The following is a 72,089-nucleotide window of genomic DNA, read 5'->3' as shown; positions in this document are numbered from 1 at the left end:
TATTGGTTATGTCGCACCAGGTAATTTTTGTCACATAATTATTGCATAATTACATACACCTCCTTTTGGTACATACTCTCTAATTTAGTTTCTTCAAGGAATTATATAGTTTGGGACTAAGGTGCACCTTAATACTTGGTAAATGAAACTTTCTTAGATTCTATTTTGAACCACATCTTGGTTATTTCCCAGATGACTCTATTTTGCTTAACCAGGTTGGGCATATTGTAATTGCAGAATTTCACATTTGTGCAGTAGTGTCGAGGAAGTACTTCAGAAATGTTGAAGGACATTACTAATTTAGGCAATATGTTATTTATTTTTTGTAGAATATGGTATGGGTGTGGAGGTTTCAAAAGAAGGTGATGTGTACAGCTATGGAATCCTCTTACTGGAGATGTTTACCGGAAGAAAGCCCACAGACAGCATGTTTACTGAAAATTTTAGCCTTTATAACTATGCAAAGATGTCGCTTCCTGATAGAGTGATAGAGATTGCCAGTTCTCTATTCTTGCTGGAAGTGGAGGATGCTCAAAGGGCCAGCCAACATAACATTGGTAGAATAAAAGAGAGCTGGTTGTCGGTCCTTAGGATTGGAGTGATATGTTCATCTGAACTGTTGAGAGAACGGATGGATATTAGAGATGTTCTCATGGAACTCCACCAAATTAGAAACACACTTTTGAGAAGAAGCTGATGTCATGTGATAGAAACTTCCGGTGGTTGTGACTGTTTAAAGTATTTGTTTTGTTGTATTTTATTTTTTTACTTTTGTGTGTGTTGGTTGTTGTCCTTGTTGTCGTCTGAGGTTCTGTCTTAGGACTGGCATACTTAGCATATTTGAAAGTATAATAAAGTTACTGAGTGTAGCGACCCTAAACTGAAACCATTTACACAAAAATTTCGGCATGACCTCCCCTAAAAATGGTCCTTCAACAACCTGTCCCAACACACAAAACAAATAATATACTCCAGCATCCCATTCATCCGTTCATTATATCTCAAGATAGTTCCTCTCATGGTGGAACATCCACACACTAATTAATCCAAATTATCATGATTACAGTCCCAAAATACATTATTTGAAATTCATCGTCATGATCCAAAGTACATTTCCTTAGTTAACAAAATAGGTACACTTTGCTAGAACTCAAAGTTTTACAAAAATAGAGAGTATACAAAAGTGTAGTCTAGTACAAAAGTAACAAAATGTTTCTCTAGCAACATTCATGGTTGAGGTGGGTTGTCATCCACCGGTTCTTTTTTAAGGCCTGAAAAAAAAATATATATGATAGGGTGAGCGTAAAGCTCAGTAGGTGACACTTAAGACATAATTCTTGTGTCCTAGTGAATTCAAACAAAGCATAGGCCAATAGGAAATGGGGGTCATGCAACGTAGGGAATCAATACAACATACTAGTCAACTCCAAACACAATCAATGCAATGCAATGAAGTGCAATACATGCTAATGCCACTCCCTATTTTCTTTCTCAAAACCATCACTTTCCAAATGTTAACGTAACCCCCTTTGGTAACTCCGCTGCGACGAGAGAAGGATTGGCTACCGTCCCTAGGCCTTTGGTGACTCCGCAGCGCCGTCGAGGGACCCGAATAGCTCAACCACGCTAGGGTACTCTCCCTAGTTCCCTCTAGGCTACATTAACCTCCGGCCCGTTGGTAACTCCTCAGCGACCGGGTTTGTCAAAACCATTTCACAAAAACTATCATCTCCCAAATCCCCCATTTTCATTTCAAGACCAATTCTTCCCTTTTCATGCATCCCAATGACATGTGCATGAATGTATAAATGATTAACATATTATGATAAAGGGAAAATTTGGCACAATCTAAATAAACATGCTCTCATACATTATTTCTAGCATTTTAACACAAAGTAGACATAAAAATTCAACATTTTAACATTTAGAAACTTTCCAATACATCATCACTACACATTTAGGCATTTATCATGTTCAACATCCTCAATTAAATTATCAACACATTTAACACAACAAGGTCATCATCTAAACATGTTATTCACATGATACAAGTTATAATCAAAGTAATGAAATTCTCTAGACATAATTTATACATTATGGAAGCAAGTATTTTCTCAAATTAAGCATATTATCACACAATAGGGTCATAATTCACAATAGAACAAGAAAGGAGTGGATTAAGATACCCCTACCTCAAAATTGCACCAAAACCCTAGAAAATGGGTCTCAAATTCGAACTACAAGGAGAGCTCAAAGCTGGAAATTGTTGGTACTAGTACGTAGAGCTTGTCGCACTCGTCGTTTTGCCTTAAATGGCACCTTATTCCGACAAACAATGAGTGAGATACCTTTATTCAAAGGTTGGTCTCTAAAAGAAATGGAAAATGAAGAAAATTAGAGAGCAGAGAGAGTTCAGCGGGGAGAGAGAAAGAAAATGAAAGAAAAAAAAGAGTTTAGGCTATTATTTTGAGTTAGTGGTGGGCTCCACTTGAAATTCTTTTCTTTTCACTTTATCTTTATTCCATTGTCTACACCACACACATAAAATTACACCATAATTTAAATGTTACACTCCCATGAAAATTAAGATGCACAGATTACACTTGGACCCAACAACAATCCCGTCGATAAGTGAAAAGACGAAAATACCCTTATGGTAACAAAATTTCAAAAAATTCAAACATCCTAAAATTTGAAAACTTCACAATCTACCCTCGTTAAAGAGATTTCGTCCTCGAAATCTACCCTCCTTAAAGAAGAAAGCACAACAGCCACACACTCTCCCAGGACACCTTACAAAACTCCGAGACTATGAATCCACCGACATTATTGCCTTTGATACCGGATGTCAATAGACAATCACGCTCTGCCGCCAGAAAACCCAATGATCACCACCCTATTAGAGCACTCATCACTCACAACATTAATCACCAAACCTACTGAATTCTATACTTGACTTAAAACCAATATTGGTCCTTTCTATACTGTTACACAAGGCTCGAAAGAAAAATGGTCACAAGACCCCCGATAATGACAACATTCTATCTCCGTTCACTCTTTTTAAAGGACAAACCAGGCCCCAATGAGGATCAGACTTAACCTCAGATCAACACATCTCTGCTAAACCAACACTTGTTATCAATCATACGACTATACAACTACATCATCATACAATGACCACCAACCACACTAATCAATAATTATCATACTGATCAACCTTAAGATAACTAAATGATGAATCTCGCAATAATCATATAATCATGAGTCACCAAAACAATAAAATGCATCACCCTGCATTTGAACACAGATCCTCAAAACAAGATTCTCAAAAATCAATGATTGTACCACTAACCTGCTATCAAACACCCAATACCATTTAACACCTCTCAGCACTTAAGATAAATCGTGAAAGTCCACATTGTTGCCATACTCTCATTATCACCAACAAGTCAGAGTAATCATTGACCTTTGACCCAACATCGTGTCAAAGAAGGATTGATTTAGGAGAAATGGTTGGCCAGGCCATTCTCATCATCGATCCGACCTCAACACAGATATCATTCCTATCCTCAGGTCTAAACCTCAAACACAACCCTATACAATCCACAAAACAACCACGAAACCCACTCTCTAATCAATCTGTCACTCTACATAACCTCGACAACAATATAATCACATACTAACTCTAAAAACTCTAATCATGCCTCAATTATAACAAGCCAAAGTAACACATCGCCAATATCCCAATCATCAATCAACCTAAAAGTCTTTCAGTCACCTCATATCGTTCACAACACGTAATCAACTTCATAACCTTATTCGATTCGATTCTGACCTCGTCAAAACACCCAATACAATCATTTCGTGCTGAAATCCTCAAGACAAAGTCAACCATTCACATTATTCCTAAATGAAATCCCTTAATCATTCACTAGCTGTATAACGCCCAAGCAATACTAATATTTATCTTCAAGACACTACTAGAATCAATCCCTTCTGAAAACATTCAAGTACACGAGTCATGCCACATCATTTAATTATCCTCAATTGTAATTCATGACACGTTCTCTAGTCATCGCCAATAGTACCAATCATCAGAAACATAATCCTCATTCGGCAATTTGTGCCTCACATCCTACCAATTAAACCATTCTCAAAACAAAGATTGCAAAACTAAAGGCTATACCTCCCTCCGGGGAAGTAAATCGACCCTTTCAATCAAAACCTCAATCAATGACCTTCAATGAAGCAACACCCGCTCACAAATCCGTCCACCCACAAACGTACACGACCTCTAGACAGAGACAAAACTCATAACAACTAACGTCCTAGTCAAGACTAAAACAAAGGAAAAGGGCTAGTGAGCCCCGAGCTCACAAGAGACTACCACTCGCACCTAAATGCACCTGATATCCTGTCACACTCTATTCATCAATCATCCAACCATGGACATCCAATCTCACTTAAGATGAAACGAACTCCTTATATACAAGGAGAAGGACCAACTAAGAAGCATATACAGAACTACGACCGCAACTCTAGGCGACCTTGCCACAAACAAACCGTCATACACAGTCAACATAGAAACCTTGCATACGCTACCCCACAACACCTATACATGCCAAAACCAACCAGATAAGAGCACCAACGCTCACGTCACACAAACACAAGGAACAAGACTCGTGACGTCAGTCACATCAACCCATGACTCGTTAAAGAAAAAAAGTGCTTATCTAGCAACACCACTCTCACTAGCTCAAAAGACTAAACTGTCCCCAATCACCTCAACTGACACATAACCCTAATCACCTATCTAACAACACACTACAACTAACTCACAATCCTTAATCCGTCCCCGGATCTTACCTGAAACCATCATGCTCATCAGCACTAAACATCATACCATGACATCCTAACATCTCCACTGTCACTTATTCCAACACCCGTTCAAACCTATCAATCCACCAGACCACTAAGCCACCACTAAACGACTTTTCCTCAAACATCCTCAAGACAATACCATTATAACTACAGAACAACCATTGCTCTTGATACTCCTCATAACGATCGCTATATATGTCACTAAAAAGAATCTCCATACGGCAGTGCCATGCCACTAGATCCTCAAAAAAGAATGAGCATAAAAATCCAAAATGCTCGACACCCAACTGTCTCCTTAAAACCGTCAACAATGCAATTAATCACCATTTTCTCCTTGAGTGTTATAGTCACCCCCAAAACTGATTTACTCTTCAATACAAGAATCTCAAGTATTAATACCTCCATGATCATTCTTCCCAAAATAACTTCATAAATCTGATCCTTTATAAATAACAAACCTCCACTACCATTTGCTCCTTCAAAAGTGACATTAACCCGTTATGAAAACACACTTCACTTATGCTACCCGACACCATAGTCAGTACTCCGCAATCAAGAAAATTAAAAATCTTACGCGGCAATGCTACATGAACAACTCCTAAAAGGGACAACAAACACTACGCCAAATGGTCAAGCACACAAGCTATACTCTACGTCAACTACAAAACAGTGGTCTCTCATTGGGATTAAACTAGACACTCAAGTCATACCTACAACTGACCTATCCACTCAAACAAAAGGGTACACAACTCGTACACCCCCAACACTACCATTTTCTAACCAACCACCGTGAATACCAACCAACACAATGGAATGTCCACATCGATTTCACCTAATTTGTGTGCCCGTAGCTCGCTCAGTGTGGTAGCCTTCTGGTGCCACCTGCACACGCTCACACACACCTGCCCACAAAGCTACAAAACAAATAAATTAAATAGAACAAGCCACCGAACCTAAGAGGTCACTCCTCATCCTAGCTCAACATAATCTTTGACCAACACTCTATGGTCACCAAACCACTTCACACTAAACTTTTGTCTTCCCCACTGGAAATCAAAATATAAGGTACAACCTACTCATCCCGTCGCCAACTTGAGATCAACCTCAACTTTACTCCCAAAACGAAAATCTAAGAGATAAACTCTCAACCTTAAATATCAATGAACTCCAGATTAAAATCTCAATACCAACCTTGCTTAACTTGTACGACACTAGAATCTCACAAGTCATACTCTGCAAACCACCTCACGTCCTACGATCAAACTCTTCCATCGTTACTAGTCCCCAGGGAAAAGATTTCCAAGGGAACAACGCATCTAAATCAAGCTGGACTCAAAAGATCGCTCTCTTCACATCACTCCTGCCCACAACACTGATACCTTTCCTAGCCATCGGTGACAACTCGTGAAACTACTTCAACATGAAAGTGCGCCTGCTAAACAATCACACACTAAGAATATAACACCTATTCATGGATCAATTAAGTTAATGCTACCCAAATATAACACATAAGCATGTAACAATTAAGCATGTTCTCAGAACTGTAAACATGTAAGCATGTAATTTACGTAAACAAAGAAACATTTAAGCAAGTAAACAAGTAGGCATGCCTCTTAAAACAGTGAACACATAAATACAAGTACACATTTATTACACGTCAACTTTCTACTCTGTCTAGGTAAGCCACTACCCGTCGTCCTATGGTTTTCGAACCATCGCTCTGATACCATTTCTGTAACGACCCTAGACTGAAACCATTTACACAAAAATTTCGGCATGACTTCCCCTAAAAATGGTCCTTCAACAACCTGTCCCAACATACAAAACAAATAATATACTCCAACATCCCATTCATCCGTTCATTATATCTCAAGATAGTTCCTCTCATGGTGGAACATCCACACACTAATTAATCCAAATTATCATGATTACAGTCCCAAAATACATTATTTGAAATTCATCGTCATGATCCAAAGTACATTTCCTTAGTTAACAAAATAGGTACACTTTGCTAGAACTCAAAGTTTTACAAAAATAGAGAGTATACAAAAGTGTAGTCTAGTACAAAAGTAACAAAATGTTCCTCTAGCAACATTCATGGTTGAGGTGGGTTGTCGTCCACCGGTTCTTTTCCAAGGCCTGAAAAAAATATATATATGATAGGGTGAGCGTAAAGCTCAGTAGGTGACACTTAAGACACAATTCTTGTGTCCTAGTGAATTCAAACAAAGCATAGGCCAATAGGAAATGGGGGTCATGCAACGTAGGGAATCAATACAACATAATAGTCAACTCCAAACACAATCAATGCAATGCAATGAAGTGCAATACATGCTAATGCCACTCCCTATTTTCTTTCTCAAAACCATCACTTTCCAAATGTTAATGTAACCCCCTTTGGTAACTCCGCCGCGACGAGAGAAGGATTGGCTACCGTCCCTAGGCTTTTGGTGACTCCGCAGCGCTGTCGAAAGGCCCGAATAGCTTAACCACGCTAGGGTACTCTCCCTAGTTCCCTCTAGGCTACATTAACCTCCGGCCCGTTGGTAACTCCGCAGCGACTGGGTTTGTCAAAACCATTTCACAAAAACTATCATCTCCCAAATCCCCCATTTTCATTTCAAGACCAATTCTTCCCTTTTCATGCATCCCAATGACATGTGCATGAATGTATAAATGATTAACATATTATGATAAAGGGAAAATTTGGCACAATCTAAATAAACATGCTCTCATACATCATTTCTCGCATTTTAACACAAAGTAGACATAAAAATTCAACATTTTAACATTTAGAGACTTTCCAATACATCATCACTACACATTTAGGCATTTATCATGTTCAACATCCTCAATTAAATTATCAACACATTTAACACAACAAGGTCATCATCTAAATATGTTATTCACATGATACAAGTTATAATCAAAGTAATGAAATTCTCTAGACATAATTTATACATTATGGAAGCAAGTATTTTCTCAAATTAAGCATATTATCACACAATAGGGTCATAATTCACAATAGAACAAGAAAGGAGTGGATTAAGATGCCCCTACCTCAAAATTGCACCAAAACCTAGAAAATGGGTCTCAAATTCGAACCACAAGGAGAGCTCAAAACTGGAAATTGTTGGTACTAGTACGTAGAGCTTGTCGCACTCGTCGTTTTGCCTTAAACGGCACCTTATTCCGACAAACAATGAGTGAGATACCTTGATTCAAAGGTTGGTCTCTAAAAGAAATGGAAAATGAAGAAAATTAGAGAGCAGTGAGAGTTCAGCAAGGAGAGAGAAAGAAAATGAGGGAAAAAAAAGAGTCTAGGCTATTATTTTGAGTTAGTGGTGGGCTTCACTTGAAATTCTTTTCTTTTCACTTTATCTTTATTCCATTGTCTACACCACACACATAAAATTACACCATAATTTAAATGTTACACTCCCATGAAAATTAAGATGCACAGACTACACTTGGACCCAACCACAATCCCGTCGATAAGTGAAAAGACGAAAATACCCTTGTGGTAACAAAATTTCAAAAAATTCAAACATCCTGAAATTTGGAAACTTCACACTGAGAGCGAAATAAATATAACAAGTGACTAGTTGATTCTCATCTGCATATGAATTGTGCAATTGATGGTTGGCTACTTGATAAAATTATTCAGACATTTGTTGGATGTTTGATGACATGATTAGGATCCATGGTAGAAATAAATCTAAAGTGTCTAAATAAGTTTTTTTCCTTTGCTCAGTCAGTTACTTTCAAATTTCCCAAAAATAGAGCACCTGTTGAATATTGATTTTGTGATGCCTAATTAGCATAATGGTATGTGGCCTTCAACATGATAATGGTAGGTTAAAGTTAAAATCTGTGCCTTTCAACATGATAATGGTAGGTTAAAAAATCAAACTCAGTAATGCCACAGTAGATTGCTATGGATAAGATTTAATATAGAGTTTGTTTGTCCTACAGTTAAAGATTTAATATAGAGATGAAATAGGAATGAATATCATGGAAGCGAATAAAAATATTTTCTTGACTTGATTCCATGAACTCTGTTATGTAGGCGGAGTCTATGGTTTATCCTTCTACATGTAAATAAACCTAAGAGCATCCATCTCCATTTTTATTGTATGAATTTCAGCAGCAGTGGTTGCAACTGCTCTGTCCTAATTTTCTATGTACATAGGATTTGATCATACACATCGCATTTTTATTGTTGCACCCGGTAATTTATTATATCGTATATTTTTTTTTATGTTTATTTCCTTTGATATGTACTCTCATTATAACTTCATATGAAAATTTGCTTAATTTTGAACCAGTAGCTAGGAAACCAGATGATAAGTCAATGAAAATATTTAATTAATTCACTTCACTTTGCATAACCAAGTTGCCGAAATTTATTTGTAATATTTCACTTCTAGGCAGTGTCAGGGAATAGAAAGTTAGGTATTCATAGATATTGAAGTACTCACTAATTTAAGAACTATGTCATTTGTTTCGAATTACAGAATATGGTATGGGTGGGGAGGTTTCTAAAGAAGGTGATGTGTACAGTTATCTCCATAAATAACATCTCAGGAAAATATATTTTTGAATAAATCACTAAATCACCTCGTGTAATCTTTCCTCAAAGGAAAAGTGAGGCCTTCGAGTTTTATAGCAAACATTTGTTATGGATGTATGTGTAGGTATTTAGCCAATATATATATATATATATATATATATACTTTGTACGAGGAACACCAAGACTCCATACCATGTTTCAAAAACATGTAGGCCATTTTTTTTTTAGTAATGAAGTCGTTGATTTTTGGCTTAAAAGCAATGCTAATTTGAGAGCGAGGAATGTCAGATGACTGGTGAGATCAAAACTCAAAGCTGAGACGATCCAATTAGACTAACATGCAAGTCCAATTATATTAATAATATACTAAATTTATAAGACTTGTGAGAACAGCCCTATTATCCATTTGAATGTTATATTCAAATAAATTATATATATATATATATATATATATATATATATTATTTTACCAAACAAACAACAACTGCATTCAAGATGAAAAATATTCAGGGAGAAGAGTATTTAACAATCACTGGAGCCATACTCTCCACTCCAAATCACCACAAACGGTGTCACAGGGGTAAATTCTGAATATGAATCTAGTGGCCCTGTGATGGTACTAAGCTAGAAATATGAACAACTTTTCTCTAAATTTCTAACTTAGCTCAGCCAACTCACACTTGCTGCCTAGAACACACAGCAAGTAAAACACTCTCACACACAAGTATAGTTGCAAGAATGTAAAGACAATAACATCCACGAATTTACAGAAGCACAAGGCTTCCAACCTTTTACTATTATTCACAAAACAATATAAGGAAAGGCCTCAACCTGCAGAAGCATACAAGAATCTCTCACAACACAACTCTGTGTCTCACTCTCAATTTGCCATTTTTACAAAACCCACATTAGCAATATATAGGCAAACTCTCAAAACCGCCCACAATTGCCCACTAAAGTGGTGGATGACACCTCCATCAACCCATAACTACCCACTAAAGTGGTGGATGACACCCCCATCCACCTAGGGTCATGTTGGCACCTACTAAGTGTGCCAACACTACATATGTAGTTGACAAGCCCAATTACTAGCTTGTTGGCACGCTTTGCTCATGTCATTTGTCCACAGGAAGTTACACATTATTTGCCACCTTCTATATATCAGCATAGCGGAAGAAAACTTACTCTAGTCACCTGTGTGTTGTCCCCTCAGAATTGTGCCACATGCATGGGAAGTTACTCAGCACATTCCCACTCCCCATAACATATGCATATGAGTGAGAAGTTGGGAAGTTACTTAGCACACCCCCATTACCCATAATATATGCACACTAGTGGGAAGTGTTAGTAACCTCCCCCAACCAACTGAGCCCACTTAGCCATTTTCTGTAACCATAAGCCATGACTTGTGTGGTCCATGCTTTAAGCAACATCTGAGCCAACCTTGTGAACTTAACCCATATCAAGCTCACTAATCTGCACCCATATATAAATGTCTCAAAGTGCATGACATCCAAATCGAGTGCCGTCTGCGCCAACCATCTTCTATGGACTCAAGGTACCTCTCATAAAGATCCCGAGCCAAAATTCCAAGCTTCACTTTTTCGCCATATTTACGAAAATGCCACTGGGCACCCCAGTGCACGCTGACAGCATCTCATAGTTGTTAGGGGGCTTGTCAAGGTCCCAAACCCATAACAAACGGCCACAAGAGCCTTTTTACCAATCAAATGAGCCACAACATTACCTCGTTGCTCCACCACCACATTATATGTCACGACTCTCAACCGTAATCCAAGTTGTGAATATAAAACAGAACAAAGAAATGCTCGTATTCAGAAATATCTGACCAAGCCCTGGAACAATGTCAAATTTTTATTTTTATAAAAACTTTAATGTCCATAGTTGATAATAGAAAAATCCCTTGATTCAAAATCATTTTAAATAAAGTTCCCTGTTCACACATTATCTAAAAATATGAAAGTGGGTTTTATACGTAAAATCCCATAATCTTTTAATTACAATATTTAAACACGATCTGTTTGAAAAAATATTTACAAATATACATACTGGTCTCAAAATATACATTTCCCATTTAGACAAAGATAAATAACCAAATAGAACCCAACATCCATCCATGGCTATGGAGGAAATCCCTCTACGACCTCTTATCCATGACCTGAAAAAAAATTGTATATATAATAGGAATGAGCAACCACAGTTCAGCAGGAAATGCCTAACCACCACTCCTTAATACCCCCATGAATTCAAACAAAGAATAGGAATCAGAAAGGGAGTCATGCTAGTTAGGGGGAAAATAATCATCACATAATCATGCTATCATACAAAAACAATCAACACAGAAAAATATAAAGTGCCATATCAGCAGAGTCAAAATCATTCCCCTTAATACAACATTCTATACAAAGTATCACCTTTCTAATTAGCATAACCATCAGTCTAAAGGTAAACCCCTGTACTGTGAAAAGACTATCCTTCTATTAATACCTAAGCCTTTAGCATTAATGATTTACTGCACCTAGACAAAAGGATAACTACCCATGTCTAATTATAAACACAAACTGAGAATATCCATCTCTATTACTCCATAATTACCACATTCTTTCCAATCAATATCTCAGCTGGTCCTATGCTATGCCGAGAGAAAAATAACCGCAATATCACATTTATAAATCAAGTCATGAATGAATGTGTCATGCAATGGGTGCAACGTCATGTGATGTCGCTCCTCATTTTTTCAAAACCATTTCCATCATCATTTCCAAACCGTTAATGAACCCGTCCCATGGCAACTCCATGGCGGCACGAGAGGAGGATTGGCCCTATCCCTGACCCATGACAACTCTATGGCATCATTTAGGGCCCAGGCAACATAACCACACTAGGGCGATCTCCCTAATCCCCTCTAGGCCTCACTAACACCACGGTCCCTAGGCAAATCCTAGGCGGCCGAGTTTTTCACAAAATCCTTTTCAAAATTCATTCCCAAAAATCCATATCATTTCTTTCAAATCAATTTTTCACATTCTTTCCCAATGATATGCATGAATGTCACATGCTTCACAATATTATAATACCACATCATTACTCACATCAAAATCATATTCTATGGACACACTTTGGCAGCAAATTTATCATGGTAGCATGTTTCAAGGACAATGTATCATTTAGTCTTTGAACACTAATACAACACTAAACTTATAACAAAACAGCCTATATTTGAAGTGAACTAAATATATAATTTCCAGCTTGTGAAACAGTAACAATACAACCATTGTGATTATAGAATTTTAGTTTTAGACACATAAACACCAACAACATTTTAAGAGCTCAAATTCCATATTTAAAACATATAACACATCATTTGTGTCTAAGCTACAAAATTTTAGATTTTAATTACACAACATGCTTGTAAAGAAAGCCTAATTCAAGTCATATAATGGTTCAATTGAGTGTGAGGGTTAAAACAACCCCTACTAGTTGTTAACAATTCATACGCAGCTTGTTACTTCCATCTTTGAAAATTCATAATAATTTCAATTCTATGTCAAATTGAGTGATTCCAAAGCCTAATAAAAGCTTAAACAATGTACTTTGAAAATGTCAATTTAGTTTAACAAAATCCCTTCCCAATTGGAACAATTTTGATCCAAAATTTCGAAATAAATTCTGCCCAGAAAACTGATTTCCAGCCTGTTGCTTCCAACTTTGAAAAATCATAAAAAATTCAATTCTCATCCAAATTGAGTGAATCCAAAGCTCATTGAAATTTTAAAGACTATATTTTCAAGATAAAATCTTACTTTACCAAAATCCCTTACCATTTAAATCAGGTTTGATGAGAAAAACTCAAACAAAATCTGCCCCCAACCCAGAATTTCCAGCAAGAACACTATAACTTCAAAAATTCGTAATAAATTCATTTCTCAACCAATTTAAATGAAACCAAATCTCAATGAAAGCTAATTAACTATATAATCATAATATCAAATCATATCTAAAATAAATTACGAATTTACATGAACTTGAGCAAAACAGTAGCATGTAATTAAGTTTCAACAGCACAGAATTTCAGTTTTCTTTGTATACACTTTGCAACTCAAAATTTGAAAGAAATTAACTCACTAAAGGTAAAGGAATTAAGGGTTAGACAATCCTACCTCTTAGCAACTTGAGAACCTAGCTACCAACAATTTAAAGCAATCCAAAGTAAGCTACAAATTCTACAAAAAGATGAAGAACACCTCTTAAAATTCAACCAACCCTTCCCTTTTCAAATCAGATTTTAAAATCCCAACAGTGAAGAAATGATTGCAACTTTGCTACCAAAATGAAGCCCAAGACACCAACTACAGTTTTTATTCACAAACCCTTCTCAAAATCCCAACACAAAAGCTTCAAAATGTCATGTAAAGAAGACTACTATAAAGGAGAACAAAAGGGACGAATTTTCTAATCTTCGGGGGTATTTTGTCTTTTTCTCATTTTGCGTGCCGGATGGTCTCGGGTGGGACCCGCTACCGGGGTTGCTGCGTATGGGGATTTCAGTTGAGCCCATTTGTATCTCATGCATTTTATTTAGGGTGTTTTATATAGTATTTGTATGGTTGTGTGCATATATGTATAAGTTATGATAGAAAATTAAATGAAAAATGTTTTTCATTAATGGTGGGACCCACCACTAACACTTATGTATGGTTTAGAGACCATTTTGGTGTCTCACTTTCTCTCTCCCCGTAACCCCTCTCTTCCTCTCACTTTTCTTCTCCTTTTATCTTTTTTTTGATTTTGAACTTTAAAGTTTGATTACTTTCTCAACTCTTGGAAATTTTGGGTGCCGTTTGCGGCAAATCGAAGAGCTCGGCGAGATCTTCAAGTTGATGTAAGCAATTGCAACTTTGGTGCATCCTAAGATTTTAAAAATTAGGGCTTTGATTTGGAGTTTTGGGGGTTTTCATCTCCATTGAAGTAAGGGTGTTCTAATGCATGATTTCTTTTACTTTTGTGAGTTTTACAACTTGAATTGATGTCTAGCATGTTCAATTAGTATAAATTCTTGTAAAATTTGCTTAAATGATAGGTATGGACTACATGTGACTAGTTGTTAGTTGTTTTATAGTATTTAAACATGCTTACATGAAGTTGAATCCATGTCTTATATGCTTGTTATGCAAAGTTGATGTTAAATGAGAACTTTAATTATGTAGATTAGAAAATTGCTTTATATAGCATGTGTGAGAGTTTTATGGTGGAATTGATGAATTGAAGTATGAAACATTCCATGCATTCATTGGGATAGAAAAAGGGAAAAAATGTCTTTAAAACAAGTGAAACTATTTTGGGGAAAGTTTTCTAAAAGTATTTGCGAAAACCGGGACGCATAGGAGGCGCCTAGTGGTCCGTGGTGTTAGTGTAGTCTAGAGGGGAGTATGGTTGAGCTAACCAGGCCGGATGCGACGCCTTGGAGGTGCCTTGTGGTCGTGGATGGTTAGTCAATCCTCCTTTTATGACGCCTTGGAGGTGCCTTGGGTCAGATTACACTAACCTGTTTAAAAGTAGAAACGGAAATGTTTCGGATATGGGGAGCGACAATTGCATGACATTGCACTTCATTAGAATATATGGTGTGTATGTGTTTGGGTGACCATTGTTATATACTTGTCACTGTAGTTGTTGTCATGTACCTCTATGCTATGATCCCGTTTTCTTTTATCTATTCCTTACGTGGATTCATGGGGTCATAAGAAGTGTATATTAGACACTTCCTACTGAGCGTTTAGCTCACCCCATTATTTTAATATTTTCAGGTTCGGGAAAAGAAGTGGCGGACGACCATCCACCACAGCTTTAGCTTGGATTAAGAGAATGTATATTTTGCTACCTTTTGTATTAGGCCTCATTTTGTAAGGTGTTGACCCAAATGTACCATTTTGTAGCATTTGAAATATTCAGGTTCATTTTGTATATGGCCATTGGGAAAATGTAATTATACTTATTTACACTAAATCATTTAGTGTATTTCATGAAACGTGTAGTAAATTATATGAATATTGTTGTTGTTGTTAATGTATTAGATGTTAAAATGTATTTAAATGTGTACGTGAGCTTGGTTATCAATGTTGGTGTATCTCGGACAATGAGAAATTTCGAGTTTGGATAACCCAAAACTGGTCGACGTAAAATTCTCACACGTCGACCGGATGACCTGAACCAGTAGACGTATAGACTCCCACACGTCGACTGGTATCTCGGCAGTGGGCAATGTCACTGTGCGTGACCCAAACCAGTTGACGTGTAATACGTACACGTCGAACAGCCCAAACCAGTTAACGTGTAATACGTACACGTCGAACAGGACTGTGCGTGACCCAAACCATTTGACGTGTAATACGTACACGTCGACCGGTTCCTGTTCCATACATTTTTTGTTTAGTTTCCCTAATTATCCTTTTATTCAAAGTTACGAGTATTTATTTTAGGACCCAATAAAATTCAATAATTATTTTTTTATCACAGAAAAGACTATATTGCCCTGAACTCTATCTTATTTATTAAGTGACATAAGTAAATGGCCATTATGCCCCTTTGAATCTCATACTATTAGAGTTGTGGCAAATGACCATTTTGTCCTTGTTGGGTTTTAATATACAAATTTAACGTGAAAGGATCATATTACCCTTGGATGATTTTGGGTCGGATAATGATCCGTTTAACGATTTAGACCCAGTGGATTTGGGTCGTTACAAAATCAACATAAAAACTATAATGGGAAGTCATCCCCAGTGGACAGACTTGATGCACGTTGACCAATTTCTATACTGCCTTTTATATAAATATATATACAAATTTTTTATGAAAAACTGCAGTTCTAGTTGCTTTCTATTGTTCTGTGTTGTTCAGTGACCTAACACTGCAAATTGAACAATGAAGCAAAACGAATCATGAATCATCACACGGCCTACATGTGGATTAAACATACAGAGTCGATGGCATGGGACGGCATGAAAGCAAATAAAGTGTTTTCTTAATTGCATTATGTGAATTTTCTGCAAAGCTTACTCAGTCAAATAAATGGAGGTTGGTTTATAAATTTGGCTATGATTTGTACCTAAACCTCATCACCTTTCACCTTCATTTTCCTTCATAGTTTATTCTATGAATATCGAGCAGAGCTATACTACAACTGCACTAAGCCGTAATTTCTCTTCACATAGATTCTTACCACACCACAATATAAGATATTGGCTTATGCTTTTGTTCCAACTTAGTGTGTTTACACTCACCCTGTTAGCTTTCAGAAGCACAAAGATATGGTTTCAAGGCTATTAAGTTCAATTTCCCTCCTCTTTTACATCCCTTTTCACACAAGCTTCATTTTACTTGCCTCAAATTCCACTTTTGGCTTCGCAAATGAGACAGACAAGCAAGCCTTGCTAGCCATCAAAGATCAAATTGTTGAACACCCTTTCCAGGTCTTTAGCTCATGGAATGATTTTATCCACTTTTGTAACTGGAAAGGAGTCACGTGGTTACCGGCATCAGAGGGTGACCATCTTAAACTTGCCATCCTTGAAATTAGTTGGTTCTTAGTCTCCTCATATAGGAAACTTTACCTTCATTGAGGGGTCAATCTTGAGAACAACTACTTGCATGGCACTATCCCCCAAGAAATTGGTTGATTGTTTCGGCTATAAGAACTTTCGCTTTATAGCAACTCCTTCTAAGGTGAGTTCCCTACCAATTTGACTGATTGATCAGACATCAGAGACATCAATATATCTTCAAACAATCTTGTAGGAAGAATTCCTATCGAAGTAGGATCATTTTCTAATCTTCTACTATTGGATCTTTCTAGAAATCATTTCACTGGCAACATACCACCTTCACTGGGGAATCTTTCTTCTCTTCACGAACTTCTTCTTGACACTAACAATCTAAAGGGAAGCATTCCTTTCGAACTTGGAAAGCTTTCCAACTTGCAATTTCTTTAATTGAGTTCCGAAAACTTGTCCAGAATGATTCCTACCCCACATTACAACATCTTATCCATCCATGTCTTTGCTCTAGCTGGCAACCAGTTAAGCGGAAGCCTCTCCCAAGAACTGGGATTGACCCTTCCAAAACTACAATCATTCTTCCTTGCTATTAACCAATTCTATGGGCCTATTCCACTATCATTGGCTAACACTTCAACACTTGTTGATTTTGATATTAGTGTTAATTTTTTCAGTGGGTGGGCAGCCTTCGAGATCTAGAATGGCAAGATATCAATATTAACCGACTCGAAACTAAAAATGCCAATGACTTGAGCTTCCTTGATTCATTAACCAACTGTACAAATCTAGGATTTCTACATCTAGGTGGGAATTACTTTGGGGATGTATAGCCCAATTCAATTGCAAATCTATCCACCAAGCTCAACACATTGGATATAACCCGAAACTACATATCTGGAAGCACACCACAAGGAATTGAAAACCTCATCAACTTAAAGCTTTTAACATTAGATGAGATTATGCTCACTAGCAGTATTCCCGAATCCATTGGGAAACTTTCTAAATTGGAACAACTATTTATTCCTGGAAATAACATCTCTGGAAAAGTTCCACCATCTATTGGCAACATGTCTCGATTAAGTATTCTTGCATTAGGAGATAATATGTCAGAAGGAAACATACCTGTTGAACTGGGCAATTGCACAAATCTTCAATCATTGGATCTTCAACTGAATCACCTCACTGGTGCTATACCCAAGCAAGTTATTGGACTTTCTTCCCTCACTGTTGGTCTCTTCTTAAATCAAAATTATCTTACAGGAGCACAACCATCACAAGTGGGTTACTTGAAGAATCTTGCGCGATTGCATATTTCAGAAAATAAACTTTTCGGAGAAATACCAAGCATACTTGGTGATTGTCTAATGTTAGAATACCTACATGTGGAGGGTAACCTTTTCAAAGGTACTATTCCATCATCTTTACAGCATTTAAAAGGAATTCAAGAACTAAATCTTTCTCATAATAGTTTGTCTGGACGGATTCCAAGATTTCTAGGCGAGTTACGATTGATTGAATATCTAGACCTTTTTTATAATAAGTTTGAGGGTGAAGTTCCAAATAAAGGAGTGTCTATGAATGTTACTGCATTTTCAATTGTGGGAAATGATAACATTTGTGGAGGAATCAAGGCATTGCAATTGCCTTCATGTCCCACACAAAGGGCGAGAAAGCTCTTTGCCCATAAAGTCGTAATTCTTGTGACAAGTATCACTCTTTCTATAGTTTTGTTAATATCATGTGTTTCTACTGTCTTTTAATGGATTAAAAGGTCAAAACAAAAGTCGTATTCAGATCGTCCATTGTGAAATCAGTATCCAGCGCTCTCTTATGCAGAACTTCAACAAGCTACCAATGAAATCTCTTCCGCCAACTTGATTGGTGCAGGGAGTTATGGTTCTGTTTATAAAGGAATTCTCAACTCTGGTGAAGAAATTGTCACTGTGAAGGTATTCATCCTTCAACTACTTGGAGCCAACAAGAGCTTCTTGGCTGAATGTGAAGCTTTGAGGAACATTCGCCATCGCAATCTGGTAAAGATCATCACATCTTGCTCAAGCATAGACTTCAAAGGAAATGATTTCAAGGCTTTGGTCTTTGATCGAGTTCATGCCAAATGGGACTTTAGAGAGTTGGTTACACCCAAATCAATCTGTGCAGCAGGATCCAAAGAGCTTGAATTTAATACAAAGGCTAAACATTGCAATTGATGTGGCATCTGCATTGGATTATCTTCATCATCAGTGTGGCACAACAGCCATTCATTGTGATATAAAGCGAAGTAATGTGCTTCTTGACAATGAGCTTCGTGCTCATATGGGTGATTTTGGTTTATCAAGGTTTCTTGGAGGCACCAGAGGTAAACCCAATCGTTCACAATCTAGTTCTTCAATTGGGATTGCAGGAACAGGAGGAACAATTGGTTATGTCGCACCAGGTAATTTTTATCACATAATTATTGCATAATAATATGCCTCCTTTTGCTACATACTCTCTGATTTAGTTTATTCAAGGAATGTACTTAGTTTGGGACTAAGGTGCACCTTAATACTAAGTATATGAAGCTTGCTTAGATTCTATTTTGAACCATATCTTGGTTATTTCCCAGATTACCACGTTTTGCGTAACCAGGTTGGGTATATTGTAATTGTAGAATTTCACATTTGTGCAGTGTCAAGGATAATCTTTGATGAAAATAATTTAGTTCTTCAGAAATATTGAAGGACATTACTAATTTAGGTAATATGTTATTTATTTTTTGTATAATATGGTATGAGTGTGGAGGTTTCAAAAGAAGGTGATATGTACAGCTATGGAATCCTCTTACTGGAGATGTTTACTGGAAGAAAGCCCACCAATAGCATGTTTATTGAAAATTATAGCCTTCATAACTATACAAAGATGGTGCTTCTTGATAGAGTGATGGAGATTGCTGTAATGTCTGTAAATTAAAAAAAGAAAAAGAAAAAGAGAAAAGAAAAGAATTTTTGGTGGGTCGCACCACTAAGCCTTAATTCTCTCTCCCCGTATCTATCTCTCTCTCAATTTTCTATTTCATTTTCTTTTTTTTTTCAACCCAATCTTTGAGGCAAGATTTATTCTTCGTTACTTGGCGGATTTAGGTGCCGTCTGAGGCAAAACGAAGCCCACGACGAGCTCTACGCATCCATACGAACAATTCCAGATTTGGTGCCCTTCTTGGAGTTCGAATTTCAAGACCCAAAATAAGGGTTTTGTGCAAATTTGAGGTTGGGACACCTTAATCCACTACCTTCTTGTTCCATTGTGAGTTATAATCATTTGTTATGCCAAGCATGCTTAATTAGAAGTTAATTGTATCAATGATTATTTTAAATGTTGTCTAGAGAAATTCATGTATTTGAATGTGAGTTGTTTTATGTGTAAAGCATGCTTAAATGTATTTTGATGAATCTTAATGTGTTAATAATTACTTGGGAGATGTTGAACATGTTGAATGTTTAATTTTATGGTGTAGAATTTTAAATGCCATGACATTGAATGTATGGAACATAGATACATACACATACCATTGGGTTTGCATGAAATGGGAGAAATTGTTCTTGAAATAAATATGGGGAATTTCAGGGAAGTGTTTTTGATGAAATGGTTTTATGCGAAACCCGGTCGCTGCGGGGTTACCAACGGGCCGGAGGTTAATATAGGCTAGAGGGGACAAGGGAGTCGCCCTAGCGTGGTTGAGCTAGCTGGGCCCTATAATGACGCCGCGGGGTTACCAAGGGTCAGGGACACTAGCCAATCCTCCTCTCGTGTCGCGGCGGGGCTACCAAAGGGCGGGCTGTATTAACAGTTTGGAAATGATGTTTTGGATTATGAAAATGGGGAGCGACACTAGCATGCATTGCATCTCATACCATTGCATTGGATATACTTGACATTGAATCGTTATGCTGTATTATTTCCCGACATTGTATGATCCCCATTTACCATTGGCCTATGCTTTGTTTGGACTCACAAGGATACAAGATGTGTGTCTTAAGTGTCACCTGCTGAGCTTTATGCTCACCCTACTATTTATATTATTTTTTTCAGGTTTTGGAAATGAACTGGTGGACGACAATCCACCTCAAGCTTGAAAGTTGTTAGAAGGTTGTTTGCTATTTTGTATTTTGACCGTTCTATGTATATTTGTAGTTGTGGAAATGTAACTAAGTTAGTATTCATGGCCTTGTAACTTAAGAACGAACTTATCTTTTGTTTGATGTAAATGAAACTAGTGGAATTATGGTATATGTTTCCATGCAATTGTATCATGTAACGTTGTAAGACAGGGACTTTAAATATTAATCTTGTATTTTGGGACTGTAATTATGATAATTTAGATTAATTGGTGTGTGGATGTTCCACCATGAAAGGAACTATGTTAAGGTATAATGAACGGATGAATGGGATGCTTGATGATTTTATGTGTTTTGTGTATTGGGACAGGTTGTTGAAGGCCCATTTTTAGGGGAGGTTATGCCGATTTTTTTTTAAAATTTTGGCTTCAGCTAGGGTAGTTACAAATTTGGTATCAGAGCGATGGTTCGTATACCATTAGGACGACCGGTAGAGGCTTACCTAGGGTTATCTGGGAAGTCATTTGCATTGTTATTTCCTTGTTTGGAAAAGTGTTTTGCTATTTGAAAAAGCATGCTTGACTACTTACTTGCTTACGTGCTTATGTGCTTATATGCCCATATTAATGTGTTCATTGTATAGTATTACATGCTAAATGTTTGTACAGTATCTTTTTGCGTTGGGTTGTTCACGGTTGGACCTTAGTGCTATCGTTATTGAATTGTTTCCTTTGTTTTATAGAACGATGTCACGGCGTGAGGAAATCAGGGAAGTTGGCCCTAGACCGACTAAGGGTGATGTTGGTGAGAGCTCCAGCTCCAATCTGGAGGAGCTAAATGATGAGGACACACTTCTTAGGGACTTGATTCCCCCGAGAATTGTCCCCACAAGGAGGGATAATGTTGAAGTACCCGTAGAAGTGGGTGAAGGTTCTGCGGCACCGGAGTTTAATCGTTTATTGCAAAATGTCGTGAGGGCAACGATTGCTGCTCAGTCGCAGTCAGCACCACAACCTACAGTTCAAGTTAAGGAGACGCCAGCTCAGAAGCGTCTCAAGATTATTAAGGGGTTTTCTCAGCTGATGCCGGTTATGTTTAAGGGCGGTGCGGATCCAATGATAGCAGATGACTACATGGAGCAAGTTGAAACTCAATTGACTTCTATGGGTGTGACAGAGGATCATTTGAAGATCATCCTAGCTACTTATAAGTTTGCTAAGGATGCTAAATTATGGTGGAAATCGGTTACGAGCCGATACAAGGTGGAAGAGATGAGTTGGGACAAGTTTAAGGAATTGTTTTATGAAAAGTACTTTCCACTTTCCAAAAGATGGGAGTTACAAGACCAGTTTCATAACCTTATCCAAGGGAGCATGTCAGTGGCAGAATATGAAAACAAGTTCACTTCACTTTCTCGCTTTGCTCCAGAAATGGTGAGAGATGAAGTTAACAAGACTCGGAAGTTTGTTTCTGGTCTTAATGATCGGATGAGGCCGTTGATCATGGCACAGTTCATTAAGGTTTACTCTGAAGCAGTGGAAAGGGCTTTGATGCTGGAAGCTGATAATAAAGAGAAGGATGCAAGAAGAGAGCAGTTGAAGCAAAAGAGGGGTGCAGGGCCATCTTCAGAAGGATCTTCTTGGAAAAGGAACTGGGGCGGTTCATCTCAGTTTCAGGGACAGCAGTCTGCACGATCTGCTCCTACCACTCCGTTGCCAGCTGGGTCTGATAGGAATGCAGTTGTTTGCTTTCAATGTCAGCAGCCTGGGTATTACAAGTCCAGTCGTCCTATGAGATTGACTTTAGTTTCTTCAGCTCCGAAGGCTTGTTATGGGTGTGGCCAGCAGGGCCATTTGATTCGGGACTATCCGAGTCAGGGAGCAGGCACCACTAGTGGCAGAGGGTCACGGCAGAGGCCGTTACAGTCGACTACGGTTCAATCAGGTTTCAGACCACCGCCGCCACCACCACAGCCTGCCTTCTCTTCTCAAGGTTCACGACCAGCTAGGAGGGATACTCCTACTGTGTCGGCAAAACAGTCTGGTGTTCAGATTAGTGGTTCATAGGCACAGGCACCGCAGGGGCGTGTCTTTGCCCTTGCATCATCGACTGATGCATCTCCTGGATCTTCAGTTCTCTGAGGTATATTTCCAGTGTTTGGTTCTTGGGCCCGTGTTTTGTTTGATTCTGGTGCATCTCATTCTTTCATTTCATCATCATTTGCACTTGCATCGGGGTTAGAGGTCAGTTTTATGGATTGGGCATTATGTATTGATACGCCAGTTGGAGTTTCAGTGTCTTTGAGCCGAGTCGTGAGGGACTGTTCCATTGTGATAGTCGGGCGGACTTTTGTGTTTGACCTTATCCTCCTAGAAATGACTAGCTTTGATGTCATTCTCGGGATGGATTGGTTAGCTTCTTTTCATGCCACGATCGACTGTTTCAGAGGAAAGGTTACAGTTTGTACTCCCGAGGGAGACTGTTTCTTTTTCGTGGGAGATCGGAGTGATTCCCACATTTCATCGTTTTATGGAATTCGTGGACGGAGTCGTGGTGATTACTTTTTGGCTACCCTTATAGCCGAAGAGGATGATGTTGTGGAAGAATATTATCCTGCAGTTGTTCGTGACTTTCTGGATGTGTTTCCGGAGGATTTGACAGAGTTGCCTCCACACCGAGAAGTGGAGTTCTCTATTGAGTTAATGCCAGGTACCGCGCCGATTTCTATGGCACCGTATCGTATGGCACCAGTTGAATTGGAGGAATTAAAAAGACAGCTTGATGATTTGAGGATGAAAGGTTTCATCCGACCGAGTGTGTCACCATGGGGCGCACCGGTCTTGTTTGCTAAGAAGAAAGATGGTTCTTTGAGGTTGTGCATCGATTATCGGAAGTTGAATCGCGCCACCATCAAGAACAAGTATCCTTTGCCAAGGATAGATGATTTATTTGATCAGTTGAGGGGAGCCAGTTATTTCTCCAAGATTGACTTGAGGTCTGGCTATTATCAGTTGCGAGTTAGGGATGAGGATATCCCGAAGACAGCATTCCGTACACGGTATGGACACTATGAGTTCCTTGTTATGCCTTTTGGCTTGACTAATGCTCCAGCGGCATTCATGGACTTAATGAACCGCGTCTTTCACGATTACTTGGACCAGTTTGTGGTAGTTTTCGTGGATGACATTCTTGTGTATTCACGATCTCGGGAGGAACACGAGATCCATTTAAGTATTGTTTTACAGATTTTGCGGGAGCACCGGTTGTATGCCAAATATGAGAAATGTGAGTTTTGGCTACAAGAGGTGAAGTTTTTGGGACATGTTGTTTCAGAAGGCGGAGTGTCAGTTGATCCATCAAAGATTTAAGCTGTTTTGAATTGGGAGCAACCCAAGAATGTGTTTGAGATCCGTAGTTTTCTTGGTCTAGCGGGTTACTACCGGAGATTTGTGAAAGATTTCTCCCGTTTGGCAGCGTCTATGACCCGTTTAACCCGGAAAGGGATTAAGTTTGCATGGAATGAAGCCTGTGAGTCATCTTTCCAGGAATTAAAGACAAGATTGACTACGGCTCCAGTGTTGGTGATACCTGAGCGTGGCTTGGGTTATGTGATCTATTGTGATGCTTCACGTGATAGTTTAGGGTGTGTATTGATGCAGGATGGTAGAGTAGTGGCTTATGGGTCTCGACAGTTGAAGACTCACGAGTACAACTACCCTACTCATGATTTGGAGTTGGCGGCAGTTGTGTTTGCTTTGAAGTATTGGAGACACTACTTGTATAGTGAAAGATTCGAGGTGTACTCGGATCATAAAAGTCTCAAGTACCTTTTCTCCCAAAAGGACTTGAATAATAGACAGAGAAGATGGGTTGAATTCTTGGAAGATTATAATTTTGACTTGCAGTATCATCCGGGCAAGGCAAATGTAGTAGCAGGTGCCTTACGCCGAAAATCTCGTGGAACTTTGGCCTGTCTGGTTATTCGGAAGTGGAAGATACTTAAGGATTTGGCAGAGATGGGATTGTATTGTTTTGATGATGATGTTGACAGCGAGCCGGCATTCTTGTTTAGTCTTATGGCTCAGCCTACTCTTGTTGTACGAGTGATTGAGTCACAGAGACAGGACCGGAATTTAGATGCCATTCACGCTTTGATCTCCAGTGGTGAGACAGTGAAAGATTGGGCTTTGTATACAGATGGGGGTCTACGGTTCTGGGGTTTGTTGGTGGTTCCTACTGTTTGTCGTGAGGACGTCTTACGGGAGTTTCACACTTCCCGCTTTGCAGTTCATCCAGGTGGTACCAAGATGTATCAAAATTTGAGACGTCAGTATTGGTGGAACGGGATGAAAAAAGATATTGCACAATTTGTGGCTAGATGCCTTACCTGTCAGCAGGTGAAGGCCGAGCATCAGAGACCAGCCGGTTTGTTGCAACCATTACCTGTAGCGCAATGGAAATAGAAGCATATTGCTATGGATTTTGTGACAGGTCTTCCAAGGTCACGAAGGGGCAATGAGTCCGTATGGGTCATCATTGACAGATTGACCAAGACGGCTCACTTTTTGCCTATTAAGGCAACAGATGATGCAGAGAAGCTTGGTGTTCTTTATGTGAAGGAGATTGTAAGGTTGCATGGAGTTCCAGTAACCATTATTTCAGATAGGGATGCTAAGTTCACTTCTAAGTTTTGGGAAGGACTTCAAGCAGCGTTTGGCTCAGCGTTGCACCTGAGTACGGCATTCCATCCACAGACTGACGGTCAGTCGGAGCGTACTATCCAGATTTTGGAGGATATGCTTCGGGCATGTGTGCTTGACTTGGGTGGTAGTTGGGAGGATCACCTTCCACTTATTGAATTTGCCTACAACAACAGTTATCAGGCGAGCATTCAGATGGCTCCATTTGAGGCGTTGTATGGTAGACCTTGTAGGTCTCCTGTTTGTTGGACTGAGGTATGTGAGACAGCCGCCTTAGGACCTGACATTGTACTCGAGACTACTGAGAAGATTAAATTAATAAGACAGAGGTTACTTACAGCTCAGAGCCGACAGAAGAGTTATGCGGATAAGCGGAGACGGTCGTTATCCTTTGAGGTGGGAGACCACGTTTTTCTTCGGGTTTCTTCACGGGAGGGATTGATGAGATTCGAGAAAAGTGGCCAGTTGTCTCCACGATTCATTGGACCATTTGAGATTTTGGACCGTATAGGAGAGGTTGCCTACAGACTTGCTTTGCCACCACAGTTGGATAGGGTCCACAATGTTTTCCATGTATCGATGTTATGGAAGTACGAGCCAGATCCATCTCACATCTTGAGTTGGGTTGATGTAGACATTGATGAGGATGTTTCTTACGAGGAAGGACCAGTTCAGATTCTTGACACACAACAAAAGGTATTGAGGAACAAGACGATACCAATGGTAAAAGTCCTTTGGACACACCACGGAGTCGAGGAGGCTACTTGGGAGCTCGAACAGGAGGTTCGCTCCAAGTATCCAGAGTTGTTTTCTTCTCCAGGTATGTCTTGATTTCGGAGACGAAATCTTTTAAAGTTGGGGAGAATGTAATGTCTGTAAATTAAAAAAAGAAAAAGAAAAAGAGAAAAGAAAAGAATTTTTGGTGGGTCCCACCACTAAGCCTTAAGTGGCTAGAGACCATTTTTGGTCTCTCATTCTTTCTCTCTCCCCGTGTCTATCTCTCTCTCAATTTTCTATTTCATTTTCTTTTCTTTTTCAACCAAATCTTTGAGGCAAGATTTATTCTTCGTTACTTGGTGGATTTAGGTACCGTTTGAGGCAAAACGAAGCCTACGACGAGCTCTACGCATCCATACGAACAATTCCAGATTTGGTGCCCTTCTTGGAGTTCGAATTTCAAGACCCAAAATAAGGGTTTTGTGCAAATTTGAGGTAGGGACACCTTAATCCATTACCTTCTTGTTCCATTGTGAGTTATAATCATTTGTTATGCCAAACATGCTTAATTAGAAGTTAATTGTATCAATGATTATTTTAAATGTTGTCTAGAGAAATTCATGTATTTGAATGTGAGTTGTTTTATGTGTAAAGCATGCTTAAATGTATTTTGATGTATCTTAATGTGTTAATAATTACTTGGGAGATGTTAAACATGTTGAATGTTTAATTTTATGGTGTAGAATTTTAAATGCCATGACATTGAATGTATGGAACATAGATACATGCACATACCATTGGGTTTGCATGAAATGGGAGAAATTGTTCTTGAAATAAATATGGGGAATTTCAGGGAAGTGTTTTTGATGAAATGGTTTTATGCGAAACCCGGTCGCTGCGGGGTTACCAACGGGCCGGAGGTTAATATAGCCTAGAGGGGACTAGGGAGTCGCCCTAGCGTGGTTGAACTAGTTGGGCCCCATAATGACGCCGCGGGGTTTCCAAGGGTCAGGGATACTAGCCAATCCTCCTCTCGTGTCGCGGCGGGGCTACCAAAGGGCGGGCTGTATTAACAGTTTGGAAATGATGTTTTGGATTATGAAAATGGGGAGCGACACTAGCATACATTGCATCTCATACCATTGCATTGGATATACTTGACATTGAATCGTTATGCTGTATTATTTCCCGACATTGTATGATCCCCATTTCCCATTGGCCTATGCTTTGTTTGGATTCACAAGGACACAAGATGTGTGTCTTAAGTGTCACCTGCTGAGCTTTATGCTCACCCTACTATTTATATTATTTTTTTTAGGTTTTGGAAATGAACTGGTGGACGACAATCCACCTCAAGCTTAAAAGTTGTCAGAAGGTTGTTTGCTATTTTGTATTTTGACCGTTCTATGTATATTTGTAGTTGTGGAAATGTAACTAAGTTAGTATTCATGGCCTTGTAACTTAAGAACGATCTTATCTTTTGTTTGATGTAAATGAAACTAGTGGAATTATGGTATATGTTTCCATGCAATTGTATCATGTAACGTTGTAAGACAGGGACTTTAAATATTAATCTTGTATTTTGGGACTGTAATTATGATAATTTAGATTAATTGGTGTGTGGATGTTCCACCATGAAAGGAACTATGTTAAGGTATAATGAACGGATGAATGGGATGCTTGATGATTTTATGTGTTTTGTGTATTGGGACAGGTTGTTGAAGGCCCATTTTTAGGGGAGGTTATGCCGAATTTTTTTTAAATTTTGGCATCAGCTAGGGTCGTTACAACTGCTGATTCTCTATTCTCGTTGGAAGAGGAAGATGTGTCTCAAAGGGCCAGCCAACATAACATTGGAAAAATAAAAGAGTGCTTGGTGTCGGTCCTTAGGATCGGAGTCATTTGTTCTTCTGAATTGTCGAGGGAACGGATGGATATTAGGGATGTTCTCATGGAACTCCACAAGATTAGAAACACATTTTTGAGAAGAAATTGATGTCATGTGAGAGAAACTGCCGATGGTTGTTCACCCAGGAACAAAAAATCTTCCGATGGTTGTACAAATGGTGCTAACGGACTCAGTGGCGTCTATCTCCCAGGATACAACGGTCTACATCCACCAGTAGCAGCACTACAAACTCGTGGATACGGCGAACCTCCTCCGTGTAATACTCTCTCTGACTCAAAAAATGCATCTATACTATTTAAATAATGAATTTAGTGAAATCCGAACTAAATGGCTCAGACCAAATTTAATATGGTTCAATGAAATTGGTTTTGGGCCTAAGTGGCTCAGACCACTTGACCATGGCTTGAACCCACATCCACTTGGGTTAGGTTCATCTTGAGAGAAGGAGAGAATAAATTTAATTGAACGATAAATTATGGTAGCCAGTGGGGTATTTATAGACTTAAAGATGCCTTTTGGTGCATGGGTATGTCTGTTTGGGATACCTCTTGGAGTATGGGTGTATCTGTTTGGAAAGAACGTATCCTTTCATAGTTTGGTCACCTTCAACAGATTCTTAATTGTCAACAACGTTACATTCTTTCAACGTCTGTAACCCAAAACTCACAAATATGATTATGATTCAATGTGACTTCTCAATCATGCTACCCTTACTTTCCAACCCATCCTTAATCACGTTGAATCACGTGTCAAGGATTCGTTGTAATTTGGAAATTCTGTATTACAGAAACATTCTGCATCAATAACCATATTCATGGGTTATTAATATTGCAAAATATATGATGGCACCACTCTAGTTACAGACTCCTTGATAAACAACTTCTATTCACACCAAATTTCTAACACCTACGATGACACAACACACACAAATGTAAAAAATAAAATACAATAAAACAAATGCTTTAAACAGTCACAACCACCGGAAGTTTCTATCACATGACATCAGCTTCTTCTTAAAAGTGCGTTTCTAATCTTGTGGAGTTCCAAGAGAACATCCCTAATATCCATCCGTTCTCTCAATAGTTTAGATGAACATAACACTCCAATCCTAAGGACCGACACCCAGCTCTCTTTTATTCTACCAATGTTATGTTGGCTGGCCCTTTGAGCATCCTCCTCTTCCAACAAGAATAGAGAACCGGCAATCTCCATCACTCTATCAGGAAGCGCCATCTTTGCATAGTTATGAAGGCTAAAATTTTCAGAAAATATGCTATCTATGGGCTTTCTTCCGGTAAGCATCTCCCGTAAGAGGATTTCATAGCTATACACATCACCCTTCTTTTGAAACTTCCACACCCATACCATATTTTACAAAAAATAAATAACATATTGCCTAAATTAGTAATGTCCTTCAACATTTCTGAAGTACTAAATTATTTTCATCAAGGATTATCCTCGACACTGGTACACAAATGTGAAATTCTACAATTATAATATGCCAAACCTGGTTACGCAAAATAGAGTCATCTGGGAAATAACCAAGATGTGGTTCAAAATAGAATCTAAGCAAGTTTCATATACCAATTATTAAGGTGCACCTTAGTCCCAAACTAAAAAATTCCTTGAAGAAACTAAATTAGAGAGTATGTACCAAAAGGAGGTGTATGTAATTATGCAATAATTATGTGACAAAACATTACCTGGTGCGACATAACCAATAGTTCCTCTAATCCCAATTGAAGAACTAGATTTTGAACGGTCGGGTTTACCTCCGGTGCCTCCAAGAAACCTTGATATACCAAAATCACCCACACGAGCGCAAAGCTCATTGTCAAGAAGAACATTACTTGGCTTTAGATTGTAATGAATAATTGTTGTGTCGCACTGATGGTGAAGATAATCCAATGCAGATGCCGCATCAATTGCAATGTTTAGCCTTTGTATTAAATCCAAGCTCTTTGGATCCTGCTGCACAGATTGATTTGGCTGTAACCAACTCTCTAAAGTCCCATTTGGCATGAACTCAAAGATCAAAGCCTTGAAATCATTTTCCGCAAAGCTTACTCAATCAAATAAAGAGAGCTTGGCTTATAAATTTGGCCATGATTTGCACCTAAAAACAATTCACCTTTCACCTTCATTTTCTGGTTTATCACTACAACTGCACCAAGTCATAATTTCAGAAAATTTACTTTTATCTCTCTCTGGTTACAAAAAAAAAAAAATAATTGGATGTTAAGAATTGATGCATAATAATTACTGTCGATAGTAATTTTTGGGAGTAGATATTCGTAATTATTAGATAGTAATTTTTGGGAGAAGATAAGGTACATTTTTTTTAAGTGGAAAACATGGATGTATAATTGGACTACAAAGTCACCCATAAGCAGAGAATTTTAAATAAGTGCCAGCTTATTTGCATGTCGAGGGGTTAAAATCTAAATTTAAGGAGTACTAACTTATTAAGTCAAAATTTAAACAGTAAACATTATCCAAGGGAAAGTAAATTGGCTAGTTAGAGAGCCTAGGTGTGGGTATATAATTAACAAATAAATAAATAAATAAATAATTTTAAAATATACTATTTATAATGGAGTTTGCCATCTTTTAAGTTCAAAATAAATAACTACCATAATTATAGTAATGATATTAACTAAAAACCAAAAATAAAAAAGGGGAGATTTGTATCTATTTATTTGAAACAAATTTGAATTTGATTTGTCAAACATTTTATATAGATATATTGTCACGTGACTGTTGTAGGATTGTAGATTTTGACTCTAACCAATGTCTCAAAAATTTAGTGTCTCTACACAAACAACTGACATAATACACACTTTCAGATTCACGCTTTATATTTATCAAAATAAAAATGTTGCATGTATTACTTTCCTTGGTGTGATTTGATCCATCTTCTCTTTTTCCACTATAATTTGGTGATCAACAACCTTCATAACTTGATTGGAGAGCCATCTTAGCATGGTTGTGGAGACAAAAATTGTTTGTGAGACATACATAGTTGTGAGACATACATAGTTGTGGTCCAGGGCGGATCCAAGGGTGGGCGAAGCTAGGCTTCAGCCCACCCCAAAATATATATATATATATTTTTTTACAATACTACTTTAAGCCCAGCCAAAAAAAAAAAAAAAAAAAAATAGTAATAGTCTAAAATTAGCCCAGTCTAAAATTAGCCCACCCCATTCAAAAAGGCTGAATCCGCCCTTGGTTGTGGTTATGTGGAGTAAAATTGTTCTAGAACAGACATCAGTATGCCATTTTTCCGGTAAACATGCATCAATACGCTTTTTCCGGTGAACACTTCCGGTAAAATAACATAAACTACTAAACTAGTAATTTAACTTAAATCATATCTTGATAAATCAACCACTCTAACTCTAAGGCAAAGTGTGGGTGTGTAAGTTTTTTGTCAATTTATTTAAAATAAATAAATAAATAGAACTGTGCAGGGCCCAATAATGGCCCAGGGAACAAAGGCACGAAGCCTTACATTCAAATAAATGGATAACTAGGGCAACTAGGCCCAAATGTCCAACGGCATCATCATCGGTTATCACTTATCAGACAAATGCCTACTGTTCCTTCACTGCCAAAAAAAGCGTTCAACCTCCTCCGGCGGCTTTTCACCCGTGCGCCGCCGATCCCTTCGCCGCCGACGGAGCTGAACCGGTGTCTCTGTACCAACGCATCGTCTGGCACGAACGACGTCGTCCCGTTCAACATTAAAAGCACTGGTCCCGCGTAATTACTCGCTCTCATTTTCTTGTTAATATTACAATTCAATTTTCTGGATTTGTTGCTTCAAATTTGAAATTTCTTTCTATAAATCTAAGCTCATTGATCAAATTGTTTCTGCCATTTGTGCGTGGATGTACCATTCTTTTATTATTATAGCACTGTAAAAAAAAGTTCTTGAAGGGTATCGAGATATTGTAAATTGGGAAGTTGTCCAAGTTCCACAGGAATGCTTCCCTCTAGGATCTAGATTAATTGTTAGACATCAAATTAGAGTGGAAAGAGAACAGATTCCCAAATAAAGAATGGGATTTTGCCAGTGAAATGATTACTATAATGAAGCAATTGTAGAACTTTAGAGAATTACTCTATTTCTGTTGGAAAAATAATATAAATTTTTTGTATATGTTGATATTATTTAATACTCAATGATCAAGTAATTTACCTCCTTTCTCTAAGAATTAGCTTCTCATTAATTTCGTGAAGTTGAAGATAAACATTGCTACAAGAAAATATTGATAAAAGTACATATAGTGGAACTATATCTTTCAGATATACCTCATTATTCTGAACATTACCTTATGAACCAGCTATAATTGTCTAACTAGGAATTATTTCTTCCATCTCTTTCTCTCTCTTTCCTTCCCCTCCTCCATACATAATAAGATATGCTTCTCTAATCTTGTGGAGTTCATTTAGAACATTTGTAATATCCATCCGTTCTCTTGGCAAGTCAGAAGAGCAAACGACTCCAATTCTAAGAACTGATACCAAGCAATCTTTTGTTGTAGCAATCTTGCGTTGTTTGGTCCTTTCAGAGTCATCTTCTTCTTCCAATATGAGTAGAGAATCGACAATCTCCATCACTCCATCTAGAAGCGCCATCTTAGCATAGTTATGAAGGCTGAAATTGTCTATAAACATACTACCAGTCGGCCTTTTTCCAGTAAACATCTCCAGTAAAAGAATTCCGTAACTATACACATCACCTTCCGTTGAAACCTCCCCACCCATACCATATTCTGCAATTTGAAACAAATGATGGTGCTTAAACTGTTGATGTTCTTCACTATTTTCTAATTTCTAAATTATTTGCTTGATTTATATTTTGACACTACATAGAAATGAAATACTACAATCCCAAATTTGGTGGGAGATTTCCATGTAGTTGGTGGTTAGTTAGGACAAAGTAACTGATGGATGAGATGTTGTAAAGGATGAGATGTTGTAGTAAATTGAGGTTGGAACCAAACGGGACAAATTGTTAGAAGCCAGCTGAAGGTACTCTTAAGTTAGGAAGCTGTCCAAGTTCATAAGGAGTGCGTCCTTCTAGGTTGTTACGCCTAAGCGAAAGGTTGCGAAACGCAGAAACATTTCCTAATGAAGGTGGAATCTTGCCACTGAAACGATTTTTGGAAAGATCAAATTCTAGGAGATTCGACAATTATCCTAGCTCGTTAGGCATTTTTCCTACAAAATTGTTTTCTGACATGTTGATGACTTTGATGTCTAAGAAATGAGTAAAATTAATAGGAAACTGACCTTGGAAAGAGTTTGTGTAAAGAGAAAAATGTTGTAACCGAAACAGTCGACCAACTTCTGGGGGGATAATGCCATGGAAGTTGTTGTTCTCGAGTTGGATTGCTTTAAGGAAGGTAAGGTTTCCAGTATGAGAAGACATGGAACCTACTAATTTTTTAGAGAAGTTTAGGACGGTCACTCTCTGATGCCACTGGCTACATGTAATCCCTTGCCAATTACAGAAGTGGATAGAATCATTCCATGAGCTAAGAACCTTGATTTTATTCCTTGATGGTTAACAAGGCTTGCTTGTCTCTCATTTGTGAAACCAAAAGTGGTGCTCGTCACCTTTCAAAAAAAAAAGTGGTGCTTCTTGTGGCATTTGAAACGAATAAAAGATTCTGGACAATGAGCATGAAGGGAAGTTGGAACAAAGTGCACAAGTTAATCACTTGATGGGCAGAAGTAACTAATAAACAAGATGAAATCAATTTTCCAAGTTGCCTTTTTTATAATGCAGAAAGTGAAGTATAGATGGAATCGTTTTCCATGGCTTGTGCTAAAATATTCCCGGTTTTGAGCAGATTTGGTAATAATTTCCAAAAATTACCATCTATGACCATGATTTGGAGCACCTAAACTATATAATCGAAGACAGACTGCATTTAATTGCTATTAGGTTTAGTTACTTGTCAAAGGATAAACTAGAGACTTGGCTGATACTAAGCTGTACTCCATCCCAAAAATATGACATATCTGAAAAAACCCTTAGTAGTCTATAGCAGTAACTTTTGATACATTTTGTATAGTACCAATATTGTGTTGAAAGGCACATACCAATATGCTAAGTAGGAACCACAAAGTCAATATTCAACAAGTGCTCTGTTTTTTGGGAAATTTGGAAGGACCTGACTGAGCTAAGGAAAAAAATTATTTAGAAACTTCAGATTTATTTGTACCATGGATAACTCTATCAGGTAGTCAACCATCAAGTGTACAATTCATATGCAGGTTTTTCTGGGTGATAATCAACAAGTCACGGTCATATATAATCGTTCTCAGCAAAGTTCATAGTCCTTTCAAACATGCTAAGTATGCCAATCCTGAGACAACCACAACAACAACACACGCACACAAAAGTAGAAAATAAAATACAATAAAACAAAAACTTTAAAGAGTTTCAAGTGTCGTAGAGTATGTACCAAAAGGAGATGTATATAATTATGCAATAATTATGTGATAGAACATTACCTGGTGCGACATAACCAATTGTTCCTCTAATCCCAATTGAAGAACTAGATTGCAAACGATTGGTTTTACCTCTTGCGGCTCCAAGAAACCTTGATAGACCAAAATCACCCACATGAGCGCAGAGCTCATTATCAAGAAGAACATTGCTTGGCTTTAGATCGCAATGAATAATTGCTGTTTCACAATGATGGTGAAGATAATCCAATGCAGATGCCACATCAATTGCAATGTTCAGCCTTTGTATCAAATCCAAGCTCTTTGGATCCTGCTGCACAGATTGAGTTGGGTGTAACCAGCTCTCTAAACTCCCATTTGGCATGAACTCAAAGACCAAAGCATTGAAATCATTTCCTTTGAAGTCCATGCTTGAGCAAGATGTGATGATATTGACCAGATTGCGGTGGCGAATGTTCCTCAAGGCTTCACATTCAGCCAAGAAGCTCTTGTTGGCTCCAAGTAGTTGAAGTTTGAATACCTTCACAGCGACAATTTGTTCACCAGAGTTGAGAATTCCTTTATAAACAGAACCATAACTCCCTGCACCAATCAAGTTTGCTGAAGAGAATCCGTTGGTAGCATGTTGAAGTTCTGCATAAGAGAGTGTTGGGTACTGACTTCCTAATGGACAATCCATGGAAGACTTTCGTTTTGACCTTTTGATGAGGTAAAAAACAGCGGAAACACATGCTATCAACAAAATTGTAGAAAGAGTGATACTTGTCACAAGAATTATCACTTTACGGGGGAACAGCTTTTTTCTTTCCCCTTGTGTGGGACATGCAGGCAATTCCAATGCCTTGATTCCTCCACAAAGTTTGTCATTTCCCACAATTGAAAATGCACTGACATTCATGAACACTCCTTCATTTGGAACTTCACCCTTAAACTTATTATAAGATAGGTCTAGATATTCAATCAGTCGGAACTCGCCTAGAAAGCTTGGAATCCGTCCAGACAAACTATTACGAGAAAGATTTTGGTCTCGAATTCCTTTTAATTGCTGTAAAGATGATGGAATAGTACCTTTGAAAAGGTTACCCTCCATATGCAGGGTTTCTAAAATTAGACAATCACCAAGACTGCTTGGAATTTCTCCAGAAAGTTTGTTTTCTGAGAGATATAATTGTCCAAGATTTTTCAAGTTACCCACTTGTGAGGGCAGTGGTCCTGTCAAATAATTTTGATTCAAGGAGAGAACAATTGTAAGAGAAGAAAGTCCAATAACTTGCTCGGGTATTGCACCAGTGAGGTGATTCAGTTGAAGATCCAATACTTCTAGCCTTGTGCAATTACCCAAAGAAACAGGTATTCTTCCCTCTAGCATATTTTGTCCTAATCCAAGAATACTCAACTGAGACATGTTGCCAATAGATGGTGGAATTTTTCCTGATATGTTATTTATGGAAATGTACAGTCACTGCAACTTAGAAATTTTCCCATTAGATTCAGGAATGCTTCCGCTGAACATATTCGTATCCAATACTAGAAATTCTAAGTTGACGAGGTTCCCTATTCCCTGTGGTATGCTTCCAGATATGTAGTTTACATTTATCGACAGTGAGGTGAGACTGGTGGATAGATTTGCAATTGAATTGGGCAATACACCTCCAAAATAATTCCCACCTAAAAGTAGACCTTGTAGATTTGAACAGTTGGTTAATGAATCAAGGAAGCTCAAGTCATTGGCTTTTTTAGTTCTGAGTCGGTTACTAAAAATACTTAGCCTATCTAGATTTTGAAGGCTATGCAAATTCATTGGTACAGACCCACTATAAAAATTCTCACCTATATCAAACTTAACAAGTTCTGTAGCATTAACCAATGATGGTGGAATAGGCCCAGAGAATTGGTTACCACCAACTAAGAAATATTGTAGTTTTGGAAGGGTCAATCCCAGTTCTTTGGGGAGCCTTCCGCTTAACTGGTTGAGAACTAGAGCAAAGACAGAGATGGATGAGATACTGTAAAGTGGAGGAGGAACCATTCCAGACAAATTGTTGGCACCCAACTGAACACTGTAAGTCAGAAAGCTTTCCAAGCTCAAAAGGAATGCTTCCCTCTAGATTGTTATATCCTAGATCAAGTGTGCGAAGAGCAGAAAGATTTCCCAAAGAAGGTGGGATATTGCCAATGAAAAGATTTTTGGAAAGACGCAATTCTAAGAGATTAGACAATGACCCTAGCTCAATAGGAATTTTTCCTAGAAGATTGTTTGAAGACATGTTGATGACAGTAATGCCGGAGCAATGAGTCAAGTTGGTAGGGAACTCACCTTGGAAAGAGTTTTTATCAAGAGAAAGATGTTGAAGCCGAAACAGTCGACCAATTTCTAGAGGGATTGTGCCACGGAAACTATCGTTCTCGAGATGGATCCCTCTGAGGAAGGTAAGATTTCCCATATGAGGAGACAAGGAACCGACTAATTCCCGGGAAGACAAGTTTAGGATTGTCTCCCTCTGATGCCGATGACTACATGTGACTCCTTTCCAACTACTAAAGTGGATAGAATCATTCCATGAGCGGAGGACATTGAAAGGATCCTCAAGAATTTGATCGCTGATGGCTAGCAAGGCTTGCTTGTCTGTCTCGTTTGTGAAGCCAAAAGTAGCGCCAACTGTGGCATTTGGGCACAGTAAAATGAGGGTCATATTAAATAGGATGTAAGAGAGAGTAAGAGTGATGAATTGAATAGGGTCAAAATCATATTTTTGTGTTCCATTCTTAGTGAAAGATGAAGGAAGCTGAGAGCAGAGCACAAGGGAAGTTGGATCAAGTGCATAAGCCATTCCTTCCTTATATTCGGACCTGCATTATGATAATATTAGTGCTTTAGTTTGACAAGAAGCATCACTTTTAGGAAGTTTGACGATAAGGTTGGTATATTCAAATGATACTGTGCTTATTGGAAGAAATAATACTCCGTAACTATCAAGTGTTGAAATTGACAAAAAGGTTGGTATATTCAAATGATTCAACAATTGCGAGTGGATGGTTGGTAGAAATTGACAAAAAGGTTGGTATATTCAAATGATTCAACAATTACGAGTATAGCTGCTGAAGATCACACACACACACACACACACACAAACACACACACACACACAATTGGACTACAAAGTCACCAAGCAGCAAAACTAGCATGCAACAAAATTCGGACCCTCAATCGCTCACATGTAAGAGGAAGAGGGGATTCTTATCAACTAGTACTTGCAAATTAATTATATATTAGCTATCAAAATGGTCATAAATTTTTTATTTTAGTCATTACATTATGCATACTAATATATTTTAGAACTTAAAGTAAACTTCAAATAATTAAAAGTTTACTAGTAACTTATAAAGTCAAAAAATTTAGTTAAACATTGTCCAAGGAAAAGTACAGTGGCTAGTTAGAAAGAGGGGGAATAAATTAAGCAAAAAGAAAAATAAATTTATTTAAATATACTCTTTATGATGGAGCTTTCCATCATAATTACTAAATTCTTTGTACTCTTTTCAAGTTTTAATTAAATAACTACATAACTAATAGTAATGAAATTAACTAAAAAAGGAATTAAGACAAACAATATATCAAGAGAATAAATTAATGGTAATGACACTAAGGCCATGTTTGGTTGCACCAAATTGGAATTGCATATGGATTGCAATTTCATGGTATTATAATCCCAGCAATCTAGTTCCAAATCCACTGTTTGGATAAACTTTGGAATTCAAGTGTAATTGACTTTCAATTCTAATTTATCGTTTAGATAACATCATTAATTTGGAATTGAATTAAACCAGGTAAAATAGATAGGTAAATGCAGAAAATGCCTTAAAGTATGTTTATAGTGCACGTGCAAAAAACTCCTAAAGTATCAATTTGGTGCAAATATGTTTTTCCTATAAATGTAAACTCTAAGTTGGCTAAATTACTCTTACTGAACCATTTTCTAAATATATAAAAATAAATAATTTTGTAAAATGACCGAAAAGGATATTATTGGTGGACGCCTCTCTCGTGCAAAAAACTCCCTTAAAGTTTCAATTTTGTGCAAATAGGTCCCTCTAACAAATTTAAACCCTAAGTTGACTAAATTACCCTTACTAAACCATTTTATAAATATATAAAAATAAATAATTTTGTAAAATGATCGAAAATGACACAATTGGAGGACACCGGCAACGGATATAAAAAATAAAAAATAAAAAAAAAAGAAAAAAAGAAGTAAAGATAAAAATAGAAAATAAAAAACAAAAATAAAGTGCAAACTAAAGAAGACAAATATACTCCAAACTCCGAAAATCAGTGCATACTAATATTGGAATTTTTTTCCCTTTTTTATTTTATTTTTTTTAACATAAAATAAATTAGTAGAAAATACTAAACTGAAATCTCAAAAAATTCAAATCCTTATTCTGCAAATCCTCAAATTTTCCCAAAAAAAAAAAAAAAAAAAAAAAAAAAAACAAAGTTTAGAGATATGTATAGAGAAAAAAGTTTCAAATAAATAAATAAATATATATATATAAGGTAATGTGCACATAACACCCCTATACTATGGGATTAGTAGCATATATACCCCCGGGCATTTTCGGAAGAGTAAAAGGTCAAAATGGGTATTGCAACACTAATTTATGCTAGATTTCTGATTTAGGGATATTTTTGCACAATGTGAAAAGATTAGGAGTGTTTTTTGCACACTTCTTTAAATAGGGGGTAAAAATGCTACGCGGAGTATGCTTTAGGGGTTGTCCCAAATAAATATGTTGTATGCATGTACATAAAAAGATTATATGGACACATATATAAAATAAGATGAGTTGGAATTAAGATTGAATTAATATATAAAATTACTTAAGAGGTAATTCATTTGAAAAATGTAATTTTAATATATAAAATTACATGATGCACTGTAGCACTTGGCAATTTCTATGAGTTTGGAATCCGGGTTTGAACCGGGGCAGTAGAATTTACGAACATTTTTCCTTTTCCAAATAGGAAAAAAAAAATAATAATGAAACAACAACAACAACATATTTTTTGGGCTTTTTCCAAACTTGCAATCAGTCCCTATTCTTGTTTTAAAAAAAAAAAAACATATTTTTTGGGTTTGTTTTGGTACTGGAAATTTTTCGTTGAATTATGGGATTCAAATTGTCGTTTTGGGATGTTTGGGATTACAATGCAATTCCAATTCCAAATTAGTTTGTACTATCCAAACTTTGGATTTGGAATTAGAGCTTTCAATTCGAATTTCAAGACTCCAATATAGTGCTGCCAAATATAACCTCAGTTTAAAAAAAAAAAAAAAAAAAATATTAATTATAAAAAAAATGACATTAACTAATATATTAAAAATAAAAAATAATAATAAAAATAAACATGATAAAAAAAAACAGTAGTAAATTTTTTAAACCGCGAAAACTCGAGTAGTAACGGATTGGTAATCTGAACTCCCGTTACGTGATGGTCGTTTTCGTTATTTTACGTTACATACATAATTCTTCAACTTTTCTTTCCCTTCTTTTCTTTTTTTTTTTTTCCCAATCTAACCGCTGTTCAGTAGTCCTCCTTGGCCTCTATGTCCAATATCATGAAACTGGTACATTTGTATCATTGTATATACCGAAAATAACACTCAGCAAAATGAGATGAACACAACAAATATATATTATAATTACAAATTTTCAGATTCACCATTTTATCAAACTAAAAATGTCTACCTATTATAATAGTATGCAATCCTGTAACGATATCACCGGTAAGTATTCATTCACTCGTCAATTCAGTAAAAGCATAAAACTCTTATATGAAAAATCGATGTTGGACAGTAACTAATGACCTAATCTTGACTCTTAAAACAAAGTTACAATTTAATATTGAGAATTCATGTTCTTAGTTAGACCCACACGCTTCTGTGTGAACCTTACAAATGAGGGAGTTTCGACTCTTGAAACAAAGTAAAAATTTTCCAACAATGTTAATATTTTCCAACGTGATCGATCACACTTCATGTGGTCCATGCGGATAATCCTCTCTTTTTTTTCTTTTTCTTTTTTTTTTTTCTGCCTTTTTTTATGTTTTTCCTCTTCGCGGACCCTCTCGATCACAATTGTGTATTGAAAAAGTTGAAATTTGAAAGACTTTGGGGGCGGAAGGACTATTTTTCATTCTCATGACATACTTAGGTGATTATGTTAACGGATAAATTCCATTGACATCACGAAGGTTTTGGTTGTTAGTTAGACGAAAGTCAGCACGTGTCATTCTACCGTCCTTTTTATTTTTTTTATTTTTTATTTTTGACAATAACGAAGCAACAAGGAAAAAAGAAAAAACAACCAACACCCCAAACAAACAACTAAGAAGCTATAACCAAAGCATCGCGCACAGCAAGATCCACAATCTTAGGGTGTAGGTGCAAATAATTCGTTTAATTAAAAAGCTAAAAGAATAAATACAATTCATTCAAATAAAGAACAATTAATAACAAGAACAATTCAGGGAGAAGGCTCGATGATCTTTATTGGAGGTCTATGCTTCTATTTATATACAAAAAAATGGTGGAATTATGGTAGGATTTGTTATACTTGTCCTCCAATTCATTCCATATATAACTCTTTACCTACAAGGTTCTTTCCTTCTATAATTCTTTCCATGCAAGACTCTTCCCACACAGAACTTCCTTATATGAAGAATCCTTTGTTAAGCAGGACTTGATTAATTTGAATGGACTTGGATTATAATGTAAATGGGCCGGATGGATTTTTTAGCAGGCCGAGAGGTTAACACTAATAACCTTGGATCGATATTGACTTTAATTGGGCTTAATCAAGATTGGGCTTTGATAGGTTATTGGAGGACCAATGAGATTATACCTTATTTTAATGACGTGGATGATTCTTATTGGAGGGGGATTTTTCCTTCCACACTTTGCCCCCAATTCCCTCCCTCCTAAATTGAACTAAGGCTCCTAATTATAAGGGAATTGAATTTGCACGGTTGCCAATTTTGTAAGAAGCGGTTTTGAGACGTGACCATTGACATTTTGACCAAAGAACTTCTTCAAAGTTTGCTTCTGTCTTCACTGAGTTCATTGCTTCGTCTTGATATCCGGTTAGTTCTTCATTTATCTTACTGATTTTGTATCATGAGTACTTCATCCTCCCACAACCTTATAGAGATTATGGATTCCAAAACCACACCTTCGTCATTTCCTGTCCTTCTTAGAGTCCCTCCTCCTAGGGTTTCTAATCCCCTTCAGGCTACGAACGATTCTGTTGTACAAATAGATAATTCTCTGCCTCAAGCAAAGGCATCCACTTCTGGATCAGATGATATTTTTACAAAAAAGGAAAGAGAGATGATTTTGTTAGTTCGGCATATCAAGTTCACTATTGATTCCGTAATAGAAGAATTTGAGATTCCCGAAGAGGTAGAGATTGCTGAAGGGGTGGGTGAGAATGAATTGTTTTTTTATCTGTTGGCCATCTGAATACCCTTCGTTTTCCCCTTCATCCCTTTTTATCATTTAGTCTTCAATAAGTTAGGTATTGCCCCTTTCAAGTAAACCCTAACTTTCTTCGAATAATGTCGGCTCTTCTTGTACGTCGAAGGTTAGAGAGTCTTGATTTGACTCTCGTTGACTTATTGATCACCTATACTATTTCTAAATATCAGACCGAGCTTAGCCGTTATTATTTTACTTCTTCTCTTCAACAGAAGATATGTACAGACCTCCTTACTTCCGAAAAGGGATGGAAAGAGAGGATGATTATTGTTAGGGGGAATTGGTTTGTGTCTCAATCAAATAAACTTCCTATTCCCCGCAAATTTGGGATATTAGGTATAGAAGATTTATCTTCCTTTCATAAAAAATGCTCTGGTTGCTTCTCATGTCAAGTTTTACTTTTTCGTCATATTTACGAATTTCTTGGTTTTTTTTCAGCAATGTTCCCATCTTCTGTAGCTAGGAAAATGCTTGTTTTCCTCGAGGAACAAGTTTGGAACAATCCTCCTTCTGTAGAGGATATCCTTTCTTCATCCAATTTGAAGGAGCTTGCATCTAGTGCTTTAGCAGCCAATCTCATGGATTTGTCACTTCTTTCTTTCGACAGTTTTCCTCTGACTGACGAGGAAAAGAAAAGGGCTGAAGCTCTCAAGAAGAAAGCTAACGAACCTCTTATAGTTGTGTGCTCTACTGAGCAAGAAAAGGAAGTTGATGAACTTAATTCTGTTAAAGAAAAAAGCTAAGAAGAATCCTCCTCCTTCTGCCAAAGGCAAAGTATTAACCTTGGCAAGGACAAAGGAAAGAAGGATGAAGAAGTGGAGCTTGAAAAGGAAATTTGGGCTTTTGTCCTAGTAGATAAAGGGGAAGCTTGGAAACCAACTTTCTCCAAGGCTGACAATCAGTTCTTCATTCTAGAGATTCTATAGTTACTGATCCTTCTGCTACACTGGCAGTTGCTCATGGGATGTGGCTACCCAAGGATGAAGAATTGATGAGCAATATGGGCCTGGATCAGTTCCTTCCGTCTGCCTCTATTCGTGCTATAGAGGTTCGGCTTACCATTTTGTTCCATTCTTTCTTGTTTTTGTAATTACGTTTCTACTTATATCCTGATTATCCTGTAGAGTCTGTACCACACCATGGCTTTATGTGCGACTACTGAGGCTCAATCTTTACCTATTCGAAAAATGGAAAAGGATCTTGCTTCTACTGAGAAGAAACTTTTTAACGCGCTTATGGCTGTTAAGATGGCCTATGACGCGAGAGATGTATACAAAGGTCATTTTGCAGCTTCTGAAGCCAAGGTAAAGGAACTGGAAGCTGAGAACCTGCACTGGAGGGATGCGATTAATACCTGCACAACTACTGGGAAATAGATGCAGGAGCGTTACTCCTCTTTGGTGCGCTTGTCTAGTGCAAAGTCTTCCGGTTTGACTTTGGTCAAGGCTCAGGTGACAAGCTAAATGATCTAGATGCCTTTGACAAAGACATGGAATTGATTTTCCCTTGTGCTGAGGGTCCAAAGACCCAAGAGGCTAAGGTTTTGTTTGCTGAGATGGTGAAGTCTCACCAGGGGATCTTCCAGCTTCAAGTTCATCAGTTGCTCCAGTTATAGCTTCTGGTCCAAACGTGGTTGATGCCTTTGCTTTAGCTCCTTTTGATCCCCAAAAAAAATGAATTCTCCGTCTATAATATTTATCTGAACCAATAGATATTTGTTTTTGAATAATATTTTTTGAATTGGATGACTGCCTTAACTTGCTCATTCTCTGCGTTTATCTTTTCTTAAAGAATTCTTATGTCTCTGAAACTTTCGAACTCTTTTTAGGGCTCGAAGTTATTTGCTTTTTCCCTGACACTCTATTGTGCTTCAAAGAAAATTTGGTTTCCTTGGGGACTTCTAACCCCTTACGGTCCCAAGAAAAACAGGAAAGATAGTAAGAAGGGAGTTCCCATGATAGTTCGGTCACTAACTGAAGATTATTATACCACTTGGTGATCTAACTATCAAGGGAACCCTTCTTGCCAATGATTTATGTGGTGTGGGTATATCAATACTCGTTGTAATACCCCTAGTTTTAAAAAGGATAAAATTGAAATTTCAATTATCTTTATTGCATTTTTATGCGACTAGTTGCTTAAATGTTTAATTGGTTTATTTGTTTTAAACTGTTAGTTTTGTATTTGAATTGCCTTATTTGGTTAAATATATTTTAATTAAATTAATTGTATTTTTGGTTGCTATGGTTACTTTAATTGTATTATTAATTATTTTCTTGCATGGACGTAACTGTTTAATTAAATTATGTGTATGAATTATCTTTTAGGGTTTTAGTATTTTTATGGGCTTGTCGACATAATTAATTAGGATTTACGTTTAAGGTTTTTAATGACTTAGGATTTGGAGTTAGTTATAAATATATAACTTATACGTCCCTAGGGTTTGATAACCCTATTCACGGCACAGTGAAAATACAGAGAGTTTGGAGAGAATTGAGTGAGAGAAAAACAGAACAAAACTTAGAAGGAGAACAGAGAGGGCCAAGGGAGAGTTGTGGTAGATTAAACCGAAACCATAGGAGGCTTGAAGGTGGTCAGTGGTTGGCGGAAATTAGGAAGACGACAACACAGTTTTGAGACCAAAGCTACAGGCAAGTTCTTCTACTTTCTCCTTCCCTTTGGCTTGTGTTTAGTGCACCTAGGTAGTCTTTAGGGTTAAATAAATTATAAACTAAAAATTACATGTTAATTGTATGTTATGTTGATAATCTGTTTGGGTTGTAATCGAATCTATTACAGAATTCGTACATATCTGTTTTCAGTTTTGTTGGAAAAGCTTGTTAGTTTGGTTGTAATTTTAGACTCTAGGGAATTTGTTGGGTTTTAAATGGATCTTGCATGATTATTATATGTCAAATTTCATTATCTGTTGTCTAAGAAATTGGTCTAAAATAAATTCGTTCTTGTCTGTTCTAATTTTGCTCTTTAAGCATGCTAGTAAATTGCTTAGTTAAATCTCTGTATTTAATTTCAAATTGTTGTTCTAAAACCATTGGGAGGCTGTTTTGGTATTAATAAGACCCTAGGATAAGTTTTAGAAATCAACTGAAGGGTGGACATAGGCCGGAGAAGAAGCAGAAGGACGAGGACGGAGCAAACGGGGACTGGAAGCTCTCAAAGGAGGTAAGAGCCGGCTCCATGGAAGTGGGAGCCGGCTCCCACACTCATTGAGCCGGCTCTAAAGTCCATAGAGCCGGCACCAGGCTCAAAAAGAGCCTGCTCTTGGAATTTAGAGCAGGCTCTTTCAAATAGTGGTTTTCTGAATTTTTTTTTTTTTTTTTTTTTTTTTCTTTTTTTTTTTTTTTTTTCGGTCTGTTTGCAATTGTTGGAGCATGGGAACTGTTTGGATGGGTCTGGGTCTACACAGAGGTATTAAGAAATTTATTTTGGGTGTAATTAAGACCTTAAGTTGATTAAAGTTGACCTCCAAGTCAATGGGACAAATAGTATAAAATTAACGAATTTTCTATGCTGTTAACGGATGGAAGAGAAATAAATTGCTTAATTAAATTTCAACAATTGTTATGCGATTTAGTAAGTTATTAAAACTTATTTTATATGCACGGTGAAATATTTTAATTAACCCATTAGACTTGTGGCATAGTGTATGGCTCTGTGCTAAAAGATGAAACAGAATACAAGTATACAACTTAGTACGCTGTTATCGGACGAAAGGAGCTAAATTGCCTAGATTAGTTTAGCAATTGATTGGACTATAATATGATTATAAAATTTATTTGTAATGCATGATAGAGTCATCAATATATTAGATGTGATCTACGCATGCTTAGGATGCTAGTTGTTGAATCTTTAAACCGTTTCCTGCAAATACATGGTTTAATTCTTGGATTTAAATTGCTGAAACTATAAATAGTCTCCTGCAAGTATTTGGGATGGTTTTGGATTGTAAATTGCTAAACTGTTAATTATGTGTTGTAATTTACATGGGTTGGATGTTAATTGTGGAATCTTATATATTATTCTACAATTAAATGGATTTTGGTTTTGAACTGTAATTGTTGTGGCATTGTATAAACTATTCTGCAATGATACGGATAACTGGTTTTGGACTGTAAATTACTTGCTTATTATTTATATGTTGTAATTTACATGGATATAGAGGATTGTATGCACCGGTATGGGACGGTGACATATTAGGTATGGTTTATCTCAAAACGCTCATTCCTACCTTATGGATTTTAATTGGTGAACAGTCTTACCTGTTCAATCAATTATATGGATTTTGTGGATTGTATGCACCGGTATGGGACGGTGGCATACTAGGGACAGACTGATTCAAAATAACTCAGTCCTACCTATTTTGGATTAAGCGTTCGAATTATAAAAACATAATTCTCCTTATATTTAAGTCTGTGCCGCTGAATAAGCTGAATGACTTATTGGATTTCCTATGGATGGATATGAATGGATTTTAAATATATGTTTGTGGTACCACGAGATGAGCTTGAGTCTCAGACTCGTTGGTTAGGGTGCGTATATGAAGTGGATGCGTAGCTGGCTATAGTAGGTTGAGGTGTACCCTGTTAGGTCTAGGTACTCATGCCCACCTTTGGGTGCGTTTTTGCATGTTGCCTTCTATTCAAGTTGAGACCCCTACTATAGTCCAGTGAATGTCCCTTAGTGTGGATATATCTATATGTATGGACTAGATAGCTATTGTTGAGATATCTAGGGTGTATCTGCGTATCGAGTCATTGTTTGGATTGTAGTTAGAGAAGAATTTGCATGTGGGCCTGACCCACTCTTATTTTTACAGGTGTTTGTTAGTTCCAGACTTGGAGCTGGATCGTGCTGAGCAGATACAGTTATTCACTCCACCGATGACCAAGGTTTTATTTCATATTTTAGACTTGGGTTTCATTTCCAATCTTTTGAGTTCGGTGAGATATTTTAGGGGTCCACTAGATGGATCCCCGAGTTGTAATAGAAATAGAGAAGTAAGATGTATCAGAATCATTCTTTGTTAATTAAATTTTTTTTCTGAGGTTTTTGGATTATTATTCTAGTTTCTTTTCAACAATTTATTTATTCTTGTTTTTCTTATTTGTATTCTGTGTTCGATTGTTGCTAATTGGTTTGATATCCTCGGGTAATCGGGTGTGGGCATGGCCAACCCGCATCCGGAAATCTGGGGGTATTATAGTTGGTATTAGAGCACTCCAGGTTCTAGTGTCCTTAGGGGTGTTTTCGTTATAAGACTTCCGCGTTGCGTCTCTTAAAAAAAAACTTAGAGTTATATTAGGATTCGTTGTACTCTTTTTAAGGTTCGGTAGGAGGAGCTGATGTCAATTATATTCCATAGTATGGAATGGTTGACACTAGGATGAGGATGGGGTCCAAGGCGAAAGCAATAAAGACCCAAATGAGTAAAGGAGTACGTCATCGAGTTCTTTGCCAGAAACAGAACTTGGGGATCGAAGATTTAGTCCTAAGTTGGCATTACTTGGGAAGTATATGCCAAGACTGGATTAAGATGTCGGTGTTAGGTCAGTATATCGAGGCCACCACAAATTTCGGATATTCTCAGAAAGGAGACAAACGAAGAGTAGGATTCTGAAAAGGGTCCTACGGGAGGAAATTTCAGTGTTTCCAAGAAAAGGGATATTAAAGCTTGAAGATGAAGGATCGCACGGAGTTGATCTCATTCATCAGCAGTATGGTGAATGATACTAGTAGAATTGGTGTAGATCAATCTACATGTGGATAAGTTTTTGTCGTCTCTCAAAGAGTCAATTGAAATAGTACTCTTTAGGCGGTTGGAAATCGGATAGAGTTCTCATTAGAACAAAGACATGATTTTATATCACATTCTGGAGCAAATGGGGATTAGGTTGTGACGTTCTATGGTACGTTGTAAAACCACGATAGACGGTTTGCATTCTGCGTATAAGGAGGATAAGGGGTAAGCCTTTGGTATTTGCTTAAGCAAAAGAATGTTGCTTCTAAGCTATAGTTACAGACAAGCTTCAAGGTTGGATGATTACCAACGAAACTACGAAATGAACTTTTGTGACATAATTTGTGAACTTGAGTTCAAAGGAGGTTTTCTTCTCTGGAATGGAGGATGTTTTAATTGGGAATTATATTTTGGTTGTTTTGTTGCATTATATGTATCTATGTGTTTGATTTTGTTATTCTGTGTTGCATTTTGATATTATGTGTTTCGTTTTGTTGTTACGTGTTTCATTTTTGTTAATTTGTCCGGATTGGGAGTATGGAGTAGTTGGGGACACAAGTATGTAATCAACCAACTATTATTTTGATGACATGGATAATAGCGCTATGTACGCTAGGATTTGTAAATAAATGGTTATATGATTGGGTATAAACACAAACTCCTAGCCAATTTATTGGATTTGGGTGTGCATCAATAGGGTACATTAATTGGGATGGGATAGTTTAACTATCAACACGAGTCAAATAATCTACAATGAGTAGTTGGATATGCTCTACGCTAGGTAGGGATTTGTTTTTACAATGCTATAAGAATGGTGGTTGTGAATGTTTCGGGGGATTCGTGAGGTTGTGGTAAGTAAAGATCACTGTAATGTCACTATGGTTCAGACGAAGGATTTCGGGCTGGTAGGTACTTGTTAGAATGACGTCGAGAAAGGATAATGGGCTGCTTAAAGTTTTATCAGTCTATTCGAAATCTAGACATGATTTTTTGAGTGTGTCATTTGGAGGAGTTGCTGGTATGCACTTGGAGGAGGAACCAAAAAGTTTCTACACTATATAAAAATGTGGAAATTTTTTTTTTAGGGTCCTAAATTGCAACAATTAGTTGTTACTTTGACATTAATGACTATATGGAGGATGGGAAAAGTTGCATAAGCTTTTGAAGCGGGACAAGGAATCAAATTGACACTACTTATTATACAAAGGTAGGGTGTGTCGAAGATAGGATGGTGGGACCTGTCACCTATCATCAGGAAGCGATGCACGGTGTGCGTGAAAAGGTCATACTGTAGGGTTAGTTTTAACAATGCTCCAAATTAAGTATTGGGTGCAGACGGAAGCTGGTGGTACCAAACTAATGGCACTTTTGGATGACAGATTTGGGAGGAGGATGCCGGGACTGAGGGTCACAACACTTAGTTCTTTTTTCATTCTGGCGGATAATATGATGCACTTATGGTCTGGAGCAGTTTTTGAGGGTTAGGAGGAGGGACAAAGTGGTTTTTTTCCAATCTAAAAAAAAAATTAGATGGTCGAGATGGATCATCAGATATCACTAAATCCTTGCAGTCATTTTCTGTACTGAGGTGGAAATGCTAGAGCATCATTACAGAGTTAGTTGCGGGTTGATTTCTAAATTAAATCAGCTCAGATCTTGTTTATTTCAAACTAGTGAACTATTAGTTCATCTGACTAGTGGGGATTACAAAACGACGTAGATGCATCATTGTGGTGATTCGCACTTTGCATTAAGTTCTGTGGAAGGGAACATGGATAAGGATGCTCGCAATAACCGATAGGAGTTTTTGGTTAGTTGTTACATTAGGAGTCGGGGTCTTAGTTTATACACGAATGACACTTGTTTTACCAAGGAAATTAAGGGGGTCAAATTCAAATATCGTAGCTGACCCTGGAGGCGGTGTTACCTTACTTGGCTAGAGCTTAAGGTACTGGAGGGTTACTTTCTGTTAAGGTTGCCGGAGTGAGTGTGATGTAAATGTTTGTCACTTCTTTTCAATTGCACTCGGATGATTAAGGAACATCAGGACATTAAATGTTCGTTCTAGTGAACCGGTTTAGAAAGAGACATGTATATAACTGTAAAATGAGTATCACCAGTTAGAAAGATAATCGGCGATCATTGGAGACTTTTGCCACTGCCTAAATAAAAGTGGGAGTAAGACTAATCAGGAGTGGGTGGTTGGTCGAACTTGTCGATATCTATTGGAATTTTAATTCCATGCGGATTAAGAGTGGTGGATTGAGCGAGTTTGCTGCTATACCTAATTCTCGTAATGTTTACTTTTGGACTTTGTATTAGTTCTACATTGCACTGCTAATAGAGGTATAACTGTGCTTCATATCTCTCAACGGGGGATTAGATCGAGAATGTATATTCGATCATGGAGGAGATACTTGGGATAGATATCCTAGGTTTTTATGGGAAGTTGGAAGTGTTTACTTCATTTCTCATCTTGATGGCACCAGGAGGTTTGCGTAGGAAGCAAGGTGTTGTCGGGGAAGGTCAGTTGTTAGGTATTAAATTTATTTTTCATGGATAGTGTTACTAAAACACTAGGATGGATGCATAGACGTTTTGCCAATCTATGCTATGAAATTTGGAGGAATGTGGATCTTTACCCTGTATAAACAAATGTAGGTACGAATGAGTAGTTGCTAAATCCAACTTATATGTTGAATAATTTTTGTGTTTCCTTTCTATCAGACCCGTAAATTGTTCTTGGAAGTTTTGGAATTCAGTAGAGCTCCTACGCAACAACAGCGTCCACAATGGAACGATAATGAATTTTAATGCGAATAATTCAGGGTTTCGTGAATTCCGAGGACGGAATTCCGTTTGTTAGGGGGGAAGAATGTAATACCCCTAGTTTAAAAAAGGATAAAATTGAAATTTCAATTATCTTTATTGCATTTTTATGTGATTAGTTGCTTAAATGTTTAATTGGTTTATTTGTTTTAAACTGTTAGTTTTGTATTTGAATTGCCTTATTTGGTTAAATATAATTTAATTAAATTAATTGTATTTTTGGTTGTTATGGTTACTTTAATTGTATTATTAATTATTTTCTTGCATGGACGTAACTATTTAATTAAATTATGTGTATGAATTATCTTTTAGGGTTTTAGTATTTTTATGTGCTTGCCGACATAATTAATTAGGATTTACGTTTAGGGTTTTTAATGACTTAGGATTTGGAGTTAGTTATAAATATATAACTAATACGTCCCTAGGGTTTGATAACCCTATTCACGGAACAGTGAAAATACAGAGAGTTTGGAGAGAACTAAGTGAGAGAAAAACAGAGCAAAACTTAGAAGGAGAACAGAGAGGGCCAAGGGAGAGTTGTGGTGGATTAAACCGAAACCATAGGAGGCTTGAAGGTGGTCAGTGGTTGCCGGAAATTAGGAAGACAACAACACAGTTTTGAGACCAAAGCTACAGGCAAGTTCTTCTACTTTCTCCTTCCCTTTGGCTTGTGTTCTGTGCACCTAGGTAGTCTTTAGGGTTAAATAAATTATAAACTAAAACTTACATGTTAATTGTATGTTATATTGATAATCTGTTTGGGTTGTAATCGAATCTATTACAGAATTCGTAAATATATGTTTTCAGTTTTGTTGGAAAAGCTTGTTAGTTCGGTTGTAATTTTAGACTCTAGGGAATTTGTTGGGTCTTAAATGGATCTTGCATGATTATTATATGTCAAATTTCATTATCTGTTGTCTGAGAAATTGGTCTGAAATAAATTCGTTCTTGTCTGTTCCAATTTTGCTCTTTAAGCATGCTAGTAAATTGCTTAGTTAAATCTCTGTATTTGATTTCAAATTGTTGTTCTAAAACCATTGGGAGGTTGTTTTGGTATTAATAAGACCCTAGGATAAGTTTTAGAAATCAACTGAAGGGTGGACATAGGCCAGAGAAGAAGCAGAAGGACGAGGACGGAGCAAACGGGGACTAGAAGCTCTCAAAGGAGGTGAGAGCCGGCTCCATGGAAGTGGGAGCCAGCTCCCACACTCATTGAGCCGGCTCTAAAGTCCATAGAGCCAGCTCCAGGCTCAAAAAGAGCCTACTCTTGGAATTTAAAGCAGGCTCTTTCAAATAGTGGTTTTCTGAATTTTTTTTTTTTTTCGGTCTGTTTGCAACTGTTGGAGCATGGGAACTGTTTGGATGGGTCTGGGTCTACACAAAGGTATTAAGAAATTTATTTTGGGTGTAATTAAGACCTTAAGTTGATTAAAGTTGACCTCTAAGTCAATGGGACAAATAGTATAAAATTAAGGAATTTTCTATGCTGTTAACGGATGGAAGAGAATTAAATTGCTTAATTAAATTTCAGCAATTGTTATGCGATTTAGTAAGTTATTAAAAATTATTTTATTTGCACGGTGAAATATTTTAATTAACCCATTAGACTTGTGGCATAGTGTATGGCTCTGTGCTAAAAGATAAAACAGAATACGAGTATACAACTTAGTACGCTGTTATCGGACGAAAGGAGCTAAATTGCCTAGATTAGTTTAGAAATTGATTGGACTATAATATGATTATAAAACTTATTTGTAATGCATGATAGATTCATCAATATATTAGATGTGATCTACGCATGCTTTGGATGCTGGTTGTTGAATCTTTAAACCGTTTCCTGCAAATACATGGTTTAACTCTTGGATTTAAATTGCTGAAACTATAAATAGTCTCCTGCAAGTATTTGGGATGGTTTTGGATTGTAAATTGCTAAACTGTTAATTATGTGTTGTAATTTACATGGGTTGGATGTTAATTGTGGAATCTTATATATTATTCTACAATTAAATGGATTTTGGTTTTGAACTGTAATTGTTGTGGCATTGTATAAACTATTCTGCAATGATATGGATAACTGGTTTTGGACTGTAAATCACTTGCTTATTATTAATATGTTGTAATTTACTTAGATATGGAGGATTGTATGCACCGGTATGGGACGGTGACATACTAGGTATGGTTTAGCTCAAAACGCTCATTCCTACATTATGGATTTTAATTGGTGAACATTCTTACCTGTTCAATCAATTATATGGATTTTGTGGATTGTATGCACCGGTATGGGACGGTGGCATACTAGGGATGGACTGATTCAAAATAACTCAGTCCTACCTATTTTGGATTAAGGGTTCGAATTATAAAAACATAATTCTCCTTATATTTAAGTCTGTGCAGCTGAATAAGCTGAACGACTTATTGGATTTCCTATGGATGGATATGAATGGATTTTAAATATATGTTTGTGGTACCACGAGATGAGCTTGAGTCTCAGACTCGTTAGTTAGGGTGCGTATATGCAGTGGATGCGTAGCTGGCTATAGTAGGTTGAGGTGTACCCTGTTTGGTCTAGGTACTCATGCCCACCTTTGGGTGCGTTTTCGCATATTGCCTTCTATTCAGGTTAAGACCCCTACTGTTGTCTAGTGAATGTCCCTTAGTGTGGATATATCTGTATGTATGGACTAGATAGCCATTATTGAGATATCTAGGGTGTATCTGCGTATCGAGTCACTGTTTGGATTGTAGTTAGAGAAGAATTTGCATATGGGCCTGACCCATTCTTATTTTTACAGGTGTTTGTTAGTTCCAGACTTGGAGCTGGATCGTGCTGAGTAGATACAGTTATCCACTCCCCGATGAGCAGGGTTTTATTTCATATTTTAGACTTTAGTTTCATTTCCAATCTTTTAAGTTCAGTGAGATATTTTAGGGGTCCACTAGATGGATTCCCGAGTTGTAATAGAAATGGAGAAGTAGGATGTATCAGAATCATTCTTTGTTAATTAAATTTTATTCTGAGGTTTTTGGATTATTATTCTAGTTTCTTTTCAGTAATTTATTTATTCTTGTTTTTCTTATTTGTATTCTGTGTTCGATTATTGCTAATTGGTTTGATATCCTCGGGTAATCAGGCCTGGGCTTGGCCAACCCGCATCCGGAAATCTGGGGGTATTACACTCGTTTTCTCTTATGTTTTTTCGATATGGGACAGATTACTTAATGGACTTAGTACTATCTTTGCCAAATACATTGGGCTTGAGAATAAGACACCGAGGGAAGGATATTTGCCTCCACTCGGGCTTATACCTAGTTTTGTAATACTATAGGCCATTAGATTCTGAAGGTCTGAAGATTATTATTCATCGGCAATTGTTTTTTGCTTTAAAGAAATTTATCTCTCTCTCTTTTATGTCTTCCGACTCTTTATGGTCCGAGAATTCGTGTTATTCCTCGGCAATTGTTTGTGCCTTGGGAGAAATTTTGTTCTTGAAACCTTTAGACTCTTTGTGGTCCAAAGATATTTGAAAAAATAAGTTCAAGAAAGAGTTTCCCCTGATATGCAGTCTCTGATTGAATAATTTCACCTAAAGATCTATTTATCAAAGGGCCCATTTCTTAGCGGTCAACAATTATGGGATGCAACCATATATAGCACTCTCTTTTCTTGTTTATTTTTTATGTGGGACAATTTTTTTAATAGGCCTAGCGCTGTTGGGCCAAGAGTTAGGGCCTAAGAGTAGGACATCCATAAAAAATATTTGCCCCTATTTGGGTTTAGACCCATTTGTATATATTCAGACTTTTGAGGTCTGAGGTTTTAAGTTCCTAGGCAATTGTATATGCCTTAGAGAAATATTTTGATGTCTTCGCACTCTTAGGGTCCGAAGCATAGAGTTCCTCGGCAAAAGCGCATGCCTTAAAGGAAATTATTGATAACTTCGAACTTTTGTGATCCGAAGCTTAAGGTTCCTCGGCAATAAGATATGATTTAGAGGAAATTATTGAGAACTTTGGACTCTTGTGATCCGAAGCTTAAGGTTCCTCGGTAATGGTATATGCCATAGAAGAAATTATTGATAACTTCGGACTCTTAGGATCCGAAGCTGAAGGTTCCTCGACAATGGGATATGCCCTAGAGGAAATTATTAATAACTTCAGACTCTTGGGATCCGAAGCTGAAGGTTTCTTGGCAATGGGATATGCCTTAAAGGAAATTATTGATAACTTCAGACTCTTAGGATCCGAAGCTGAAGGTTCCTCGACAATGGGATATGCCTTAGAGGAAATTATTAATAACTTCGGATTCGTGGGATCCGAAGCCTGAGGTTGAGAGGAGGCCATGTTTGTAAAGTAACTCTCTGAACTCTGGAAGTCGAAGATTTAAAAATGATAAGAGGCCACGAAAAAGAGTAACCATGACTAGGAAGTCTCCTATTCGTTTGTTTGGGAGACTCTATTCCACGAAGACTCTCTTCGTGGCATCTAGCTGTGGTGAGGCATGGTTATATTAACCATTTTTTCCTCTTATTTTTTAGTGATGTGGGACAAAAATAGAATTAAGTTTTGGCCAAGTATTTATGGGCTTCTTGTAAAGAAATAGGGGGGAATTATTGCAAAGAGTGTCCTTTGGACATAAGGCCTAAGAATGGCTTATGGGCCGCTATTTTCCAATAGGTCCTCTTTGCAATATGTTTATATCTTTAAGTGTTTCCCTATTTAAAAGGAATTTTCAAGTTACTTTTTACCGATGTGAGACAAAAATAAAGATCTTTTTCTTAAAGAAAATATTTTAAAATATTGTCTTCTCGTAATATCAATATTAGGGTATATGTTTTGCCCCCTATTACGAAAAGAAAATAGTAATGAATTTAAGAGAAATAGTATCCCACATCGAATAAAAAGGAGCAACAAATATTAATATATAAATGTGGGGATTGAATGTTCATACATCGTAATGAAGATCGTTGGATACACGGGATCATTGATCGTTCGTGTATCCAACGCTCTCCATCTTTTGGAGTATCACTACATCACAAATTTACAAAAGAGGATGTAAAAAGATGTAGTAAATAAGAAATTTTATTATGTGGGCTATAAACAGCCTTATTCGTATAAAGAAACATAGAAAATTTATTAAAATTTTCTAATGGTAGTACCTTTTGAGGTGTATTGCATTACATGGGCGTGCAATCACTTGCCCATCAGCTTCAGCTAGCCTGTAAGCGCCTTTCCCCATTACTTCTGTAACTCGGTAGGGTCCAATCCAATTGGGTTGCAATTTATTTATGTGTGTTGTTTCCAGCTTTAGCAATCTCCCACTACAAAGTTTCTGAACCTAATCCACTTGGTGTAACTGTTTTGCAACTGCTGTTGATATGAAGCGAGTCGAACTACCGCAGCATCCCTCTTTTCTTCCAAGAGGTCAAGGCTGTGTTCGAGTTGTTGATCATTATTCCCTTCGAGTAACAGGTGTGTCCAAAAAGTTGGGATCGTTGATTCTGTTGGGATGACAGCTTCGGACCCATATGCCATTACAAATGGACTCTCCCTTGTTGGCCTTCGTGGAGTGGTTCGATAAACCCAGAGCACATTGGGAAAATTTTCGTACCATTTAGACTTGAGCTTTTCCAATTTCTTCTTTAGACAGTCGAAAATGGTCCGATTAGTTATCTCAGCCTATCCATTCCCTTGTGGATTACTTACTGCGGCTAGCTTCTGTCTGATTCCATGCTCGACAAAGAACTGTATTGTGCTCCTGTTGTCCAGGTTCTTTTCATTGTCCATCATGATGACCTTCAGTACTCCAAATCGATAAATTATATTGGTCCACAGAAAGCTTTTCACTTGTTCGTGAGTCACACTTGAATAGGCCTCTACTTCTACCCATTTTGTGAAATAATCCATGACCAATAACACGTATTCCTTTTGCTCCTGAGTTTTGGGTAGAGGACCCACCATATCTATTCCCCATTGAGCGGAAGGCCATAGATTTGCCATTGTATGCAAATCTCCAGCCAGTTGGTGCTTCATTGGGCCATAGCGTTGACATGTGTAGCTCATTCTAGTATATTCCTCAACGTTTCTAGCCAAGTATGGCCAGAAATAACCTTGAGTTAAAATTTTATGGGCGAGGGACCTTCTACCGGAGTGGTTGCTGCAATCCCTATCATGTACCTGCTTCAATACCTCGAGGGACTCTGTGGGCCTCGTCCTTTTAATTTGGAAGGATTCTGTTTTTGAGATAACTTTCTAGTGGACCCATCCAGCTTGGTTCCCTTAGAACCTCTGGGATGACCATTACGAATAGGGCTACAAATGAGCCGAGCCGAACCGAGCTTTACCATGTTCGGGCTCGGCTCACTAGTGCCAGGAGTGTACTCGAGCTCGGCTGGGGATCGGGCGAGCTTGGTTAAACCTGGCTCAAGCTCGGCTCGCCAGAATTTCAGCTCGGCTCGAGCTCGCCTTAAAAAAAAAAAAAAAAAAAAAGCTTTAGATCTGTATCAATTGTTTTGTATTTTCAACGAATCAAATATGGAATCTATGAATCCATCACTGCATTTCTTTAACTGACTGCCATTCTGCGCATCATCCTCTGACCCCATCAACACTAAAATGAGATTGAGACATCGTAAGAGAAAGAAAAACAGATTTGAGAAAAGAAACCCAAGAAAGAGATTTGAGAGACAGAGATCTGTGGATATCGTCACTGATGAGTAGGAGAAAGATATGTTGAATTGAAAGAGAGTAGAGGACTGACCAATAAGAGAGGAAGAAGGACGCTTTGTTGAAACTGAAAGTTGCACTGCCTGATTTGTTACGGCTGCGAGATTTGTTAGGGATTTTATCTCAAATGGAATCAACAGCTGATACATATATAATATATATATATATATATGTGATGATAGGGAAAACAAGTTAAGTGGACTTGGGCTTAAGTTGAAAGATTTTGGGCTTAAAGAAGAATCAAGTTGGGCTGAATTTATATTATATGGGTTAAAAAAATTGTATAGAAGATTTTTAAAAAATAAATTAATTAATATTTTATTAAATGAGCCTGTTGACGAGCCTAACGAGCCGAGCTTGGCATTGCTCAAGCTCGACTCGTTTACTAAACGAGCCTAAAAAATGTGGTCAAGCTCGGCTTATTTACTAAATGAATGAGCTTGAGCCCGAGCCGAGCCCGAGCTATTCATGAACATCTCGATTCATTTGCAGCCCTAATTATCGACAGCTGAGAATTTAAGCTAAGTTCTTCCAAGGTGTCAATAGGCACGATCCGGATCAAATCGTCATCTGAGGATGAGGCCGTTGTAGCTAGCTTGTCTACTTCAGAATTCACTTCTCTTAGTACTTGGTGAAATTCAATTTGATCGAATCCACGTGTTGCACCCTCGACAACCTTCTGTACGCCCTCATTCTTTCTTCTTTTGGTTGATATTTTCCTGTTACTTGATTCACAATGAGTTATGAGTCCTTAAAAACTTTTAAACACTTTACTTGGAGTTGAATTGCCAGTCAAAGCCCAGCGAGCAGGGCTTCATACTCGGCCTCATTGTTAGTGGCTGGAAAATCCAAACAGATTGATTATTGCAATTTTGTTCCTTCTGGAGTTATAATGATGATCCCTGCCCCTACACTAGTTAGGTTTGAGGAACCATCTACATGGAGCTCCCAATGTGGTTTTGGAAGTTCCAGCTATTTGAGCTTATCTTCATACTCTAGGAAGAAATCGGCCATGGCTTGTCCTTTGTGTGACACCTTCGGCTCATAGGCTATGTTGAAAGAACTAAGCTCGATTGCCCATTTTGTAATTCTTCCTAACAAATCTGGATTGGAGAGGATGGCTAGCATAGTATAGTTTGTGAGGACCACTATGCGATGAGATTCGAAGTAGTGCCGAAGTTTTCTCTTTGCATATACTAAGGCTAGTATGATCTTCTCTGCCTTTTTATATCGTGTTTCAACATCTATCATTGTCTTGCTTGTGTAGAAGACTGGATATTGATTCCCTCCTTCCTCTCGGATCAATACGGCACTTATGGCTATGCCAGAGATTGCTAAATATATGGGAATCTGGTTGTATCCGGAGTCTGCATCGAGGAATGTGAGCCTTTCGTAACCTGTTGTTGCGTTCACCATCTGGTCTATCTTTGGTAGTGGAAAACTATCTTTTGGACAAGCCTTATTGAGGTTGGTGAAATCTATGCAAACTCTCCACTTTCCATTCTTCTTCTGAACCACCACTACGTTTGAGAGCCACTGAGGGTAATGTACTCCCGGATGAAGCCCGCCCGAAGCAACTTGTTTACTTCTTCAACAATGATTTGATTTTTTTCAGGAGTGAACCTTCTATGCTTTTATTTGACTGGTCTGAATGAAGGATCCACCTTTAGGTTATAGCATGAGACCGAAGGGTTGATCCCTAGCATGTCCGAATGAATTGAGGCGAATGTATCTGTAATTCTTCGGATGACATTAATTAATACCTCCCTCTCTTCGGCTGAGGGGGAAGAACCCATATAAGTGACTTTCTATGGATTACTGAGGATAACTTCGATAGCTTCAAAAGATTCCTCGGTAGGTTTTGTTGTTTCTGCCTCTGCTTTTGCTTCCAAATATTTAGGCAGAGGACTCTGTAATTGTTATTTAGCAACATCTTCAGAGGCTGTATCTGATTTAGAAATTTTAACTCTTTTTTTTGCTTCCTTCAATGTCAACATGTAGCACTCTTTTGTAGCAACTTGATCTCCCCAAAGGTTAATGACTTTTTTTCCATCTGGAGATAAGCATCGCATCACCTGATGTAGAGTAGACGGCACTCCATTCATTTGGTGAATCCAACCTCTTCCTATAATAAGATTGTAGGAAGAATGAATTTCTGTCAGAACGAAGTTTTCTTTCAATGTCCTCTTCGCAGCAGTGACTGACAAATCGAGTATCCCAATAGGGTCTACTTTTGTTCCACTGAATCCCATTAAAGGACTAGAAGTGGCTCGAATTGATGATGACAGGATCTCTAATTGCTCAAACACTACCTTTGTTATAATATTGACACTACTGCCAGGGTCTACCAAGACTCTTTTAATCATGCAATTTGCTACCAGAAGACTTAATGATAAGTGGATCTTCATGGGGAAGCTGCACTCTGGATAAATCTCCATTTCCAAATCCAATACTAATACTACCTGAAGTGATGGAATTTACTGAGGATAAATTCAATCTGGAGCGACACACTTCTTCTGACTCTTGGTGTTCCTCCGACTTTCCATGTATTGCATGAATAACCTTCACTTGATTACCTTCTACTTTCCAAGAATTAACTTCCCTCGGCCTTGTCTGCTCTTTCGGCCTGAGATAATCTGCTAGGTCTCCTCTGGCTATCATATTTTCTACCTGTCGCCTAAGGGATCTGTAATCATTGGTTGCATGCCCATAATCCCTATGGTAGGTGCAGTGTTTGTTTTTGCCCCTCTGCTCCAGGGGTTGTTGCACTAGTTGATGAGCTGTGAATCTTACTTTGTTCTCCTAGAATTACTGAGCCAATGTGGTACGAAAAGGTGTTAACCTCTCCTCGGTCTTCTGCCTTTTCTCAGGTATTTGGGCAACTGGTGCTAAGGCATACTGGTTTCTTTGACTTTTTGAGCTCGAAGCTTTTTCCTGAGGCTTATTTTCTATCAGGATGAGGTTGGCATGTTGTGCTCGGTGGGCTACATTCTCCTCAAGTAGAATGTAAATTTGTGCCCTGGTATTGAGAGTCTGCATATCCGAAGGGGAGTATTTGACTAAAGAGGTATGGAACTTAGTCCCTTGGATCATGCCGATCTTGAATGCTTCTATAGCAGTCTCAGGGTGATAATCTGCTATCTCCGAAGCCTCTATGTTGTATCTGGACAGGAAATCCTATAATGTTTTTCCTCTTTTCTGTCTTATAGTGAAGAGACTAGTGATAGTCTTTTTCTGCTTCTCATTGCCGTAGCATTGTACTAGGAACATGGCGCACAGAGTTTCGTAGTTCGGGATGGACTTGTGTGGCCTATTCTTGAACCATTCTGGTGCAATTCTTGTCAGACTAGTTGAAAAAACTTTGTACATGAATGCGTCATTATGGTTGTCCAGGGCCATCTTCTGAGAGTAATAATCGAGGTGACGGGAAGGATTTCTCGTGCCATCGAACTGAGTAAAGGCCGACATGGTGAATTTTTTAAGTCTATCGACGTAGTATATCTGATCAGTGAATGGAGTCTTCACCAGAGAGGACTTATGCTCTCTGGCCATTTCGACAGGTGTCTGAATCCTCATTTAATACCCCTAATTTTAAAAGGATAGTCCTGGTATTTACTTTATTGTTTAAATTGCATTTTTAGTTGCTGAAGTGCTTATGTGTTAATTTAATTGATTTAATGGTAGTTAGTTATTTAATTGTTTTCATTGTTTTTGATTTAATTGAATTTAATTATTTATTTATTTTAATGTAATTGATTTAATTGTAGTTAGTTATTTAATTATTGTGTGCATTAAAGTTAGTTAAGATTTTATTTACTGGAATTTAGTTAATTAAATTTAATTAGTTTTTAACGTGACAGTAGGGTTGGTTGCATATATAGTATACACAGTTCATAGCCGACATAGTTTTAACCTAGGTTGTTCTATGGGCCGAGTAAATCAAATTAGGGTTTAATTGAGCCTAGGATTAGTGTAGCCTATAAATATTCACCTAAGGTGTCTACCTGGGGTTTTAAAATCATATTACGACATAGTAAGACAGAGAACAGTTTGGAGAAATCTGGGAAGCAACAAAGCGAAGAAACAGAGAGTTGGCCGGAGACGTTAGGACGACGTCGGTGTAAGGCAAGTTCTATTCCTAACTCTATCCCTTGGACTTGTGTTCTTTGTATCTCTAATACAATTCCAGGAGTAAATAAATGTTCAGATTAAACTGGTTCGCATGTCTGAATTGTTCTAAGCAGTATGTTTGTATGAACTGTTAGTTTCTTGTGTTAATGTTTCTGGCATTTTTTTTGGTCTAATTGAAGTTAATTATTGAGGAATGGTTTTAAGACTCTCTGAAACACTAGAACCTAATTTTAAATCAGTAAAAACCTTAACAATGGAGAACGGAAGTGATGGAAACCGCCGGAGATCAAACTGGTGAAGGAAGAAGAGAGAACTAGGCAAACTAGAGGTAGAGGCGGCTCTCCACAAGGGTGGAACCGGCTCCAAGGGCTGTGGAGGCGGCTCCACATGGGGTGGAGCCGACTCCACACAAAGGGGAGGTGGCTCCACCCTCTTTTGATGCTAGCTCGGTGTATTTTTGCTTCTGGGTTCAGTTTTTGAACTTTCTGGAGTATTTAGGGACTGTACATTAGAGATTAAATGAGTTCTGTGATCATATTAAGGCTCCAGAGGGTGTGGGAATGGATAATAAATCACTTAGGGTTTATAGGTTGAACAGTACACAATTTTTAACAAAGTTGCAAACTGTTAGCGGAATGTGAATGATTTGAATTGCTTAGGTTGTTCTAGCAATTTTTTGTAAATGATTATCAAATTCTAATAATATATTAGTGGTATAAAATAAGCATTGGTAAAATCTATATATTTTTACTATGCTTGTTAAGGGATTATTGATGTTTAGACTTCGGCAATTATCGAATCAAGTGTTGGACTAGAAATATAAGCGTGATAGTTGGCCAAGGTTTATTATGCTTGTTGTGGAGTTAATTAATGTAGACTTTTAATCATGTTCTTTCAATTGTATGAATTCTGGGGATAAGTTAATATCTACATATACTGTTGTATTGTCAATTGCAGGATTGTTGGTTGGGTAGTGTAAAATCAGCATGTTAAAAGATGTTAATTTAATATGCTCACTTATGGAACAATTGATGTTTAAATTTAATGTTTTTATTCTCAATTGTTGGAGTTATGGATTTGGATGATATTTACATGCTTGTTCTGTATTATCATTTGTTGGATGGACGGATTGTATACACCGGTATGGGATGGTGACATACTAGGGGGATTAGCTCAAAAATTGCTAAGTCTTACCTACTCTGAAAATTAATGAATGGATTTAACTAAAATAAATCCTATTGATTTGTAGTGTCAAGGCAACGCACAATTGAGTGGCACTACTATGGATTCTGGATGGATTTTAAATATATTGTTATGGTACCTCGATATGCGCTTGAGTCTCGGGATCGACGGTTAGGGTGCGTATATGCATTGGGATACATAGTTGGCTACGACGGTTGGAGCTGTACCTTGTTTAAGCTTAGGTACACATGCCCACCTTGTGTACGTTTTGCATGTTGCCTCTATTTAGGTTGAAACTGGCCTGTAGTCCAGTGAGAGTCCTTTAGTGTGAAGATATATATATATATATATTTACGGACTATATAGTTATTGTTGAGTTGGTTAGGATGTACATGTGTATCGAGTCTCTACTTGGATTGTAGTAGGATAGAACTTGTTCGTGGGCCTGACCCACTTTTATTTTTCAGGTACTCATCAGTTCCAGGCTTAAACCTGATCGTGCTGAACAGAGATTACTACTCACTCTTCCGACGACGTAGGACTTCTCTCCATGATTTACTTTAGATGTTCTTTTAGCAGTTTCATTTTAGTTTGGAATTTTATTAGGGGTCCACTAGAGATGGATTCCCGAGTTGTTTAATCTATTGGATTTCTGAATTTTTTACGCATTAAAGTTTAAAGGATTTTATTTTTAGAATTCATTCAGCTTTTATTTATTTCTTATTTCATTTTGTATTCCGTGTTTATTTTAAAATATTAATTGTTTGATATTCCCTCGGGTTTGGGCCTGGGCCTAATCAACCCGTGTCTCGAATCCGAGGGGTATCACACATCAGGAGCTTCTTTTCATCAAAGACCTCCTGGACACCATCTTGAATGCCATTTGCCCATACTGTGAGTTTGCTGCTGGATTCGGCCTGTTCGTCTAGTGTGCGATGAAGGTGTTTGTCCGAAGCTACTACCTCAGTTCTCGTCCTCTGCTCCTGCCGACTCTTGTTAGCTTGACCTTCGTCAACAGAAGGAACATTGTGATTGGGGAGAGCTCCCGCTATATTGCCTGGTGGTGGTTGTGGAGCTATCTGCGCCATAGTTGTCTGGAGAGCATTGTTTCTTTGTTAAAATAACGCAATCTAAGCCGTACCGGTCTCGTTTGCTTGACGGAGGGTCTCGAACTGCTGCAAGAACTCTTCTCGCATCTTTTGCATTAGTTCCATCTGTTGATCGGCAGCAACTGCGGCTCCTCCGATTGACATCCCTGATCATAATAGCATAAAAGATTTTCAAATCACTCGTGGGGGTATATTTCTATACATTTCCCACAGACGGCGCCAAAGTGTAGGTGTTAATAATTCATTTAACTAAGAAGCTAAAAGAATAAATACAACTCACTCAAATAAAGAACAATTAATAACAAGAACAATTCAGGGACAAGCTTATAATGCTCGATGATCTTTATTGGAGGTCTATGCCTCTATTTATATACAAAAAAGATGGTGGAATTATGGTAGGATTCACTATGCTTGTCCTTCAATTCATTCCATATATAACTCTTTACCTATAAGGTTCTTTCCTTCTATAATTCTTTTCATGCAAAACTTTTCCCATGCAGAACTTCCTTATATGAAGAATCCTTTGTTAAGCAGAACTTGATTAATCTGAATGGACTTGGATTATAATGTAAATGGGTCGGATGAATTTTTTAGCAGGCCGAGAGATTAACACTAATAACCTTGGATCAATATTAACTTTACTTGGGCTTGATCAAGATTGGGCTTTGATGGGCTATTGGAGAACTAATAAGATTATACCTTATTTTAATGAGGTGGATGATTCTTATTGGAAGGGGATTTTTCCCTCCACGGAGGGGGAATATGATCCAACACCCAATCGGCTCCCACACAGTGATGAGATACTTTCGCAAGGGCATGAGCCACCCGATTACCTGATCGTCGAACATGAGAAAAGGAACTCAGAGAAAAAGCCTGAAGCTTTACTTTAATATCAAAACAAATAAACGCAATATCAAAAGGACATGGGAATCAACAACTATCTTTGCATCAGATTCAAAGCACAAAGATTCATATCCAGAAAAATATGCATACACACTCCTTCAAGATCTGTTATACACAATAAAATGATTATAATTATGGACAATACTTGTCTATTTACTGGTGAGTGAGTAATTTTTTTCTCAACGTTGATATGATCCAATTATTAATACATACGTTGCCTATAATTACAAAATAAGTTGTGATACTTATACAATTATATCAAAAAATTGTAATAAATTGTCTAAAAGAATTATTGGAATTGGTTATTTGTGCAAAATACAAGCAAGTAGAAGAAGGACCACTATCTTATTTATTGCATAAGTGACCAATTAAAAATAGCAATTCAGTGCAGCAAGTCTGTGTAAAAATCATTTTCCTAACAAAATTAAAAAAGCAATAAATCATTTAGAATGTATGCTTAGTGTAATCTCATGTTTAGAAAGTGTAATGTTTATGATTTATTTCAATATATATATATATATATATATATATTTAAAAGGTTGAATTTTTTTTAGTGGTGGGACCCACCACTAAGCCTTTAATGGCCAATAGGCCATTTCAAGCCTTATTTCCTCTCTTTCCCTGGCAATCTCTCTCCCTCTTCATTTTCATTTTATTTTTCTTTTCAAATCAAGTTTTCAAGGCTTGATTAAGCCTAATTTCTTGGGAAATTGTTGGTACCCTTTGAAGCAAAGTCGGAGAGCACATCGAGGCCGTTAATTTGATAGGAGCCAAGCACCATTTGGCCAAGCCTTGGGATTTCAAAATTAGGGCTTGGATTTGGGGATTTTAGGGCTTTTCTTCAATTAAGAGGTAGGGGTCTCTAATACATAATTTCTTGTGCTTTTGTGAGTTATCCTTTTATAAATTGTTATTCAGCATACTTAACTTGTATAGATTCTTACAAAATTGCCTAAATGATGTATATGGAATGTATAACTATGTGATAGTTGATGTGTTGTGAATAAGCATGCCTATATGAGATTGAATTCTTGTTTTATATGCTTACTATTCTAGATCAATGTTGAATGAAAACATGAGTTATGAAATTTAGAAATTTATTTTGAGAAGCATGAGTGAAATTTTATGGTTAAATTGATGATTAGGGTTATGATGTATTCATACATTCATTGGGAAGGGAAAAGTGAAAGGCATTTTGAAAGAAAATGAAATGGTTTTGGGAAAATGTTTTTGAAAAATATTTATGAAAACAGGACGCCTAGGAGGCGCCTAGTGGTCCGTGGTGTTAATGTGATCTAGAGGGAACTAGAGAGAGACTCTAGTGTGGTTGAGCTACCTAGGCCTAGACGATGCCATAAAGGTGCCATATGGTTGGGGATAGCTAGCCAATCCTTCCGTCGTGGCGCCATAGAGGTGCAATGGGTCGAGTTGCATTAACGATTTGGTATGGTGAAAAGGAATTGTTTTGAAAAATAGGGAGCGAAATTGGCATGACATTGTACTTCATTAGCATATATGGTGTATTTATGATTGGATGACATTTATTTATATTCTTGTTGTTATGGTTATTGATGTGCATTTCTTATGGCATGATCCCGCCTACTTTTACCTATTTTTTGTGTGGATTCACGGGGTCATAAGAGGTATGTCTTAAATACTTCCTACTGAGCGGTTGGCTCGCCCCTTTACTTTAATATTTTCAGGACACGGGAAAGAGGTGGCGGACGACGATCCACCACAAGTTTAGACGGGATTAGAGATCTATTTATTTTGCTATCTTTTGTATTAGAACTTTAATATTTTGTAAATGTAATCTTAACTATTTTGTGAAACTTTAGTTCAATTAGTATAATGTTATAAATTATAGACTTTTAAATTTTAGCTATATTTCATGCACTGTAACTTGATGTAATTAAAGTGTGTTCCTTGTAAAGGATTATGGGAGTAGGTAGTGAACTGGTGATTCCTTGTTTGGATGAGATAGAGGAACGGGACCTTTTTATATGTATGTAATCATTTTAAGAATGTGGTATATTATTTGCATTATGCGTTGGGACAGGATAGATTAGTTTTAAGGCCAAGTGAGGCCATTGCATTTTTATGTATTTCAACAGGTTGTAGAAGAACTTTTCTGCGGAGGTCATGCCGAAATTTTATATATTTATTATTATTATTACTATTATTATTGGTATCGTTTTGGGTCGTTACAGAAAGAGCTAATGTAATCATATTCACCACGAAGGGATTTATATATTTTGACATTTTGACATGTCTTCGAAGATGCTACTTTTATTTTGTATCCCTTCTATGTATATGAAACTTAAGTGTGCAAATAGATGATCATGTGTTTTATTTTGGTCAGTCCTTACTTATATGAATGCTATATGGCTTAGAAACTATGTTTTGTGATGCTTGGGATAGGTTTTGACACTTTGGTGGCCTTACATAGGACCAAAATGGTGCCTATGGCCTTTAGTACTAATAAAATGGGCCATTCGAAGCCATTTTAAACATACTGGCAAAGCAGAACTGGTTGTGTTGCTTTTCTTGGTTCCGAAAATAGGCTACTACCTATGTGGAACCAGTTGCACTCTCTGACCAGCTCCCTGTTCTATCACTCCGACTTCAAATAACCCTAACTCACTAATTTTAAATCCAAATATGGTCAAATTTGTGCTCAAAATGACTAGCTTGAAGTTAGATTTTCAATTGTACTAACCTCGTTCAAAAATTCCAACTACTAAATGAGTTATTCCTTTTTGAGTGTAGACTAGTCATGAAATTTTCTAAAACGAGGTTATCTATTTGTGGGAAATCACTACCCTAGCCACTAGGAACTCGAGGGAAGTGTTAATTACCTTAAATAATGATTATTTCATCTTAGATTTCTCACTCGGGGCTTGAGTAAGAGCCCGATTGTAACCTTTCCGTTCATGATTCGGGACATTTAGATTTGAGTCGTGACACTACGCTCGTTTTTTGGTTAGTCTTACCCTATTAAACAAATGTGTGAGTTCAGTGTAGAAAGTAAAAGATCAAGAAAAAGGTTAGATCTTGGTGGTTGTTTGTCATTTTGGCTTCTTCCTAGAATAGAAATAGCTTCCGCAGGTATATATGTTTTACTTTGTTAATAGTTATTAATTATTATCAGTGTATTTTTAGAATATGTACAGTATCCTAAATTTGTTTACACGGAGATCATGAAAGTATCGCCGAAGGTAAATCATTCAAGTTTGTTGACATTTTATAGGACTTCGGGGAAAATTGGGATTCAAGTTCTTGAAGTGGATGTTTTGGCAGACAAATGTTTAAGGAGGGGATAGTTGTTTCCATTAGTGGTGGTTGGGTTGGCCATGGCTTTTTATTTTTTTTATTTTTATTTTTATTTTTTTGTGGTGTGGTGGTGTTTGGGTTGGCAATAGTTATATATATATACATACATATACACATTTCTATTAGGGTGGTGTCTAGTTGTGGTGGTGTTTGGGGATGACATAGAGATAGATTTAAAGAGAATGGAATTACCAACGGGCCAGTGGCCTAGTGGTATCAGCCTCTTACTTTCCAAAGGGAGGTCAGGAGTTCAAGTCTCAGAAGAGACAAGTGTGTGTGAGACACAACTAGGAAAAAAAAATAAAAAAAGAGAGAATGGGATTAAAAAAAGAGATCGAGAAGAGAGGGAAGATTATAAGCGTTTTTTGGTCATAAAAAATAAATTAAACAATAAGGGTAATTATGACATTTCAAACCTTGGTGTTAAGGGTGTTGGGGGTGAGGTGTCCAAAAATCCCTTGACTTGCATCTAGGTGGCATTAACCAAAACCTAGGGGTGTCAACATAATTTACTCTTAAGTTAAGGAGGCAAAATTTGACATGACTAGTTAGTAAAACTCGAACAAGATACAACATTAGCGGATTTGAATGAATTATAATCGTGTCAACTCATTTAATTCGCTTAATTAATCACGTCATATTCATGTTTTGAAACTCAACTCATATAACCCCACTAGATCCGTTTAATTAATCGTGTTATATTAACCCTCTTAACTTGTAAAATATTTTAACTGGATCTTGTCATGTGCATTAGATGGTCTAGTACACAAAGAGAAGGTAACCTCACTAGTAAAGTGGACTCGATTTCCTAATGGGCTGATCTCCACCCTTTCTAGATAGGATCCGAGTTTTGAATCAATGCATTGTAATATTTCCCATTTTTTTCATTTTCCATTTTTCAGGGATTTTTTTTTTTTTTTTGAATTTTTTCATTATTATTTATTTATTGCCTCGTTTTGCGTGCTGAGTATCGTTCGGTATGTCGTATTAGTCCCGAGAGTTGGTTGTGGTGTTTCTTTGAATTTAGAACTCTAAAAAATGCATTTTGAGCCGTTTCGTCATTTTTTTAGATTTTTGGTCCGGGAGGTCCCATGTGGGTCCCGCACCCTGATTTTTTATGCTCGGGGCTACTTTTTGGGATTATTGCACTTCATTATTTTTATTTAGTACCTAATTATGTGACTAAGTGTGCAATTTCATCACTTGTTGTGATACCCCCAGATTTCAGAACACAGGTTGATCAATTCCGCGCACAAAACCAGGGGATAGCAAAATAACTAAAGTATTTCAAACAAGTACAGAGCACAAAAAGAAAATAAAAAGAATAAATAACACGCTGAAGGAAAATCTATTGAATAATAAATCCATTAATAATTCTCCAATGGTTACAACTCGGGAATCCCATAATTCAAGGATCCCTAAAAACATTATCCAATAAAAACAATATACTTAAAAGTAAACAAGATGAGTAGATGAATGACAGTCATCCAGCTGCAGATCCTCAACCTCGAGACTAGAACCTCTAATAACCTGAAAAATAAATCGTGGGTTAGACCCACGAGCAAGTTCTCTCTACCAGGCCTCTAAAAACCAATAAAGAGATAATCTCTGACCACAACCAAATCTATAAAGTTTTTATCTTTAATATACAATGATACACATATATATAACTAATTATATATAATACAAAAATCACATCTGTTACGAGGTTCTTTAATTTTCAAAACCTACAGACAATGATTAAATATTAATCATACGTAGACCAATCCACTATTTCTTTTAAAGAAAAGTTCCTTAAACCTTAATTACATCCTAAACAATTATTAAACTATTTAAATAATAAAGCATAATTAATGGAATAATACATTTAATCATATCCCTAATAATAATTGTAATTATTTAAATCATATACTCAATATCCAAGCTTTGACAAATCATCTATGTCTCCACCAATATTATTTTATTAATATAATAAAATAAATGATTAACCTATAAGTACTAGATTATTTTAATATAAGAATATCTGATCCTAATCCAACTTACACATACAATAACCATAAATAAAATTTTAATCATCTAACACATATCAATTTAATTACGCTTTGCCAAATCAACCATGCCACTATAAATATATTTATTTATATATTAGCAATTCAACCATGCCTCCACAAATATATTTATTTATACATTGGCAATTCAACCATATCTCCATGTATGTATATTTATACATTGGCAATTCAACCATGTTTCCACAAACATATATATTTATATTTTTAAACAAGCAACTCATTCATGCTTCCTATGTATGTATTTGATTCATACCAATACTTAGGCAATATATTTACGCCTATGGCAACTTATCCATGCCTAAAATTCAACTATGTACCAACTTTAGACTCAACGATAACTAATTCATACATAGACATCTCATGCAAATTATAAGCATAACACTTATTTAATAACCAGCCTATTATGATTAAATCAATCGTACTACCTATTAACCATTATATACCAAATAAGAAATAATACTATTAATTATTTTAAACGATATACATATCCACATATTTTATTTAATATGAATATATGTACAACACCTTCCATAATAATCCTTGATTATTTAAAATCATACACACACACACACACACACATATATACATACATATATATATATATATATATATATTCTTTTTCCGTACTAATCACCGTACTAATCACATATTAATAGATTCATATATATATATATATATATATATATATATATATATATATATATATATATATATATATAACTTCCTTCCATAACCAATTTCTTAATTAATTATAATTACGCCAATTGAATGCAACTAAATATTCTACGTAGCATCCTACAACCCTTAAACAACTAAAATGCGTCCTCTAATGATTAATTTGAACTAGGGGTAGCAAAATGGGTCAGGAACCATCAACCCGCCCATATCCGCCCGCTTTTTAATGGTTACGGGTGAACCATATTAGTTTGAGGGTCAAGATGGGTTGGGTAATTTTTAACCACTTAATTTGAAGGTCAAGATGGGTTGAATATGGTTAATCATATTCAACCCATATTTCACTCATCACATAATAAACACACATCTATTCTATATTACACTCAACTCATTTCTCTCTCTAAAATTCTTTCACTCACAATCATCTCTCTCTCTTTATATTTGTCTCTCATCAATCTCCTCTCTCTCTAAAAATTTCTTGTAAAAAAAAAATAATTAAAAAAAATTTTAAATAATGAAAAAATTTAAAAATATAAAAAAATAATAACCCCCCCCCCCCCTAACAATTTCTGTTTAGAATAATGTTCACAAAAACCAAAAGCCCCCAATTTCTGTTTAGAATAATGTTCACAAAAACCAAAAGCCAGTGACTGGGAAGAGAAAGCCAAAGACCAAAGATATAGCAAGAAATGTAAATGGTTTTACATCAACATTTATTTTTATTTTCAGAGTCTTGACTTAAAAGCAGAGAGAAGGAATGAGAAAGACATTGTGATACCCCCGAATTCCCGAATGCGGGTTGGCCAGGCCCACGCCCGAATACCCGAGGATATCAAAACAAATTGATAATAAACGAACACAGAGTACAAAAGAATAAAGAAGAATAAATAAAATGCTGA

General features: G+C 37.1%; 4 protein-coding genes and 1 pseudogene across 4 annotated transcripts in view; 2 read left to right on the top strand and 3 right to left on the bottom strand.

Annotated features, from left to right (window-relative positions):
- The window catches only part of LOC132281459 (LRR receptor-like serine/threonine-protein kinase EFR), a 5,856-nt gene extending 5,159 nt beyond the window's left edge, over positions 1 to 697 (top strand). The window contains exons 2-3 of the mRNA XM_059783159.1: positions 1 to 20; positions 330 to 697. The exon at positions 1 to 20 is cut by the window's left edge and continues 2,259 nt beyond it. Coding sequence (XP_059639142.1) covers positions 1 to 20; positions 330 to 697 — 388 coding nt within the window. The remainder of the gene's footprint in view (positions 21 to 329) is intronic.
- A 16,428-nt stretch (positions 698 to 17,125) lies between these two features.
- On the top strand, positions 17,126 to 21,696 carry LOC132281458 (probable LRR receptor-like serine/threonine-protein kinase At3g47570; annotated as a pseudogene).
- Positions 21,697 to 29,456: 7,760 nt separating this feature from the next.
- LOC132281457 (probable LRR receptor-like serine/threonine-protein kinase At3g47570) lies at positions 29,457 to 32,237 on the bottom strand. The gene is made up of 4 exons (XM_059783158.1): positions 32,055 to 32,237; positions 30,158 to 30,494; positions 29,962 to 29,984; positions 29,457 to 29,804 (listed from the first exon to the last, which is right to left on the bottom strand). Exons 1-4 carry the CDS (start codon positions 32,235 to 32,237, stop codon positions 29,457 to 29,459), a joined length of 891 nt encoding a protein of 296 aa, XP_059639141.1.
- Positions 32,238 to 34,910: 2,673 nt separating this feature from the next.
- Positions 34,911 to 35,856, bottom strand: LOC132285095 (probable LRR receptor-like serine/threonine-protein kinase At3g47570). The gene has a single exon (XM_059787260.1). It carries the CDS (start codon positions 35,836 to 35,838, stop codon positions 34,915 to 34,917), a length of 924 nt encoding a protein of 307 aa, XP_059643243.1. The 5' UTR covers positions 35,839 to 35,856; the 3' UTR covers positions 34,911 to 34,914.
- Positions 35,857 to 36,399: 543 nt separating this feature from the next.
- LOC132281455 (LRR receptor-like serine/threonine-protein kinase EFR) lies at positions 36,400 to 37,771 on the bottom strand. The gene is made up of 2 exons (XM_059783154.1): positions 36,995 to 37,771; positions 36,400 to 36,906 (listed from the first exon to the last, which is right to left on the bottom strand). The coding sequence occupies exons 1-2, from the start codon at positions 37,769 to 37,771 to the stop codon at positions 36,400 to 36,402; spliced, it is 1,284 nt and encodes a 427-aa protein (XP_059639137.1).
- Between the last annotated feature and the right edge of the window lie 34,318 nt (positions 37,772 to 72,089).

Source organism: Cornus florida, unplaced genomic scaffold (genome assembly GCF_030987335.1).
Source record: "Cornus florida cultivar Cherokee Brave unplaced genomic scaffold, ASM3098733v1 CherokeeBrave_3.0.0_Hap2_Chr11, whole genome shotgun sequence".
In the NCBI taxonomy this organism is placed as follows: domain Eukaryota; kingdom Viridiplantae; phylum Streptophyta; class Magnoliopsida; order Cornales; family Cornaceae; genus Cornus; species Cornus florida.
This window is presented reverse-complemented; position numbering and strand designations above follow the sequence as displayed.

Bases quoted from the DNA above. Each gene is read 5' to 3' on its own strand.
- LOC132281457 (XM_059783158.1), bottom strand. From the start codon at position 32,237: ATGAGAGCGAGTAATTACGCGGGACCAGTGCTTTTAATGTTGAACGGG. The intron at 30,495-32,054 runs GTAGGCATTTGT...AATGATTTCAAG, and splicing joins TTTTTGGCAGTGAAGGAACA to GCTTTGATCTTTGAGTTCAT. The intron at 29,985-30,157 runs GTAATGTTTTGT...GTTATTTCCCAG, and splicing joins TATTGGTTATGTCGCACCAG to ATGACTCTATTTTGCGTAAC.
- LOC132285095 (XM_059787260.1), bottom strand. From the start codon at position 35,838: ATGAATGTCAGTGCATTTTCAATTGTGGGAAATGACAAACTTTGTGGA.
- LOC132281455 (XM_059783154.1), bottom strand. From the start codon at position 37,771: ATGGCTTATGCACTTGATCCAACTTCCCTTGTGCTCTGCTCTCAGCTT. The intron at 36,907-36,994 runs GTTGGGTGCCAA...GTTCTCAACCAG, and splicing joins TTTCTGACTTACAGTGTTCA to TTAAGCGGAAGGCTCCCCAA.